Source organism: Balaenoptera borealis, assembly GCF_965194805.1.
Source record: "Balaenoptera borealis genome assembly, chromosome: 3".
Taxonomy (NCBI): domain Eukaryota; kingdom Metazoa; phylum Chordata; class Mammalia; order Artiodactyla; family Balaenopteridae; genus Balaenoptera; species Balaenoptera borealis.
In genome coordinates this window covers 27,068,229-27,139,170 of record NC_138866.1, presented here as the reverse complement: position 1 = coordinate 27,139,170, position 70,942 = coordinate 27,068,229, and the positions used below count along the sequence as shown (strand labels likewise).

Here is a 70,942-nt window from a genome sequence, read left to right as displayed (position 1 = left end):
GACTGAATTCAGCTCTGCAGTTCATATTCCTCAAGTCTGGCTTTCCTCAGTTGTAAAAATTAAGACATTTCTATCTGCCCTGCTTACCTCTTAGGACTGTTATGAGGCTCACTCTAGGTAATTCTTGTGAAAGGGCTTTGAAAACTGTAAAGCAGAAGGCATTTTCAAGTTAAAAAATGTCTGATAAGATGAGGTGACCTGTAAATGGATCAGTGTCAAGGTGGGCTTGAGGGGTGTAATTCACAGACGGGCCAGATGAATCCCCACCTGTGTGATTTGATACGTCCTATATCAAGGCATGCTCCCTTACTGTCCCTGAAACTATCCATTTTCAGCGATTTATGCCTTTGGAGTAAGCATTTGCCTCTCTCTTCAGGTCTTAGTTTTGGAATACAGATTCTTTTATGAGTAGTAAGCTCCTAAAGTTGAACATAAGTGAAGTTATCAGATGGTACCACACAGGAGCACTGGGCTCTTGGGTGAGTCTGAGAAACAGGATGCTGGGAGCCTAGAGAAGACTATGCATCCTGTTCAAAGCCAGCTGTCACAGTTGTGCCGGTTGCTGACAGAGGATCCTCAGAGCCCACCCAGCAGACCTGTAGCTCTACTCACACATGCGTGGGAGACTTTTCCCCCCATCCTCACCCAAAGCCTCGGAGGACACTACTGTACAGTAACCCAGGGCTTCCCACACTGTCGGATGTCAGGGGTCAGCAAAGTTTTTAAAAAGTTGGTGAACTGACATAGGTTACCAACTTTTAATTTTACCAAATGATAACAATTACCACGTATTATCACCATCATTTCATAAATGAGAGGGCATTTTAACACGCAAAAAGTTGAAAGGACATAGACTGAAGGATTGAATATATGTAGCTTTGTGAAAACTCCTTGCTTTGTCTGTATTTCTCCTATCTTCCTTTGACAGTTCTATTCATTCTTCATTCTCCATAGGGTGGTATTGATAGTGGTGAAGAGCAGACAGAGAAACCAAGGAGAGGTAAAAATCTGATTCAAGAACCATTTGAGTTTCCTGATCAAACTGACTACTTCTTCTTTTTCTTTTTTATCATTTATTTATCTATTTATTTGGTTGCACCGGGTCTTAGTTGCGGCAGGCGGGCTCCTTAGTTGTGGCATGTGAACTCTTAGTTGCAGTATGCATGTGGGATCTAGTTCCCTGACCAGGGGTCGAACCCAGGCCCCCTGCATTGGGAGCACGGAGTCTTATCCACTGTGCCTCCAGGGAAGTTCCCAAACTGACTACTTCTTGCATTATGCACCTTTGGGTCACCGGTTTCTTTGGTAAAGGAGAGTAAAATAACCTCACCAGATGGGTTCCTGGTAGTGGGAATATAATATATTGAGTAATTCCCTTGGAATTACTTCCACTCTGGGACAGGTCAGTTTGTTTCTAGTTGGTCTGATCCTTGTTTGGACCATGCCCCACCCACCCAAATACTTCTGGTTTTACTCGGGGAGGTGAGATTAGTGACTGTCTTATACCTGATTCAGCCAGATCAGATGCAGCTGAATGGTGGAGACTGGCAAAGTTCCCAGAGGAGTGAACAAGCCTGCCTTCCAACTGATGTCACAGGCAGGTGCAGGAAACACTGGCAGAGCCAGTTCAACCAGCATCTTGGGCAAGATTTGGCCAGTACTTTTTTCCTGTTTCCAATTTCCTCTGGCAGTAGTGGGAACTCTCCATGTTCTGTGGTTGCATGTGAATCTAATGCAACCAACACGCTATCTTTTTTTTTTTTTTTTTTGGCTGCGTTGGGTCTTCGTTGCTGCGCGCGGGCTTTTCTCTAGTTGCGGCGAGCAGGGGCTACTCTTCGTTGCAGTGCGTGTGCTTCTCATTGCGGTGGCTTCTCTTGTTGCGGAGCACGGGCTCTAGGCGTGCTGGCTTCAGTAGCTGTGGTTCGCGGGCTCTAGAGCGCAGGCTCAGTAGTTGTGGCGCACGGGCTTAGTTGTTCCACGGCATGTGGGATCTTCCTGGACCCGGGCCTGAACCCGCGTCCCCTGCACTGGGAGGCAGATTCTTAACCACTGCGCCACTAGGGAAGTCCCCCAACACTATCTATCTATCTATCTATCTATCTATCTATGAATGATATGTAATATATATATTTCCCTCAAAAGCCCAATGTGAATAGAAGCTGAGACTATAATTTAATTCTAAGCAATTTAAGCATAATTAAGGCCCCTGAGACTGAGTTTCTCTCTCATCAGCCACCAGAGAGTGGACACCTAGGGAAATAAATGCACTTATTCAGGTCCCGAGACACTACTTACTACACTGGGGAGAAAATTTAGTCCAATTATCTATTGCAGATTAGAAAATTATAAGATCATTATTTTTAAACAATTATTGAACCTAGTCAACCAAAATGGCATAATATACCTATATTATTGAATTTTGGTGACTATTAAATAACGTAACAATATCTGTAAAGCACTGAACATAATTCTTGAGCAAACACTCGGTAAGTATTAGCTATTGTTATTCCCATGCATTCAAGAAGTACTTTTTGAGCAGTCTTTATTCTGTCAGATGCTGTGTTAGGGGCTAGAGAGTCAATGATGAGTAAACTGGCAAGATTTCTGTCTTCCTCGAATGGGGAGCTAGACACCAAACAGTCAATCAACAGTTAACAGCTACCAACACCAGAGCTTTGCTAGGTGCTTGAGGGTCCATCCGTGAAGAAAACAAAAATCCTTATCCTTGTGGAACTTACCTTTTTTTTTTTTAATTAATTTTTTGGCTGCACCACACAGTATGCGAGATCTTAGTTCCCTGACCAGAGATCGAACCTGTGCCCCCTGAAGTGGAAGCGTGGAGTCTTAACCACTGGACCACCAGGGAAGTTCCAGAACTTATCTTTCAGGTATTAGCCCAATTGCTTTCTTTTTATTTTATTTTATTTATTTATTATTTTTGGCAGCGTTGGGTCTTCGTTGGTGCGCGCAGGCTTTCTCTAGTTGTGGTGAGCGGGGGCTACTCTTTGTTGCAGTGCGTGCACTTCTCATTGCGGTGGCTTCTCTTGTTGCGGAGCACGGGCTCTAGGCACGTGGGCTTCAGTAGTTGTGGCGCAAGGGCTTAGTTGCTCCACCGTATGTGGGATCTTCCCAGACCAGGGCTCGAACCTGTGTCCCCTGCATTGGCAAGCGGATTCTTAACCACTGTGCCACCAGGGAAGCCCCCCAGTTGCTTTCTAAGTAAGTATATATTATTACAAATGGTGTTTAGTGCTATACATGCAAAGCCTAGGGTATGGCCTCTACAAAGTTAATCCTTTCATCACTCAGATTGTACAGAGGCAATTATCCTATTCCTTATTCTTCATTCAGTACCTTTATTGAACACCTACTATGTGCCAGTCACTGGAATCCATAGTGGAATGAGGGCTTCTGAAGGGTTCCTAGTTCAGCCTGGATGCTCAAGGAAATTCTCTATGAGGGTATGACATTTTAAATTTGATATCTGGATAAGAGTAGATCCAGTTGAGGAGCAGAGTGGGAGATGGGGGCAGAGAACATATGTATAATACTAGTAACTCATATTTAATTCATGTTTTCCATGTTATGATGCTTTTTCCCAAATGTTCTAGAGGCTGAGACTGCCAAAATCGGGAGACAGTCCCTGCATCAGAAGTTTGCATCCAGATTGAATTTAGCTCTCAGTTCCAGAATGCACAGCAGCAGCTGCCTATAGTTTGCTCCTTCCCGGGAATCACTGACAGTTGACAGTCACTGCCTCAGCTTCCCTTGGTCCCATTGCCTGGAACAATTAGTACCAACTACGACAGGAATGACCTCTGAGAACTGAACTCCGCTTCTTTTACTTGCTGTAATGAAAGTCACCCTAGCGCCCCCAGGAATGTGTCAGCATATGTTTGCTGCTGGATTTAAATAATCAAGCTTGGGCTGAATAATCAATCTCTGAGGGTTGAGCTACTCTCTTCCCCTGACACACGCGTAATCCTTTAGCCCACTTTTCCCTTTGCTACTGAATTTTCTCCCATTTAAGTTTTAATGCTCTTCTTCTGTCATTCCCATTAGCAAGTTTTCACAGCCTGGTTCGTATTCCAGCTCTGAAATAGTTCACATAGTTCTGTGCAGACATAATATTTATGGGAACTGAAGATGGGTGGATTCTGATAATGGCTTGTGGGACAGTCTCCAGTGCAATGAAAATAACAAAGAATTCAAGAAACTAATACTATGAGAGTTTAGTCCCCCGTAAACTTCCCAAATGTACTTGCTTAAACCCTGTGTAAGTATTAGCAGAATACAAGGAAGTGTCACCCTGGGTGAGAAAGCTTGGTTTGTTCAGTGTTCTGTTTTACAGCACAAATTCTAAGTTGAACTCTGTTTATTGTCAATAGCTCTCTAACAAAGAGCAAAATGGAATGCGCCTGTTTTCAAATTCCTGTGAAAAAGGGCCCTGGAAGACCTCAAAGCCTGACTGAGGGTAATGTACATCACTATTTTTCAGTGCTTTCATTGAAGACTCTCTAAGTTATTGAAAGAGAGTTTACCAATCATTGATTTTAGTGTGTAGCCATCTATAAGAAGGATCCATATGGGTTGTTATTGTGTGAGAATGAAATAGAACCATCCATGTCCTGTTTGAAGTATAGCGACAGCTAGGGAGGAAACTAAACTGGGAATAGCTGGGACATTTCCAAATTTGGGAGCACTGATCCAAAAGTTGGTGTTTACGGTCTGGGGGAGGGAGAGATCGTTTGTTGCTAGGTGTTATGGTCTGGGGGAGGGAGAGATGGTTTTTGGTAACTAGGGCTTGAAGTGCACCTTACAAAGACAGAGGGTTGCTGGGCTCAGTGATGTTTCTCAATACTTTACATTGGGAAGCATTTCCTCTACTCAGAATGCTCTGCTCCCTGTCCTTCTGTGGCTGGTTCCTTCTTGCCATTCACTTCTCATGACAAATGTCACCTCCTTCCACCTAATCCAAAGGAGCAACACAGTCACTCACAACATATCCCTCCATTTTAATTACCTGCCCAGCACTTTACTTTTATCTGACATTTGTTTATTTGTTTTTTGTTTTTTACATTACTAGACTGTGAGCTTCATGTCAGTAGGAAGCTTGTCTGTTTACTATGGATTCCAGTGACTGGCACATAGTAGGTGTTCAATAAAGGTACTGAATGAAGAATAAGGAATAGGATAATTGCCTCTGTACAATCTGAGTGATGAAAGGATTAACTTTGTAGAGGCCATACCCTAGTATCTGCAGGTAACTGTTTTTTCTTATGCAAGATAATAATGATTTGAGGTCTGTGAAACTCCTTTCTTTCCTGGACTGAATTCTGAAACCAATGGAAAAATGAAAAGCAGGATAGAGATATCTGATAAGAATATTAGTAAGTTAATCTCAAACCAGATGTGTGAAATTAACACCTCAGGGCTGCTCTTATCTAAAAACACAATCTAAAATCACTTAATCTGATTGACATGTATAAAGTGATGTGTATAAAATTGATGACTGATTAAAAAATAAATAAATAAAAAAATAAAATCACTTAAATTGAAACTCTTCCTTTTTCTCTATTATTATCATTATTATTATTATTATTATTATATATATTTTTATGTGTGTCTCTGTTGCTTTTAGCATATGGGCCAGAAATGGATAAGAGATGTGGAAATATTCACTGTTTGTGGCTTGGAGCTATAGTTCTGTGAGCTTGTGGATTGGGGAGCCAATGAATGGAGTGCTATTTGCATAACACCAGGCTTTCTTCATTTCCCCAGCCTACTCACAACCCCTTGCTTCTCTCTTTTCCAAGTTCCAAAGCTCAGGCAGACACCAGCTGGATGAAGCCCTGGGTTCAAATAAACTTGACTTGGATGGCGAAGTATTAATAGCAAATGAAGTCCCAAATCCTCACCTACTATGAAGTTTCCCATTCCTGGCAAACAGACTAGTGGAAAGCAAAGATTCCTCACCCACAGACACACCTCTGGGCAGGAGACCCGTGATTTATTCCAAACCACTTGATTAATCTGGAGAAAGAAAGAGACTGGTTCTGTCACAGATTCAAATTAAGAATCCCATCCCTTGGTGCAAAGCAATCTGAACAGAGCAGGAGCACATGGTGCTCTGTTTATAACTGCAGAGATCAGCTCCAGCCCAGATGGGGTTGCTGTAGGCGCTGCATCCAGGCCTCAGGTGATCCTGTGGTATGTGATACTCCAGTCCTGTCCACTGCATGCCACACAATCAGCAGATACTGACCTGGTTGCAGCCACATTCTCAGCCATTGCCGGATTGCCCAAGAAGCCAAGGAAGCATGTGCTGGGGTGGGGGCAGGGGTGGGGGGGTGGAGAAAGATTCAAAGAAGAATTAGGAAAACTGTATTCATCGTTCTATGTATTGAGTGCTTGCAATTGCGCCAGGCACTGTTTCCAGGCACTGGGGAACCAGCAATTTTTCCATCCCTCATGTTGCGGCATGTGAAATCTTTAGCTGCGGCATACGGGATCTTTTAGTTGCGGCATGCAAACTCTTAGTTGCGCCATGCGAACTCTTAGTTGCGCCATGTGGGATCTAGCTCCCTGACCAGGGATCGAACCCTGGCCCCTTGCATTGGGAGCGCGGAGTCTTAGCCACTGGACCACCAGGGAAGTCCCAATATTGTTTTTATTTTGAATTACTTGGCAGGGTATCATAATCATTTTAGTATTCGTGCCATGAAACTTTTGTTATGGCCCTATTCCCAGTGCTTTTTTTTTTTGGCTGCGTTGGGTCTTTGCCGCTCTGCGCGGGCTTTTCTCTAGTTGCAGCAAGCGGGGGCCACTCTTCGCTGCAGTGTGCGGGCTTCTCATTGGGTGGCCTCTCTTGCGTGGGCTCTAGGTGCGCGGGCTTCAGTAGTTGTGGCACTCGGGTTCAGTTGCTCCGCGGCATGTGGGATCTTCCTGGACCAGGGCTCGAACCCGTGTCCCCAGCATTGGCAGGCGGACCCCCAAGCACTGTGCCACCAGGGAAGCCCCTCCCAGTGCTTTTAAACTAAAAAATTGGTTACGTTTTTTACCTCTATGCCTAAATATTTTCTAAAAAGTTGCTTGTGGTATTAGGTTGAGTCTGGGGAAGAGAAAGGATTTAGGGGGATAACCCATCCCGGATGAATTTCTTCTTGTGCTGATCACTGTTTCTGGGCGGGATGGTTGTGGATTTAAAAATATAGCACCCATACCCTCTTGAATGGCAGCTAGTGGAAGCATTAATACGCAGATATGACGAGTCCATACAGTTCTAAGGATGGGTGTACCCCTTGGGTTTATAAGCATCTAAATTATTATGCCTGGTAAAGAAGGTGCTGATCAGGATTTTGGTTCCCCTCACCCGAGAAAGATACAGGTAAGAAGTCACCCATCAAGCCCCTTTATCCAAAAAGAGAATCCATGCTGCCTTCTCAGCCACATGAACAATAGATGATGAGCTTTCTGTTTAATGTTCCTGCATTCCACAAACATTTATCGAGTGCCTACTAGTGTCAACAAGCTAGGTCCTGAGGATAGATACCTATTGAATAAGACAGATAAGGTCCCTGCTTTGGTGGAGCTTGTGGCTTAGGAGAGGAAGACAGACAATGAAAAAGTACATAAATAAAAAAAACAAGGTAACCTAGTGATAAGTCCTTGATAGAAAGTAAAACCAAGTAATGTGACAGAAAGTGACTGAGGGACAAGGAGGAGGGATGCAACATTGGATGGGGGACAGGCTTCCTGGAGAATGTGAAACTGATGCAGATATTGATCATGAGGATAAGTCAATGTGTCCAGATCAGGGGGAAAGAGGGAACAGTGAATACAAAGGCTCAGCTCCTGAACCAGACTGGCATATTTGAGGAATAGAAAGAAGGTCAATGTGGCTGGAGAGGAGTGAAGGAGGGAAAGTTGTTCAAGATGAGGTTGGAGGGTGAGGCCAGGGCTGGGTCACACAGATGTGGTAGACCTCTGTAAGGAGTATAGATTTTTTCCTAAGTGTAATTCTGTATATTGACCACTAAACAGTTTTGGAGAGATTTATGATTTAGTGTTTAGTGTTAAGATTTAATTCAGAGCCCCACTAAGTGGGAGAGGAGATTTTCAGTGTATGATCTGTCCTTATCTGAATTGATTACCTCACAAACTCGGATGGGTCAGTCTAAAGGTGGAATTCTTCAGTAGAGTCAATTTTGGGATTTTCACAAGGGATCTGTAACTCATTGACAATCCAGTGGAGAAACATCAGAACTCAGTGGAGAAAATCAGAACTCAGCTGGGAGCTGCAACCAGAATTTTCTCATAGAATACAAATCAGATACTAAACTGAGACACAGTGTGTCCACATCTGAGGATGAAACTATGATCTGTAGATCAGAAGGCAGCATAATCTGAATTCCTACATACTGGTCAGCTAATCAGGATTCTCCTGGTTTGGGAAAGGGGATTTTTTTTTTTTTTTTGCATTACAATTATTAACTCTCTTTTAAAGATCTTTCTTGCTGTTCTTGTTGAGTAAGGTGGTGGATAAAATGGTGTAAGCGATGCTTGAGATGTCTTAACACCCTGAAGCTCATCATGTGCCAGCCCATTTGAGCCATCCCCAGCCTTGCCCATGCCGATAGTGAGATTTCCCCATTGGTTGGGAACTCTGTAGTTGAGGTTTCTTAGTCAGGGTGTGTTGTTGTCCTTTAGGTTTAGTGACGTAGATGGGATTCCTTTGGAATTCTAGCAGCTAAATCCACCAGAGCCAAAGAAGGTCAGCTCAGGACATCTGGGGAGCTGACAGCCTGGACAAGACTTGCTTGTTTGAGGATAGGGAATGCTTGTTTCTGCAGCAAGGTTTGGCATTACTGACCGAATGGTGGGGGGGGGGGGGGTCCAAAGCTGCCGGTGTGGTGAAAGATGCCATGAGCTTGGGCTGAAATATGTCCTTCTTAGGCACCGTAGCTGTTCCCCAGTTTCCTCAGCTCCAGAGGGAATGTGTCCCAGGGACCACACAGACCACCACTTTGTTTAAATGCTTACATTAGCAGAAGGATGGGGATCCCATTGAATCATCATCTCCTGTCAAAAAGCCAAGAGTTATTCAGAATGAAAACAGTTTTTCCCAAAGAGGCGAAATCTCTATTACTAATTAGTGGTGGTGATGGTGGTGTGTGTGTGTGTGTGTGTGTGTGTGTGTGTGTGTGTGTATGTGTCTGGTGATGGTGGTGGTAGTTCTATGCCTCCCACTGTTTTAAAATAGGGACAGTCTTTTTGCTCCCTGTCTGAGCCATAGGGTGAGTAACCTTGACCCCTAAGCCCCTTCACTGGACTCACGTGAGTGTGTGAGTCCTTTGGGAAGTGTGGAATACTTCTCTCCCTTGGGTCTAGACATTTAGAATGAATAATTTAGAGGGTGGTGGTAACACGGTCATTGTCATTACAGGCAATGTGGCATTTATGTATGGGCACTGGCTGTCTTTCTCATGGGCTCAATAACAAGAGTAAGTTCGATCTTTCATCATGAACCACTGGAGTGTTCTTTACCGACAGAGGCTGCACCAGCTGAAAATAGCCCAAACATCTTGTTATTTTCTCTTTCCCAATTTTTGCATATTCACATCCAAGAATAAAAGACTCAGCCTGTTCAGCCTTTTCAAAGAGTTAAAGAACATTCTCTATTTGATTTCTTAGTACCCAGAAAGGACAATAGTATATATTTGCCTTGCTTGGCTGAGGGCATTCATTCATTCATTCATCTGTTCAATACATGTTTATTAAACACCTACTATGGGCCAGGCACTGGGCTAGGTGCTAAGTGAATATTTGCACATGAAAAAGATAAAGGCCAACATTATGTAGATGCTAAACAAGTCTTAGAAGCGACTTCCCCAAGTCCCTGAAGGAGTTGAACTTGCTATGTGCCTCTTTCTGACTTCTGGTCCCGTGCTCTGACCACAACCCTTCACCACTAGACCACACTTCTCCAAATAAACAACTACTTCTGCATGCTGGGGACGGGTTGTGTATGGCAGCATTTACGTAGGCAGCATAGACAGTGGCCTTTCACTTAATGTTGCAATAACACCAGGCTAAACAATGTGCACTGACCTCCAGAGTTACTGAACAAAAGCTTGCTGTGGGTCAGGTCTCTTAACTCAAATGCCAGAGAAGTGCAAAATATGAAAAGTCTTTATCTGATAAGAAACAACTGCTGGGAAGGAATGAATCCGTGTTTAATCTGGTTAAAATCGGATGTGGGAGTCTACCCTCCTGTTCACTTTTGGATCCTCAGATGGGGGAAATCAGCGCATAGATAATCACAAACTATGTAAGTTTTGGTTTTCCACGCTCAGGCTTGTCCAGAACGTGGAATCCCTGCCCTGCTGGAAGGCAGCACTGTGCTCACAGAGGCACACACACATTTGTCTTAAAGTTACCCTGACCTTGGCAGATGGCAAAGATAATTTCACAGGTTGGGTCAGATTTCTCTTTATTTTTTTAGTCTTATTTTTTAAAATTTTATTTATATATTTATTTTTGGCTGTGTTGGGTCTTCGTTGCTGCACGCGAGCTTTCTCTAGTTGCCGCGAGCGGGGGCTACTCTTCATCGCGGTGCGCGGGCTTCTCATTGCGGTGGCTTCTCTTGTTGAGGAGCACGGGCTCTAGGCGTGCGGGCTTTAGTAGTTGCGGCACGCGGGCTCCAGACGCGCAGGCTCAGTAGTTGTGGCGCACGGGCTTTGTTGCTCTGTGGCATGGGGGATCTTCCAGGACCAGGGCTCGAACCCGTGTCCCCTGCATTGGCAGGCGGATTCTTAACCACTGTGCCACCAGGGAAGTCCAGATTTCCCTTTATTTTAAGGCTACATCACATGATCTCCATAATAAAAATGTGATTTGGCAGTCCTGAAATGGATACCATGAGTAGATTGAGATATGAGAGTATGTTGGAATGATTGCAGGTTCAGATATTAGCTGGGCAGGAGAGGAATTCTGAGATTATATCATCTGATACTACCGCTTTGGGTTGAGCACTTGCTTCCTAGATGATGCTCTGGCCCCCTTCGACCTTTATCATGTCATTTCCCAGAGGACAGTGGATCCAGATCCTGTCTCTGTATTGCAGTCACTTCCTCTGATACTTGTCCCCAAATCCTCTTCTGTGTTCAATAGCACCCTGTTATTAGCCCTGTCAAACCACTTACTGCTGTCCTGCAATTCTCTGATGACTTGTCAGTCCAGGAGGCTGGAATCTCTCTGACAGTGGGGACAGGTCCACCTTCCCTGTTCATTACAGTGAGTGCCAGCCCCCAGCAAGTGCCAGGCCATAGGAGGCTCTCAATAAGTAAATTCTTTGTTAAATAAATAAAAGAATGAATGAATGTGTGATTCTGTCCTTTTCAGAGGATGGATTTATTAAGTCTCCAACTCTCTAGTCATAATGTTGCCAGGAAGGAAAGAGTTAAGCTATGTGGAGGAGACAGGCTTATCCAAAGACCTTTTTCCTTTTTTATTGGCAAGGGCAGGATAAATGATATATGAGATAAATCCTGGATATAAAATCTTGACACATCCTTTGTCTGTTGGCCTGAGCTGCTTCAAGACTCTGAAGGGGAAGTAAATGAAATCATTCTAGGTTTTTTCTTAAGTGGCCTGAGATCCAGTTATGAATGGAAGGCAAGGCCAGACCCAGGAATTCAAAGCTTGACCTACTTTGCCCAAAGCTAATAAGAAGAGAGATGGATTTGCCTTCTTTTTTTTTTTTTTTAAGAATCAAGTACAGTGAAGTAGCCTGACAGACGACAGAACTAGGTGAATGGAAGGCAGCAGAATTGCTTTAGGATTCAGAACAGCTCCCAGAAGTCTGTGTTTACGTATTACGTGTTTTTCCTTTTTTCTCCCCTTTTTCAAGTGAGAAAAAGAAAAAAAAAAAAGCGCCTAAATTCCCACCAACATAAACCAGTGACATACAATGATGAAACTCTGTTTTCACCTCTGCTTGTGACAGGGAATGCAAAAATAGCAAGTGGCCCAGTTCCACGAATCCCCGCCTCCCTGCCCTCCCAGCTCTCGCCGGGTTCGCATCTCTAAGAATGGAGGTTAGCGCCCAGCCGCGCGCAAGCCGCACTCAGCCCCCGGACTGGGCAGATGAGGTCAGGCGGCGGGAGTGGCTGCTGCCGGGCCGGGGAGGCCGAGGCCCCAGTGGAGCGAGGAGGGAGGGCGGCCTCGCCAGGCCGACGGCGCGCCCGGTCGCGCGGTGTCGCCTGGAGACTGCCCTGGCGGCGCAGTGTTGCTGTAAACAGCTGCTTCCCTGTTACTATCTATAGCAGGATCGCCTGGCTCCCGGGTGCGGCGGCGGGAGGCAGGTTGGCTGTCCCGCTCCCCGCGCGTCCCGAAGGATCCGCCCGCAGCCCTAATCCCGCCTCGCCCCTCTCCAGGTGCCCACCGTGACCCCCGGGCCCGAAGAGTGGGGGAAGGGACACAGGGACCTGTGTCTCTACGGGGACTTGCGGCTTCGTGTCCCGGAGGTGGCCGGCGCGCTGGGACCGAGCCGGGGCAGTGTGACCTCGGCTGTCCTTTGCATCCGAGCAGGAGGCTGGAGGCGTCTGGGGGCGCAGCGCACTATAGAGCACCTTGACGCCCCAAAGCCCTGTTTTCCAGGCCACCGAGCGGTGCCTGAGGCCCCAGACGCCGAGGATTCCGGCCTGGGCGCTGCTGGGCACGGTCCTTCCAAGCGCTCCCGGTCCTCCCCCCTCCAAGTCCGTGCTGGAAAATCACTGGCTGCGGGCTCCCAATCACCAGCTTCCTGGGGCACCGAACCACCCCCACTTCTCCAGCACGGACTTGCGCTCTCCCAAGAGCTCACTCCATCCGGTACCCAGAACTGACGACCTTGTCCACATAACACCCCCAGGCCCCGGGCCCAAGCTCAGAACCAGGCAAACGAACCTTCCAGACACCCTTGCATGGAGGTTCTGCAGAATGTTTATTGGCTAGTTTCTCAGGGGTTTGACAGTAACACTAACATGTCATATATGGCCAAGAAAAAACAAATGCGCCTTTTTCCTTAAAAACAAAAAAAATGAAAATGAAAATACCCAGCATCGTAGGTAAAGTAGGTTATCGTATTCTCTTATTTTGGATCCCCCGACTTTCTGCTTCCAAACGCAGTAACAATCCTAGTAGTGCTGGAGTCCGGGGGCTCGAGGCGAGGGGCTGAGGGTCTGCTCCCACAGTTTGCCCTGAATTTGGGCTAGAATGGGGAATGGGGGTAGAGGCGCATTCCTTCGGGGGCCGAGGCTTAAGCTCTCGGGGCTGTGTACCTGTTTCGCCTATACCAGAGCCTCAGAACTGTGCCCCGCTTTCCGTAGAGGGGTAAAAGGGCGCCCCCACCCCATCCTCCCACCCCGGGAACAAGGGTCCGCATTGAACCAGGTGCGAATGTTCGCTCGCCTTCTCCTCCTTTCCCGCCTCCCCTCCCCCTGGCCGCGGCCCCCGCCTCCCCCCGCGCTGCACCCTCGGTGTTGGCTGCAGCCCGCGAGCAGTTCCCGTCAATCCCTCCCTCCCCTTCACACAGGATGTCCATATTAGGACATCTGCGTCAGCAGGTTTCCACGGCCGTTCCCTGCGGTCGTGGGGGGAGCCATCCCCGAAGTCCCTCATCTCTGGGGCTCCAAGCGACCCCAAGACCCAGATTGCGAAAAGCTCGCACGATAAAGAAACACGACAAGACGGGAGGCAGGGGGCTGCGAGGGCGGCGGAGACGGCAAGGAGACCGCAGATGTGGCCAGGCCCGCGCGACACCCCCCGGGAGCCACAATGGTTGCGCCCCGTGACGTGTCGGGCTCATTCACAAAAGGGTTATAAAAGCGGTGGCTGCGGCGCTTACTACTTCCAACCGCATCGGCAGCGAGCAGCTAAGAATCAGAGACTGAGCCGGCGGCGGCCCAGCGAGCGAGCAGCAACAGCGCTCCTACCTAGCTCTGCCCCGCATCTCCTACCTGCCTCCTCCCCTCAGCCCCTCGCCCGGCTTTGACTACCCGCGATCATGATGTTCTCTGGCTTCAACGCGGACTACGAGGCGTCATCCTCCCGCTGCAGCAGCGCCTCCCCGGCCGGGGACAGTCTCTCCTACTACCACTCACCGGCCGACTCCTTCTCCAGTATGGGCTCTCCCGTCAATGCGCAGGTGAGGCTGGCTTCGCGCCGCCGCGGGGCCCGGGGCTCGGGGCTCGGGGCTCGGGGTCACCGGGGAGGAGAAACCGGGGCGGGACGCTCAGGAAGACGAGTCGAGGAGCCCTTTCGCCGGGGCGGAGGGAGGCTTGCCCCGGCCGGAGCAGCCCTACCTCGGGAGCCCCGAACTTGTTCGGAGCGCACGCAAGCTTGTCATAATAAGAATTGGTTCTCCTTTCCCGCGGCAGGCTCTTTCTGAGCTGCCCCCGGCCCGCCCTCCCTGACTGCTCTCTGACATTAGCTGGGACAAAAGTGTCCCAAGCAAAGACTCGCCAACTAGAGCCCGGCACCTCCGGGGAGGAGGCAAAAAGCGGCAATCCCCCCTCCCCTCGCAGCCTGGAGCAAGGAGGAGGGGTGGGGTGAAGCAGGCGGGTGTGTAAGGCAGTTTCATTGATAAAAAGCGAGTTCATTCAGGAGACTCCGGAGCGGCGCCTGCGTCAGCGCAGACGTCAGAGATATTTATAACAAACCCCCTTTCAAGCGAGTGATGCTGAAGGGATAACGGGAACGCAGCAGCAGGATGGAGGAAAAAGGCACTGCGCTGCGGAATTCTTGGGAAGAAAGGGGGAAACCTTTCATCCAGGATGAGGGGCATGTAAAAAGACCTGAGCAGTCCATGGCGGAACGGTTTCTCCTCTCTCTCTCCCTGCTGCATGCGGCACTGGGAACTCTGCTCACCCCACCTGCGTCCAGAATCTGCTCACTCACGTCAGCTTTCTCCTTCTGTTCCATTCTAGGACTTCTGCACCGATCTGGCCGTCTCCAGTGCCAACTTCATCCCGACAGTGACTGCCATCTCGACCAGCCCGGACCTGCAGTGGCTAGTGCAGCCCACCCTGGTCTCCTCCGTGGCCCCATCCCAGACCAGAGCCCCCCACCCCTATGGAGTCCCCACCCCCTCGGCTGGGGCTTACTCCAGGGCTGGAGTCATGAAGACCATGACCGGAGGCAGAGCTCAGAGCATTGGCAGGAGGGGCAAGGTGGAACAGGTGAGTTCTCAGCACCTTCTCTGGGGTGGGGGTAGGGTGGCTTAAGCACCGGTGGAGGTGGGGAGCACAGCGGACAGGGTGAAGCCATTGATGGAAATGACTAGACATCCCGAATGGCGAGCCAAGCCCTTTCCATCCCAAGTTAGGCTCTGATAGTCCCATTCTAAGAAATACCCTAATGTGTAGTTTCTTCCCTAATAGGTTCCTATCTCATGTTTTCAGTCTGGGCTCTTCTTTGGCTCTTGCTGAGGTTCTTATTTTTAAATGCAAGTCACACCCAGCTTGCAACTGCAGGTTAGAAATGGCTTCACAGAAGAGGTGTTAGGAGCTGGGAAGCTGCAGGAGCCAGTGTCACTGGGGTGGGTGAATGGAACTGATGGCAGACACTGTTACTGAATGCTGCTCTCCCCACCCCCCAACCCAGTTGTCCCCAGAAGAAGAGGAGAAAAGGAGAATCCGAAGGGAAAGGAATAAGATGGCTGCAGCCAAATGCCGGAACCGAAGGAGGGAGCTGACTGACACACTCCAAGCGGTAGGTAGATCCCATGGGTCATTTCTTTTTAAAACTTAAGGGGAAAGTTGGAGATTGGACGTAAGGGAGCAGCGTCCTTGAGTAAGACCGTGTCTTATGTTTTGCTTTGTCCTCTCTATCCAGGAAACAGACCAACTAGAAGATGAGAAGTCTGCTTTGCAGACTGAGATTGCCAACCTGCTAAAGGAGAAGGAAAAACTAGAGTTCATCCTGGCAGCTCACCGACCTGCCTGCAAGATCCCTGATGATATGGGCTTCCCAGAAGAAATGTCTGTGGCTTCCCTTGATCTGAGCGGGGGCCTGCCTGAAGCTGCCACCCCCGAATCTGAGGAGGCCTTCACCCTACCCCTCCTTAATGACCCTGAGCCCAAGCCCTCAGTGGAGCCCATCCAGAGCATCAGCAGCGTGGAGCTGAAGGCTGAGCCCTTTGATGACTTCCTGTTCCCAGCATCGTCCAGGCCCAGCGGCTCTGAGACCGCCCGCTCTGTGCCAGACATGGACCTGTCTGGTTCCTTCTATGCAGCAGACTGGGAGCCCCTGCACGGTGGCTCCCTGGGGATGGGGCCCATGGCCACAGAGCTGGAACCCCTGTGCACCCCGGTGGTCACCTGTACGCCCAGCTGCACTACTTACACGTCTTCCTTCGTCTTCACCTACCCTGAGGCTGACTCCTTCCCCAGCTGTGCGGCTGCCCACCGCAAGGGCAGCAGCAGCAATGAGCCCTCCTCTGACTCGCTCAGCTCACCCACGCTGCTGGCCCTGTGAGCAGGCAGAGAGGGGAGGCAGCAGGCACGCACGTGCCACTGCCCGAGTCGGTGCATTACAGAGAGGAGGAACACGTCTTCCCTCGAGGGTTCCCATAGACCTAGGGAGGACCTTATCTGTGCGTGAAACACACCAGGCTGTGGGCCTCAAGGACTTGACAGCATCCATGTGTGGACCCAAGTCCTTACCTCTTCCGGAGATGTAGCAAAACGCATGGAGTGTGTATTGTTCCCAGTTACACATCTGAGAGCTGGTAGTTAGTAGCATGTTGAGCCAGGCCTGGGTCTGTGTCTCTTTTCTCTTTCTCTTTAATCTTCTCATAGCATTAACTAATCTATTGGGTTCGTTATTGGAATTAACCTGGTGCTGGATATTTTCAAATTGTATCTAGTGCAGCTGATTTTAACAATAACTACTGTGTTCCTGGCAATTGTGTGTTCTGATTAGCAATGACCAATATTAAACTAAGAAAAGATATGACTTTATTTTCTGGTAGATAGAAATAAATAGCTATATCCATGTACTGTAGTTTTTCTTCAACATCAATGTTCATTGTAACGTTACTGATCATGCATTGTTGAGGTGGTCTGAATGTTCTGACATTAACAGTTTTCCATGAAAACGTTTTATTGTGTTTTTAATTTATTTATTAAGATGGATTCTCAGATATTTATATTTTTATTTTATTTTTTTCTACCTTGAGGTCTTTTGACATGTGGAAAGTGAATCTGAATGAAAAATTTAAGCATTGTTTGCTTATTGTTCAAAGACATTGTCAATAAAAGCATTTAAGTTGAATGCGACCAACCTCGTGCTCTTTTCATTCTGGAAGTTTTGTAAGATTCCAGAAGGTATCATCGGAGACCAGTTTGTCAAGAAGGGTAGCTCCTGGAAGGGACACACTGCTCTGTTTGATCCCTTATCAAAAAGAGAGAAACTCTGGAGCTGAGGTTGGAAAATTGTACAGATGCGTGTCTTCACCTTGCAGTGCTGAGTCTCCCCTTAGAGATTCTAGGAATGGGAAACTGCTTTGCAACAGCTTTTGTGAGAACATGTCTTCCTTCTTCTGTTTTAAAAGTCGAAGAGGGGCATATTTAAGTCTACTTGTGCTAATACTAAACTTAAATGTCTTGGTCTTCTAGGAATCCTTTTAGCAAACAGTTAAGCTTTGCACGAGCCACTTTAACTTTTTGCCACAAAATCATGTGACGGTTACTCCCTCCTTAAAGGAGAGCAAATTGAACGGTTAGAATGATGACTTTCTCAATATTCCACTATTGGGATTGGAATCTTAACTTCTTCATTCATTACCCTATCCAACAGGCTGAACTGCCTCTTAACACTTGGTTCAAAAAAAAAAGTTTTCAGACTTCCCTGGTGGTCTAGTGGTTAAGACTCTGCCCTTCCAATGCAGGGGACGGGGAGTTGATCCCTGGTCCGGAAACTAAGATCCCACACGCCTTGTGGTGTGGCCAAAAAAAGAAAAAAGAAGAAGTTTTCACCTGGTTAGGAAAAAAAATAAACCCACAACTTTTCAGTCCTTAACTCTTCAGTCCTTAACTCAAACAGACATACATTTAGTTGTAGTCTTTTTATTCTCAGAAAGAAAGGACGGGGGTTCTCATCCCTATCCATTCATAATAAATGCATTGTAATTTCTGACGTTTCTTTAACATATGCCTGACATTCACTGGGGGAAGAAAAACCTGGCTCTGAGAATTCGAGAGATCTCAGACAGTACAAACAATGGTTGATCATTCGGTAAATAAAAAGTTACATGATAGCTCGAGAAGGAGAAGTCAACATGACTGAATAAGCTTTAACTTAGAAACTTTATCATCTTAATGAAGAACATGACCTTTGTCTGGGACACCTCTGGTGATGGGGTGCTTTCATGCACAGGTACCAACCACAAAGAGAGGAGGCGGTGTCCTTCCTCCCCTGCTCTCTGCTATCATGTGGGCACCAAGCTCGGAAGCCAGAGCCCAGATTTGCACCCATGCCAGGTGGAAGAGGAGCTTCAGGGCCAGCCTTCTAATGCTTTGGTGATAATAAAAATCACTGGGTGGTTATGCGATGTCATACTCAGCCAAGTTGAAAGTTTTAATTTAAAATGACAGTTCCATTGAGGGTGGTGTTCACACCTATGATCTCCCAGCTCCTCACATGATAACTGACATTTGAAAGCAACTTGCTTTAGGCTCTTAAGAGCACTGATCTCTCACACATCACTTGCATATTATTTTTGCCTGTCCGGCAATAATGAAAATGGCCTTATACTCCCTGTTTGCTGTCCAGAGGGTAAATTTTCTGTAGCCTTTAGATAGGACCTAAACTCGATACAGAATTACTGTAACTAACACCTAGATCTCAAGTAACAAGAAGATATCTGAAGGAAACCAGCTGGATCCCCTACATGTACAGTAATAACAACCCATGGAAGCAGATTTCTCAGATGGGGAAGGGAAGCTAAACCTCTAGCCCTGGACACTGAACTCCTGGAGACCTGACTAATGGCTTCGGTCAGCCCCATGCTGATTAGAGAGAGAGGCTTGCTTTTCACTTGACAGCCCTGGCCTCTGCCTGCACGCAGACCCTTCTTCTAGTTCACCATAGCCCAGCTGAGACCAGGCTGCTCCATCAGCAAGCCTGCATTAAAGGTCCAGGAGAGGGCCTTGCACACAGAGAATCTCTTTAACAGGCTTCTCAGAGGGCCTATAGGGTCCGCCATTGGGTTGACATCCCACCAAGCTCTCTGCCCACCATTCTCATGGGATCAAGAGAAGAAAGGAATTTCCTCTCTTTCTAGCTAAAGGGGCTCCTTCCAAATCCTCTTTTCCTGACTCAGGATTCAACAACTCCCATGGGTGATGGACATTGGGAATGTCAACTTCCTTTTGGGAAAGACTCTATCCCTACCCACACGATATGGCCTTACACTGGTCTCAACAAAATGACTATCTCAGGGCACCATCGTTCGCTGATACAAAAGATACTCATATAATAGCAAGAGATGGAAATAAGGATGCAAGGGTGTCATTTCTTTATGGGGAGAATGTCTAATTTGTTCATTAATGGATCCCCAGACCTGGCTTAGTGCCTGGCACATAGTACAGGGTTAACAAATATTTGCTGGGTGGATAAATGAATAAATTCTGCACTATTTCCACAGGCAGAAATATATTCCACACATACTCCCTAAATTCTCCTCTTCTAGGCCTTGTTATGATATTAAGCAATGGGGATTTCATATCTTTTATGTCTGGCTTCAAACATATACCCCAGTTCCATCTTTGGCTCCTGGAATTCCTCTGCTGCCTCCCTGGATTACTTCTGCCAATTCAACTTCAAAGTGAATGCACCGCCTTTGTGCTTCCAGCTCCAAATTAATTTTAGATGGAAAAAGCGTAGAAGAAAAGAGAATTATCTTTATATAATAGTGGATTGTAGACTCTGCATCACCTTTGCACATCCCTGCATCTTGTGTAATTCTCCAAATTAAAGGGTAGCATTTAACAATCTGTTCTAACAATTTGTATCAACAGCAACTTTCCATGCGTGAAGGAAAGTAAATCAATTATGCTATCTTTAATTAATGGACAAAGTAGAGACAGAGGCAAAGTAAAAGTTTTCAGATTACTCTAAGGAAATCAGCTGAAGTTTTTATGTTTTTCAAGTAAAAAAAAAAATTCGAAAACAAAAATTCAATCTTTCAGCTGTGTGTGAGACTTCCTCCAAACACAGAATAATCATATTCCTCACAATATAAATGAGATATGAGCATCACTTGAACGCTGAATATCAGAGCATTTTAAGCTGCGCTGTTTTGCTATAAATATTAAAGAGCTCACTCTTGACTCCTCTCCACCACCATCTCCTGTCCCTCTTCCCTGCAGGCACTCTGCTCACTGACCTTCCTTCCATGCCTGACACATAGCACGCGTGTCCCTGCTGCAGGACCTTTGCACTTGCTGTCCCTCTGCCTGGGCTTCTTTTCCCAGGCTGGCTCCTTCCTGTTGGTCAGGACTCAGCTCAAAGAACATCCCCTCCAAGAAGCCTTCCCAGGTCGTTCTATCACTCTCTGTAACACCTTATTTATGTTTCCTTTCCCTTTTTAACAAATTTCCACCCTTTACCACTGCCTGTAAGTTCCATGTGAGCAGGGACCTTTTCTGTCTTGTTCACCCCTCTAGCCCCAAGGACTACTAGGGACTCAAATGCCTGTTAAATGAATGGAGATGGATGAATGAATGAAGGTGGATAAAATTGACAAAAACATCTAAAGGGAGAGAACTAGAACTTAACAGTGAAGACGAGCTGTGTTCTTCATAGATTTCTTCCTGAGTGAAAGAGCATGGCTTCTCGTTTTAAAAAAAAATTCTTGTCAAGAGTTCTACAATATTAAGACGATGAACTAGCTGGCTTGGGAAGGAATTTTGAGGGGCACCAAAAAATACAAGTATACTGCAGGTCAGTGACACTTCTAGACTAATTACAAACTGAGAAATTTGTTTCAATACCAAATGAAGAGTAGATGCATATGTAAATTTAAGTATCATCATCTTCAAGGAAACAAACAAAACAATGTTTTTCACTCTCATTGATATAAAATAAAAATTTCAGACTATCACACAAATGCATTTGAGTTTTGGATCCTAGCACTTGGTGTGCTAAACTATAAAACTTACAATTTAGTCTGCATGAGAATAGAAGAATAGGGTTAGAGGCTATCACGATCATTACCAATATCAATATCATTATCACAATCATCATTTACAAGAATATGCCCAGACCTGGGCAAAAGCAGATGGGAATAAAGTGTATTGACTCCTGATGAACGAGTTCAAAGTCCCTGAAGGGTGCTGGCTCAATAGAGCTCCACGTTGCACGCAGGTGAATGCAACAGAAGCATAAACTGGTTTAGTTGTAACGCAATTCATTTCAATGGCTCCACACACCGATCCACGGACTAATCTAAGCTGCCTTTCCTTTGCCCTTCTCGAGCACTGTTCAGCTGCCCAAGAGGACACAGAGCAGAAAGGGCTCTGGCTGTTGTCCCAAGGAGGCTGCCTGTCCTGATGGTCATCAGATCTTCTTAACTAATAAACTGTTTTAACTTTCAGCTCAAACTGACATGGTGCTGAGGTTTGGTTCAATCAGTTGATGAGAATAAGAACCCGGAGGGGTTTGAGCATCAGCTACATTAGAAGCAGGCCTGTAGGAAGGGGACCCTACTAAAGCGAGTGGAGCAAAATGCAGCACCTCCATCATAAGGGTAAATGGCACAGGTCCCAGTTGCTCCCATGTTTACTTTGGGGAGCAATTTGGGGTCAGAGCTACAGAAACAGTGATTCATTTTCAGGCTTTTTAGTCAATCATGAGACTGTCATTGCAGCTAAACTTATCAAATAAACATGATAAATTAATCTGGATTCGAGGCATTGGATCCAATATAGCAGAGTGGTTCAGAGCATGGACTCAGCTTTGAATCCTGGCTCCTTGACCTTGGGCAGTTTACCTCTCCTCTCTGCACCTTAGTTTCCTCATCTGTGAAAGGGAGATTATAATTGTATCCACCTCTGGGGTTGTTGTGAGCATTAAATAAGTTAGTATGTATGGAGCTTATTACAGTGCCTGGGCACACAGGAGTATTATAGAAGGGTGAGCTATTATTTATTGCTTTATAATTTAGGGAGATGGGGGTCAAGGGAGAAAATATATATCTTCTGGAGCAAGCATGGACTTCATCTCATTCAATAAAAAGTTTCCAGGGGGCTTCCCTGGTGGCGCAGTGGTTAAGAATCTGCCTGCCAATGCAGGGGACACAGGTTCGAGCCCTGGTCCGGGAAGATCCCACATGCCGCGGAGCAACTAAGCCCGTGCACCACAACTACTGAGCCTGAGCTCTAGAGCCTGTGTGCCACAACTACTGAGCCTGTGTGCTGCAACTACTGAAGCCCGCATGCCACAACTACTGAAACCCGTGTGTCTAGAGCCCGTGCTCCACAACAAGAGAAGCCACCACAATGTAGAGTAGCTCTCCTGCTCGCCGCAACTAGAGAAAGCCCACGTGCAGAAATGAGGACCCAACACAGCCAAAAAAAAAAGTTTCCAGGGACTTCCCTGGTGGTCCAGTGGTAAGACTCCATGCTCCCAATTCAGGGGGCCTGGGCTCGATCCCTGATCTGGGAACTAGATCCCACATGCATGCTGCAACCAAGAAGTCCGCATGCCTCAACGAAGGTCCCACATGCTGCAACTAAGACTTGTCACAGCCAAAATAAATAATAAATAAATATTAAACAAAAAAAGTTTCTGGGTGTCTACTCTGTATCAGGTGCTGGATTCAGATGCAAAGAAGACACAGGCTGGAGTTCCTGGCCTGGAAAGGGAGAAAGACACATAAACGTATTACACACACTGTAGCAGTGAAAATTGACAAGAGATGTGCAGGGGTTATGAGAAGGAGGGAGTGATGAACTCTATCTGGGGGAGTCTCTGGGAAGGTGACCGCTGAGCTGGGCTTCAAAGATGGTTGGAATTTGCTAGATGAGCAAGTGGCAGAGGGAGGATTGCAGGAGGCAGAGGGATATACGCTGTAAAGGCACAGACCCAGAAGACAACGCAGTTAGTTTTGCTGGACTATAAAATGCGGGGCTGGGGGAAGACTGCATGGGAGATGTACACTATAGAGCGTCATATAAGTACAGTTGATTTCATTTACATCAATATTGCCACATCAAAGTGGAGGGGGCTGGAGACAGGTCAAGAAGAGGTAACTGTGGCCAGATCATGAAGAGCCTGGTATTTACTTAGTTCAGTTGTGTGTAGGTTGAACCCAGGCAGTGGTGGTGGGAACAGGGAGGCAACAAGAGGTAATTAGCAGGTAGGACTGTTGGGACTTGGTGACTGAGTGGATGTGGGAGGTGAGGGAGAGGGAGGAATCCAAGCTCACTCCCAGCTTTACCAGGCTTGACCCACAAGGAGGCTTGTGGGTCCCCCAATGACTTTGTGACTCTAGGAAGAAGAGCATGTTTGGGGGATAAGAAGGTAAGTCCTGTGTTGGACACACTGAGCTCAAGATACCTGTGGAATATTGGGGTGGGGAGGGGATGTAGGCAGTTGGAATTACATGGCAGAGGTTCTATGATGTCAATTTGTAGAGCTTGTCTGGAGGCATGTGGTTGGGATAGAACCTAGGACATAATATTGATAATGGTCAGCATTTCACATGTGCTTGCTACGTTCCAGGCTGCGCCGTGTACTTTACAGGCAACGCTAAATCGGAGACCAGATTTGCTTTGCTAATCATTTTGCCTCTAGCAACTAGCACATAACAGGCACACAATAATTGTTTTGTTGAATGGATACTCTCATTTAGTCCTCACCACAAACCTATGAGGAAGATACAATTAGGATCCTCATTTTACCAATAGGAAGATGATCTAGGAAAAGTTGAGTTAACCGAGGTCACACAACTGCTAAGTAGCAGATCTTAGATTTGAAATCAGCTCTCTGTGACTCTAAAGTCCAAAGTGCTTAACTGTTTTGCTAAAATGTTAAATCTGCCCCTAAATATGTACTTTTATGACCTGGGGTGACATTCTAACCTCTCTGAGACTGTTTCCTCTACCAAATCAGGAGTGGGTTTCAAAAATCTCAAACCTCCCCTTCAGCTTCAAAACATTGATGATATCAGATGACGACTGTGGCAATGCATTGAAGAGGCCCACACCACATCATTTAGGGTAGAAGGTCTGAGCAGCGTATGCAGTGCTACAGTGGGGCACCAAGCAAGTGCCAGGTACAGGCAAAGAGGGTGGATTAGTGTTCTGTTTCTGTATAACAAATCACCACAAATCGAGCAGCTTAAAACAACACGTATTCATTATCTCACAGTCTCTGTGGGTCAGGAGTCCAGGCACAGCCTAGTTCAGTCCTCTGTTCAAGGTCTCACAAAGTTGCAATCAAGGTGTCAGACAAGCTCATTCTCAGCTGGATGCTTGAATGGGAAACAATCTGCTTCTGAGCTCATCCGGGTTGTTGGCAGACTTTATTTCCTTGTGATTTTATAACTAAGGCCCAGCTCTTTGCTGGCTGTTGGCCGGAGGCCACCCTCAGGTCCTAGAGACTGCTCATAGTTCCTTGCCTTGTGAGCTTCCTCAACATGGCTGCTCACTTCATCAAGCCCAGCAGGAAAACCTACTAGTGTGTGCTAGCAAGATGGAGATATATATACATCACGACATAATCTAGGGGTGACATCCCATTACCTTTGCCACATATTCTGTTGCTTAGAAGCAAGCCTCAGGTTCCACCTCAAGGGGAGGGAATCACACAAATTCCCAACATGGACACCAGGAGGCAGGAATTACTGGGGATCACACTAGGGTCTGTCATCCACAAAACACACACAATGTGTGTCATCCACATTACCTGCTGAGAATTTAAAAGTAATAATAAAACCAGTTCAACTTGGTCTGCTTTTTAATTAACACCATGAACTGGGAATTCTAGACATCATCAGTGACAAAATACTCTTTCCTGAAAAAATCTTTTGTTGTTTCAAGTTCTAAACAGTTGCTGGGACTACTGTTGAGTTTTCTTTTTTCTTTTTTTAAATAAATTTATTTCTTTTTGGCTGCGTTGGGTAGGCTTTCTCTAGTTGCGGAGAGCGGGGGCTACTCTTTGTTGCAGTGCACGGGCTTCTCAGTGCGGTGGGTTCTCTTGTGGAGCACGGGCTCTAGGCATGCGGGCTTCAGTAGTTGAGGCACGTGGGCTCAGTAGCTGTGGCTCACGGGCTCTAGAGCGCAGGCTCAGTAGTTGTGGTGCATGGGCTTAGTTGCTCCGTGGCATGTGGGATCTTCCTGGAGCAGGACTCGAACCCGTGTCCCCTGCATTGGCAGGCGGATTCTTAACCACTGCGCCACCAGGGAAGTCCGGAAAATTCTTTTTATTTATTTTAAAACTAAAAAACGAATCAAGAAAAAACCCATTACATCAGAAGTATAATTTAGTAGTTGACTAAACTACTAACCCACTGTTGTGTTGCTTAGGAATAAAAATTAACAGCTAGCACTAATTGAGGCTCACAATGCGCTAGACACTGTTCCAAACACACACACAAACACATTTATATTAACTCATAAATACAGGTAAGTCCTGCTATTACCCTTATTTTATAGATAATATAGTCCGGGGCACAGAAGATTGTGATCTGCTCAAGATCAGCCAACTAGGGTGGCGGAGCTGCAATTTGAGTCCGGGTAGTGCGGTCCCAATGTGTGAATTCTTAGACCCTAGTAAGGAAAAACAAAGAAACACCAATATCCCCAACAACCTTGCAGGCCGAGGAAGCCCTTCAAAAAGGACAGGAAGGCTTCTTTCCATCCAGGAGGGCTTCTTTCTGTTCTTGACCTGCCCCTGCTGGATCCTGGGCTGAGGGAGAGCCGGCTTCCCAAGGACCTGTCAGAGGGGGTGCTCTCTCGGCGTCCCTTCTCCGCCCTCGGAGCACCCTCGCCGCGCCCCTGCCTTCCTCTGCCAAGCCCAGGTTTCTCCCGGCCCTTCCCAGCTTCCGGCCCTTTGCTTCAGGCCAGGTCGCTGGGTCGGGCCGCGCCAGGAGCTCGCAATTCCTCTATTTACTGTTTGGTTTCCATGGTGAGACGTAGGTGCCGTCAGCGCCTCCCGTCATCTGCCCCGCAGCTCGGCCCCCACCCGGCGCCGTGACGTCTGCCCGCTGCTTCCGCTCTGCCCATATTTGGCTCAGCCACGGCGCCGCCCGTCGGGACGAGGCTGGGAGCCGGACTCCCGCCTTCCCCGCCCTCTGTCCCCGGCCACGCCCCCGTGGGGCTGCTGCGGGCCGCTCTGTTCCACGCGACCCCAGACCCATCCCCGACACCCGAGCGGAGGCGGGGAGCAGGGGCGATAGGGACCCCGGGGGAAGGCGTGGATGACTGATGGATGAACTCTGGGGTCCCAAACATTTGTCTCGTTGAGGCTGCAGCCAAGATTTGGGCTGTTTCGTCTGTTTAGGGTGGGAGAGCTGGGATCACGATTTTCTCACTCTGTGCCCGGAAATCATGGAAACAGCCATCCTTCGCCTCACTATTTTACATTTTATAGGCTTGAACTTAAAATTCTCGTCCATGGCGCAGTGGAAAGCTTTGAAGACCGAGGTTCTGGGATCAGTGTTGCCCCTTGGGGGATAAGTGACCTTGGGAAGGTCACTTCCCTTTACCTAGCCTGGTAAAATGAACTTTGGGGGTGGGGCTCTGTGTCGTCAGGCTTGTGAGGGGAGATCGTCCATCACCTTTTAGTTACAGGCGTTGGGGGGGGGGGAGCGGCGCATTACATAATTGGAATATCAGTGAAGTTCTTTGAGGACCCCTACAATTCTGACCTCCATAGTAACTGGATTTGTGCGTCTCTTTGCGCCTTGCTCGTATTAGGCGCTTAATTAACTGTTGCTAACTGATTATTGAATGAATCCCAGGCAAATCACTTTCGGATTTCACCTTCATAAATCCAGACCCCCGCAATTCCTCTTACGGGCGGAACGAGGAATATTGCAGCGATGGTTAATGCTCGCGCAGTAGGGTTGTTGATGTAGAGCGATTTGCAGATGTAAGGGGCAATAAACATTCCTGGGAGGAATCCAGCGAGATTCCAGAAGTCTCGGAGGGAGCCGTGGGTGTGCGCCGCCCGGCCATGAGGGCGGGGGTGGGGCGGGCAGTGCCGCAGTGGCTACTGCCGGGGAGCCGACTGCAGGGGTGGGGTGGACTCTTGAGGCTGCTCGGTCGCGGCTACCGCCCTCCACCCTCAACCCTCGCCCATTCCCCAGTTCCTCTGGCCAAAGGAGTGTGTGTTTTTCAGAATTTCAGAGCTAGAACGCACATCAGGTACGATTGCTCTAATTCAGCCTTTCAATTTTACAAATGGGGGAACGAAGGCTCAGAAAAGTTGGTTTACTCCTGCAAGTTGCACAGCTAGTCCGAGATAGATAAAAGCCAACATGTCTGGCTTCAAACTAGTGTCCCTTCCACCTCCCCTCTAACCCCCTCTGCTCTTGTGGCTTCAGGACCCTGTTGCCTGGCTCAGATGGTGGAATGTACAGTAAAGCTAAATACTGACTTCAGGGCTCCTTTAAAGGGTGCCAGTGGCATGCCTACTGCCCCATACAGCCCACAGCATGACACCAGGGCCTGGGGTGATGGCCAGGAGGGTCGTACTCCCCAAACCACAAGAGTTCCTCCTTCCAGTGGCTGGAATGGCTACCCTTGTCCAGAGAGCCCGAATTGGCTGTCTTGAAACCAGTCTTAGACTAGCAGTTGATTATTTTTCATAGTTACCCAAGCCTCCCATTAACTTTTCTCAGTCAAGACAATAGCAGAAGGCAGAAGACAATAGCAGAATAGCCTGAACCCATGGAGACCCCTTTTCTGCTCATTGGAAGGTCTTTTCACGGTACATAGAGGTTAGATCCTGTGAGGGAATGCCTCTTTAATGTCTCTCTCTCTCTTCCCTTTCTGTTTCACCCAACTTCCTCTTACATTCTATATTCTATTTCCTCCCTGACTGTAGGCAGCTAAGACTGAGAAGACTGGTGCCCACCGCTGGCCCAGGGCCGTTCCAACCTGCTGATTTGAGGAGGAGTCTGGGATCCTTCACCTTTCTCGCTGGATTGATTGTACTTGGAGCTCTAGCGACAGGAGTAGCAGCTCTGCCGCCTGGTGGACATATGAGGCAGAGCACCCTTCTTCAATTCCAGAAGCAGCATCACAGCTAGGGGAAGAGATTTTCTTTGTTCACTGATGGAAATAGCAAAACTTGGCAGAAAAAATAATCCCAGTTTTTTCTCTCTTTAGTTTATTTCTGAGGATCTGATTGATTTGGATGCAGAAAACACTTCTGTTGTTTCTCTCGCCTGGACTGCTTTTTTTCCTTCTGCCAAGTTTTGTTATCTCCATCAGAGTGAACAAGGTTTCCTTGCCCCTTCTCTCAAACCCTATTTCAAATTCCATCTCCTTCATAACAACTTTTCTGACTCCTCTCCTGTATATCTTATAAAATACAGCTGTGCACAGACCCAGCACACAGAGCACACGCTTACATGCTGTCTTTTTTTTTTTTTTTTTTTTGGCTGTGTTGGGTCTTTGTTGCTGTGCGCGGGCTTTCTCTAGTTGCGGCAAGCGGGGGCTACTCTTCATTGCGGTGCACGGGCTTCTCATTGCAGTGGCTTCTCTTGATGCAGGGCACGGGCTCTAGGCACACGGGCTTCAGTAGTTGTGGCACGTGGGCTCAGTAGTTGTGGCTCACGGGCTCTAGTGTGCAGGCTCAGTAGTTGTGGTGCACGGGCTTAGTTGCTCCACCGTATGTGGGATCTTCCCGGACCAGGACTTGAACCCGTGTCCCCTGCATTGGCAGGCAGATTCTTGACCACTGCACCACCAGGGAAGTCCTACATACTGTCTTTACTGTTGTTTCCTTGAGAGTTGAGGCCAGGTCCTGGGTGTCTTTTGTGTTCATAGACGCCCAGCACAGGGCTGGGGACAAAACCTGCTCTCAAGCCCTTGCTGATTAATTGATTAATTAATTGATTAATTTCTCCAGAAGCAACTCCAAGCCTTTGCTTTGATAAACCTTCCTCTCAGTTCTTTGGAAATCTAGATAATGATCTAATCAAAGACAGTCTTGCACAAGAAGTAGTTGCACAAAGCAGTTTCACAAGAGAACACCACCACCACCCAGAGAGGGATGAGGAAGTGTAAAGTGGACTCTCCGAAAGATGAGGAGGGTGGTGACATAGGAAAGTCAGAGGACAAAGAACTAGGAGAGGGGAGGCCTCTGCTCCTGGGATCGGAGAGGCAGCACACCCTCCAGAGCCGGGTTTCTGTCCAGACCCCACCACTTGCTGTGTGGCCTTAGGCAAGTTTACTCTGTTCTCTGTGCCTCAGTTTTCTCATCTGTAAAAAGAACTACTCATCTCCTAGTGGTATGATGAGGATAAATTGAGTTGATATATGCAAAGTGCAAGAACAGTGCCTGGCACATAGTAGGTGAAATATAGCAGTTTGTCGATCTGTTTTCCAATGTAACTGTTTTACAAATGGAACGGGGGAAGGTTATAAGATCTCTTTGCTCCCTTCTGCACCGACCTTCCTGGGCAGCGCATGAGCTATGTGGTCATGCAGGTCTGGGTGGATTCCTGTCTCTGTCACTAGTTGTTTGACCTTGGGCAGATCACTCTACCTCTTGGGGCCTGAGCTTTCTCATCTGTGAAGTGAGGATAATTGTGTCTACTTCCAAAGACTGCGGGTACATTACATGATTATAAAAAGCCTGGCATATCAGGAGTTTAATAAACAGAAACTATAATAATATAGTTATAATATATATAGTTATATATAATATAATATAGTTATTATTATCTATGAGAGGAGCCACATCTAAAGGAGAATAGCGTCTCCAAAATCTTTGAGGTTTCAAGAAAGATTGAACGTACTGAGTAGCAATGGGACCAGCTCAACTCCTGGAGCTTGGGGTTGGGAGGGTAGGCCCTGGGTCTGGGCCATGACTGGATATCACAACATCTGAAAAAACCAGGAATGGTTTGGCTCGTGTATTGGCTCTAGGGACATTTCCTGCCTGGGGACTGCGCTGAGGGTGTGGACCTAGTGGGGCCAGGTGCCAGCAGCTGGGGACCCGTCCTTCCCACGAGGTGGGACTTTAGTAAAAGAGGGCATGGGCAGGGTGGGCCTTGGAAACCTGTTGTTGTTGAGTGTGTGTGTGTGTGTGTGTGCGAGAGAGAGAATGGCCCGGACACATCCTGCCCTGGAACTGGCCTCCCAGGCCTGGCACAGCCGCCCTCATGGCAGAATTTGCCTGCACAGCTCCTCAAAGCTGCCATTCCCAGCCCTGACCCAGGACATCCCAGAATGATTGCCCGTAATTATCCGAGGGGTGGAGGGGAGGAGGGTTGTCATAGTCTTACAGCCAAGATAACCTTAATTCCCTTCAGCTGCATGGATGGAAAAGTACTAAACGGCACATACAAATGCTGTGATGCAGTCCTTTGGGTTCTTTTAGAAGGGGGAAGGAGGGTTGCAAAATCCGACGATGATAGAGTGTTGCAATCCCAAACATGTTGGGAATCACTCTTATGGTCCTCACCCTTGACGGCTCTCGTCCCCTGTGACCCACAAGGAGTTGTGCGCCCTGACAGGCTGGGGTCTACACTAAGTAAGTTGTTGTTCTGGGATCCCAGATGGTCTTAGGAGCTCTTTGGGGATCACAGAGGAATCTGTAAGCCTCATTCCAAACTCATGTTTCCAGTCATGGCAACGGGGGTGGGGTGGGGAGCACCCAAGGACTAGTACCTGGTGCAGAACTGAGACGTGGCTTGTGAAGAGTCACGAAGGTGCTAATATTGGTTGTCTCTGGGGAGAAAGGAATGTGTTTTTCGTTTTCTTCTCTTTGCTTGTTTGTACTCTCTGATTTTTCGTTTTTGGCGAGCACACAGATTGCTTTTGTAATAAAAATGTTTTCAAAATGTTCCCAGAAGAACAGTATGTTTGTTTTTTTAATAGGTAACAATAATAAATGGAAAGGCTCAGAACTCAGACACCTCCTGATTTTTTTCTTCCACCCCTCCTTTCCAAAAGAAATAGATGCTCCTGGTGAAACCTTTGAAAATTCAGATAATCAAAATAAAGAAAATAAAAATCACCTGTAATCCCATTACAGAGGTAACCGCTGCCAAAAGTTTTGATTCTCCCTTTCCAATATACACTTTAGTTTTATACTTTTTAATTTATACATTGTAGTTTTCATGAACATAACACCAGGCCAGAACACTGTTTTATAATCTTGTTTTTCTATACCATAGATCATGAACACAGACAATTTTTTCTACGTGATCACTTTAATAGCTAGTCACATAGAATTCTAAACATCCAACAATTTAACCAATCCTGTATTCTTGGACCTTTGGGCTGTTTCTAAATTTTTTGCTATTATAGACAAGGATGCCAATATCTTTGTGGCGAAGTTTTTGTGCACATCTGAGATTAGTTCGTTCGAGCTGGGCCTAGGGGGCACTCCTTTTGGAGGCTTTTGAAACAGCTGTGCAGTCAGTACACTGTACATAGGACAAGTGGGAAGGGAGTATTGGCTCAACCAGTTTCTAGCTGTGCAATCTTGAGGAAATGACTTACCCTCTCTGCACTTCAATTTCCTCAAATGTAAAACTGGAATGAGGGCTTCCCTCGTGGCGCAGTGGTTGAGAATCTGCCTACCAATGCAGGGGATACGGGTTCGAGCCCTGGTCCGGGAAGATCCCACATGCCGCGGAGCAACTGGGCCCGTGAGCCACAACTACTGAGCCTGCGCGTCTGGAGCCGTGCTCCGCGACAGTGAGAGGCCCGCGCACCGCGATGAAGAGTGGCCCCCGCTCGCCGCAACTGGAGAAAGCCCTCGCACAGAAACGAAGACCCAACACAGCCATAAATAAATACATTAATTAATTAAAAAACTGGAATGATAGTAGCTATGGAATGAGATTGTTGTGAGGATTGAATGAAAAAAAGAGTGTCAAGTGGTGCCTGGCACAGCACAGGATGAGCCCTCAATAAATGGTGATTGTTTCTGATTTATGGATTGTCTTTTCTTCAGGGGAAGAAGTTGTCTTGAGGGTGAGGTCTGGTTGCCTGGGAACGTTGTGGGGAGAACTCGAGCAGGTGTACACGGTGAAGGGGGAAGACGCTGGGGAGTGGAAGGCAGAAGCAGACAAGTGATAGAGAAGAAGCTGATGGAGGGTAGGCTGAGGCAAGTTTAGCAGAGAGGAGTGTGGGCGTGGGGGAGAACGGGAACCCAACGGACACGGGTGAGATGTCCACATGGGCCATTTGGAGCAGGGACCCTCGGAAACAGAGCCAGGTGCCAGTCCCTGTGTGGCCTGGGAGGCCACCTCTATAAGATCTGAGATGGAGCCTGTGTCCTTTGGTCCCTGGCCCCGCGAGGCTGCTTTCTGCCTTCCTCTCAGTCCCACGTTGCATCACTCCAGGCCAGTCTTCTTTCAGTTCCTTGAGTGTGCCATGTTCCTCCCTGTTGGGTGACCTTTGTGCATTCTGTTTCCCCTGCCAGGAATGCCCACCCTTGCTGGCTAATTCCTAGGCACCCTTCCGATCTCAAGCTTAAAGCTCACTTGCTCACAGAGGCCTTCCCAGCCATTCGGTATGAGCCAGTCCCCTTCCTTCCGCTATTCTCTCATGGCCCTCTGTGCCCTCATAGCAATGCCACAGTTTGTAGTTATGTGTGTTTGTGATTATTCACTCTTGGTGTCCTCACTGGGCTGAAAGCTCCATGAGGGCAGGAACAGGGTCTGTTTTTTGTTCACTTTTGTACCCCTGATGCCCAGCACATAGTAGACACTCAACAAACAGTTATTGAAAGGGAAGAAGAAGAAGACAGTTCATCTGTGACCTGTAAAATGCCTTTACATCCCCTCCTGTGGCTTCAATCCCATCCTAATTGATGCTGGCTGGTTGGCTGAAGGAACAGGAGATTTGGGGGCTGCGAGGAATGCCTTAGCCAGCTGCTCTCCCATCCTTCTCTCCCTTGAGGAAGCAGGCTTCCCTTTCTAAGACTAGAAACTTTAAACCAGTGCTTCTCAAACTTAAAGGTGTATATAAATTACCTGGGGATCTTCTCAACATGCAAATTCTGATTCCGGGTGTCTAGGGTCCACCTTAGGGTCAGGTCCAAGACTCTGCATCTCTAACAAGCTCCCGGGTCAAACCCATGTTGGTCCCAGGGCCACTCTGAGCAGCAAGGCTTTCAGTCTACAGCCTCTTTCTGTTTTACACACCACCGATTCCCACACCTAAATTTGAGTCGCTGCGCCCTCTGCCGGCCACTGAGGGGCATGGCAAAAATTGACCAAGTATTAGATAAAGACTGCACGCATGAATTTTAAAACTCACGCAAAATTCTTGGGGAACAAGATCTTCTCCTAAAAGCAGATGGGCACACAGATTCCAATAGCATTAGGAAAATGTACTCTTTTTTTTTTTAACATCTTTATTGGAGTATAATTGCTTTACAGTGTTGTGTTGGTTTCTGCCGTATAACAAAGTGAATCAGCTATATGCATACATATATCCCCATATCCCCTCACTCTTGCATCTCCCTCCCACCCTCCCTATCCCACCCCTCTAGGTGGTCACAAAGCACCGAGCTGATCTCCCTGTGCTATGCAGCTGCCACCCACTAGCTATCTATTTTACATTTGGTAGTGTATATATGTCCATGCCACTCTCTCACTTTGTCCCAGCTTACCCTTCCCCCTCCCCGTGTCCTCAAGTCCGTTCTCTACGTCTGCATCTTTAAGGAAAATGTACTCTTAAGAATACACTCTGGGGCTTCCCTGGTGGCGCAGTGGTTGAGAATCTGCCTGCCAATGCAGGGGACACGGGTTCGAGCCCTGGTCTGGGAAGGTCCCACATGCCGCGGAGCAACTAGGCCCGTGAGCCACAATTACTGAGCCTGCGCGTCTGGAGCCTGTGCTGCGCAACAAGAGAGGCCGCGATAGTGAGACGCCCGCGCACCGCGATGAAGAGTGGCCCCCGCTTGCCGCAACTAGAGAAAGCCCTCGCACAGAAATGAAGACCCAACACAGCCAATAATAAATAAATAAATAAATAAATAAATAAAAATTAAAAAAAAAAAAAGAATACACTCTGTAGGGACTTCCCGGCGGTCTAGTGGTTAACACTCTGTGCTTCCACTTCAGGGGGCCTGGGTTCGATGCATGTCGCAGGGCCAAAAAAAAAAAAAGAATACACTCTGTAAAGGATCCCAGCCATGCTGAGGCAAAGAAACTCCCAGAACTGAAGGATGTTAAGACTGGGAGGAGCCCATCTATGCAGCGATTTTCTTCTTTTGCCACTGTTGGCTTTTCCCACTCCTGTTTTTTTTTCTTCATCAGGGCTGCATTATGACTTTCGTGGGCCCTGGGCACTTTGAAGACCCCTTTCTCTATAAAAATTAATTAAAAATTTCATTTTATGACTGCATTGTTATAAAGATGAATAGTCAGAGGAAGATGAATATATAATATATTGTCCTTTTGGAAATAAAAGTTAATTTTTCTCTTCTGATTTTTAAACGAAATTAAAACATTTTCGTGGGTTTCTAAAAATATCATGGGTCCCTAGCCCAGTCCTCTTGTATCAGCCCTGTTCTCCACCAGGTGGCAGAGAGCGCATTCTTAATGCTATCTGAATCTGTGTACCCACCTGCTTTTAGTGGAAGATCGTGTTCCCCAAGAATTTTGTGTGCTTTAAAATTCTTGTATGCTGTCTCTCTACATACACCCAAGACTGTACTAGATGCTTTGAGGGCCATTGTGCTGTTCGAGTAGGTGACCAGATTGAACATGTTAAATGACTTAGACATATGTGGAGTGTTTACAATGTGCTAAGCGCCTTAAACATATCACTCACGTTTCAGAACAGCTACTATCCACGTTGTACCCAGGAGAGCACCAGAGTTGAGAAGGTGACATCATTTTCTCACATCCCACGTGAGTAGTTGGCAGATCTGGGATTTGAACCCCAGGTCTCTCTGATCCTCTCCACAGGCTGTGACAGGATATCCAGTGAGATGCCTGCTTGGATATATATTCCCAAATGTACGTTACACTATCAGGGCCACCAGAGGGCAAGATGTCAGGGAGGGCTGGAGAGTCTTAGGGAGGAGGGAGATTGGAGGCAGGCTTTGGAGCAACAGTCATTGCAGAGATGAAATGGCAGGGAAAGGCATGTGAGGTCACAGAGGTGTGGAGGTGGGCCACTGGTTCAGGGGGGCCATGAGGAGACTTCCCAAGTGGGAGGGAACTCAAGGTTAGGAAGCAGAGGGCGACAAGGCAGGGTGTGGCTATAGGGGGTGAGGAATTTGGGCTCAGTCTAATGTTCAGTGGGAGGTTCTTTGTTCCCTTGAGTCCTAAAATTTAGTCCTGAATTATCAATAACCTAGCAAAGTTTTATCCATCCTCCCTGTCTCAGTTCCTCATCTGTCAAATGGGAGTTATGAAGCTTGCCCTCTGAGATGTCAGGAAGTTCAAATGACTGTCAGCCCCACAAGGATGGGGAGCCTGTGTCTGATTCAGGCTGTATCCCCCGGAGCCTGGGTGCTCAGCACACATCTGGTGAAGGAATGGGCATGATATCCCACAAATCCCTTGAAAAGCAGCGGCAGGAGACAGCGTGGCTGGAGAAAGCGCCCAGAGCCAGAAGAGGGCGCGCTTCTGTGAAACAAAGTTTGATATAAGAAACCACCAGAATCTTTCTGCAGGATTGTGGATTGAGAATTTGCAACCCTAGGCTTTGCTTTTAGCTTTAGGATGTAGGAGGTCAAATCATTCCATTCTAAATTCTTATATCTAAACCTACCTTAACTCTAGTATCCTAACTAGGAAAAAAGGCTAAAATGTAGTTTATCTTCTCTATTTCATGTTCTCTTAACACTTTAGGCACTTAGTACAGATGTAATTTTTTTTTTTTGGTGGGGGGAGCTTAAAACAGCAATCAGTCTATTATATCTCATGATTCTGTGGGTCAGGAATTAAGACAGGAATTGGCTGGGAAATTCTTCTGCTCAATATGGCAAAGACCGATGTCCTCCATGGTATTCAGCTGGGGGACGGGCTGGTCTGGAGGGTCTGAGATGGCTTCACTCACATGACCAGAGGTCATTTAACATTTTGTGGGATTATTTGATTAATAACTGTCTCCCTCACTAGTCCAGAAGCTACCAAAGGACCGGAACTGTGTTTGTTTTTGTCTATCATTTTATCCCTAGTGGCTAGCACAGTGCCTGGCCCACTGAGGCTTAGTAAATAGTATTTGTTAAATGAATCAATGATGCAATTCTTTTTTTTTTTTTTTTTTTTTTGGCGTGCTGCACGGCTTGCGGTCCCCGACCAGGGATCCAACCTGGGGCCCTGGCAGTGAGTCCTAACCACTGGACTGTCAGGGAATTCCCAATGATGTAATCCTTATAAGTGTCAGGATCCTCAGAAAAAAGGCATAGGTAGGAGTTAATGATGATGATGATAGTAGCTCAGTAAGTGCCAGGACTGAGCTAAATACTGTGCAACCTGGCTGGTTGGCATTATTTATTTACCCCCACTTTACAGATGAGGAGCTGAGGCAGCCCTGATATGGCTTCAAAGGGCAATGCAAGAGAAGCACCTTTTATGTCCCAAATCAGAGGATCTGGGGTAAACTCAGGAGCCCTGGAGGCCAAGCAAGTTATTAAAATGAGTCATTTGAGAGATAAAAACCTGATGAAATGACAAAAGGCTGGAAGGTATGTTTTCAAATTAGTCACAAACAATGTTCCAGAGTCCTGCTTTACATTATCCAAATAAACCATCCCCAGTGATGAGGTGAAGATTCACTTGGATGTCTGTCACCACATTCACTTACACTGTTCCTCAAAATCCACATAATTGTTTCTTCTTCATCCTGGGTTTATTTATTTTTGATGCTTCTGCACAGCTGGACTGTTCTGCCAACATGTTATAATGCTTCCTTCGTTTCATCCAACAACAGGCTGGCCTGTTGTCATGAGAGTAGCATCGCAAAGCCAACATGGGTTAGTAATAGTGCCCTTGATTGAAGTTGCCTGCGGGGTCAGAGTATTAGCAGATTATCTGATACCCAGGCTTCTTGTGGACTCTGCCTCGCATGAAGGGCTCTTCTAGATCGTGTTACTGTGATAGGGGAATACCCAGGGTGCCAGGAAATTCCTGCCTGGGCAGGGAGCTGACTTCCCGGCACCCCAGGGATTCCAAGCCCAGCCCCCTGCAGCCAATCAACAACCGAGCTGCCTCAAACTGACAAGCAAAACGAAGCCCAATGAAAGCAGCTGGAACCCAAACAAACAGACTTGGGTGAGGTTGGGAGGGGGTTCAGGCCTGGCGTCATCCAGGCTCTGGGCCAGGCCGTTGTCTTGGCAACGGCCAGCCGGTTTACCAGTGGGCAGCAGAGCCAGTTCTCTGAGGGGGAAGCCCGAAGAGGGGGCTGTGGTGCCTGGGCGGGGTGCGGTTGGGGGGTGGGGAGCTTCTCCAAGTAATAGAAACCCGAAGAGAAGGCACGGGCATTTTCAGAGAGTGGCTTCTTCTCTCAGGAGCCAGGCAGGCTGCCTGGGGGGCAGTGGGCTCAGAGAGGCTGGCCAGCCTGAGAGAGAGGGAAGTGGCCACTGAACTAGCAAAGACGCCTCTGGAAAGGCTGGAAGGTGGATTTGCAGCTGTGTTAGCTTTCTGGGCAAAACATGAATTGAAGTGGATCACAGAGTTCTATAAAACGAAAACCAAAAACAATACATACACACAGCAGCCAGTGGAGGAGAGGTCTTTGGGAACCTCAGAGGTGGCACATGAAAATGTTTTATGTCCTTCTCCAGGAGCTTTTTTTCTTTTCATTTTCTTTCTTTCTTTTTTTTTTTTCTGATGACCACAATTCAAGTCATTATCTGGAGGAATGAACAGCATTCAATGAAAACAAAACGTTAGAAAACCTCTGTTTTGCAGGGTAGGGCCTAAAAGGTGTTCATGTCCATGACAGCAGGTTACTTTAGGGGAAAAAAGAGACTCCCTTTCTGGCTAAAGTGAAACATTAGTCAAAATAAATGCAATGGAGGAAAGAACCTTGGTACCTTCCTCCAGAAATCTTGCTGCAAAAGTGCTTGTCATACAAAAGGACAAATACTGTATGATTCCTTCCACATGAGGTTTCTAGAACAGTCAGTTCTTAGAGACAGAGAGTAGAATGGTGGTAGCCAGGGGCTGGGGGAGGAGAGGATGGGGAGTTACTGTTTAATGAGGATGGAGTTGCAGTTTGGGAAGATGAAAAGAGCTCTGGAGATGGGTGGTGGTTCGCGTTTGCCCAATGATGTGCATATACTTAATGCCATTGAACTGTACACTTAAAAATAGTTAAAATGGTAAATTCTATGTTATGCACATTTGCCTATATATATACATATATATATATTAAAGTGTCTGTCACTTAAAGACTGTCTTCTAGTTGTACCAGGAGACAGTGGCATTTGCTTGGAGGCTGACCCCCTCAGCTGTCTGAGCCTCTGCTGTGTCATCCATTAAGGAAGGATGCCGGTAAAGGAGAATGGGCATGAAGGCATTTAGTGAACAGAAATACACCACAAGAACGTGAAATGTGATTAAGATATTATTTCAAAATTCATTTTTAATGTATCCAAATGCCAAGGGGCAAGTTGAAAGGGGAAGGGGGGAGCTTTGAGGAAACGAAGGAAAGGATTATATTTGGCAGTTATAGGAATTGGAAAAAGCCCAAATATTTTAGAGAGTAGAAGAGAATTTTGGGCTCATTCTCAGAGGCCAGAAGGTATGACCAACTTGGGCTGTCACAGCGATTTAAAATACTTCTCTCTTTTGCTCTGCCTAAATTGAGAAACCATTTAAGCCCACCCATCAGGAGGAAATGAAATGAAATGAAACAATGTCAAAACATCACCTCTCAAATTTCATGAAGGGAAATGGTACAGTTACAACACAATGCTGGGTCAAAGTTTATGGGATCTCGAACACAAATGCATAGTGGAACTCAGGTTACCATCAGAGAGTCCCATTAACTGTCAACAATCTATTCAAAGCTATTTTTTTCCCCCCATTTTAAAGATATACACCATTCAGGGACTTCCCTGATGGCGTAGTGGTGAAGACTCCATGCTCCCAATGCAGGGGGCCCAGGTTCGATCCCTAGTCAGGGAATTAGATCCCACATGCATGCTGCAACTAAGAGTTTGCATGCCTCAACTAAGGAGCCGGCGATGCGCAACTAAGGAACCCGCCTGCTGCAACCAAGACCCAGTGCAACCAAATAAATAAATATTTTAAAGAAAAAGATATACTCCATTCACCACCACCACCACTTATGCAACATATGTTCCATTAGCATAAGTTAGCACGTGCCAAAGCACTAATCTAAATGTGGCACATACCTTATCTTTTCACTCCTTAGAAGAACCATGCAAGGCGAATCTTTTTTATAGATAACAAACTGAAGCTCGTGTTTGAAATTTGTTCTTTCTGGTTCTTTATTTCCTCATCCATAAAATGACAATAATGTTACAGCTACAGAAGTGAGGCAGCTTGCCCCAAACCACACAGCTGGGAAGTAGTGATGTCAGGATTTGAACTTATGTCCATCTGACTTCAAAGCTCTGCCCTGGAACACAACACTACACTGGAGAAGACATTATTGCTGAGAAGCTTATGAAACAAAATTGGTATGAATATTCTGCTCTGAGAGCAACTAGAATGAGCAATCAGTAAGCTGCTTTATCGTGACATTGTATGATGTCACAGTGACACAATGAGGACGAGCCATGAGCATCATGTGTTAGCAGGGATCTGGCTCTGACATTGGATGAAACCACCAAGTACAGAGTATGAAATCATGCTTGGCTGTGTCATATATGTGTGTACGTTGTGTGTCTTGTATGTTTTGTTCTGTGTGTATTATATGTTGCATGTGTTGTAGATGTGTCGTGTTTAGTTGTTTGCGTTTTTTTTGTGTGTGTGTGTTATGTGTATTAAGTGTACGTGAGTGGTTTGTGTAAGTGAGGGAAACTTGCCTGAAGACTGATTTCTTCAACGATAAAGACCAGACATTCCAACAGCCAGCACTTACTTGGTGCTCACTGTGAGCCAGGCTCTCCTCGCAGTGCTGTGCATATAATAAACTCATTCATCTTCACAACAGTCCTGTGCAGTTGCTGGTAACAGTACCCTCATTTTATGCAGGAGGATAGGAGGCGCAGAAAGATCAATCAGCTTGCCCTAGACCACCCAGTTAGTAAGAGGTGGAGCTGGGATTTGAACCCAGGGAGATGGGCTTCAAATTCTGTGATCTTTTATTCTTTTCTTAATTGGTGCCCCCAGATCACCATGTGAGAATTGATAGAATTAGTCTCCTCATTCTGTGGAGAGTCTGTGGAAAATGGGAACACATGTGGCTAAGACAATCAGCACTCCTTAATTAAACATTAGCTGAGGTAAGCCAGCCGTTGCTGGCCTTGTGGTGTATGTGCGATTTCTATCAATTTAATAATTATTAAGAATTGAAAAGATTGCTGAAAAAATCTTATCTTTCAAGTTTGTGAAATGTGTATGGACAAAATGGTTTCATTGATATTTTTTCCTCTAAAACTGTGGACCGCCTACAGAAGACCAGTATCTATGGATCAGATGTTCTCTAGGGCATGAGGATGGTCTTATTTCTTTGAGATAGCATAGCATTTCCCCTCTTTTCTTTCTCCAACTGCCTTCCTGGGGTCTGTCACTTTAGAGTTGAGGATAGCAGAAGGAGGTCTTTGGTAATGCCACTCAAGGTGGAGGAAGACTCTGAGCCTGTTACTATAGCAACACAAAGGCGATAGTTATCCATCCACCCCTCTAACAAATGTTTATTGAGCACCTGTTATGTAGCAGGCACTGTTTTAGGCATCAAAAACTCAATGATGAGTGAGATAAAGTAGTTCCTCTTGTGGAGCATCTATTCCAGTGGAGAAAAGAGACACCAAACAAGTAAACATAAAAACAATACAAGTCCAGATAGAGATAAGGCTATGAAGAAAATAAAGCAGGAAAAGAGGAGAGAGAGTGACTGGAGTGGAAGTGGAGGCATATTTTAGACAGTGGGGCCATAGAGAGGGTCATCTGAGGCTCTGCAAAGAGGTTAATCTAATTGCATAAAGAATCTGATTATCTTATACATACTCCATTCCCAAGCCCAGACCCCACTCTCAGTGGGACTGCTGTCTTCTTGTTCACCTTCTCCCACAGGATCTGAGGGGGACCCATTTTCCTAAACCCTCAGCAGCAGAATGGAGGTGGATCATGGACATTTTAGGAAGGGGATAAGGAGAAGGTGAAGCCAGGCCATGGGGAGGAAACAAAAAGGTTCAAGGGCTTGGAGACCCAAGGGATGAAAAGTGTAGTGAATGTTCATTGATTACCTACTCAATATCCATTCCTCTTCTCCCCACTTCCAAACAGCACCCAGATTCTCCTCCTGGGTTTGGGTGAGATGTCAAGGGGGGAGTCCTGACTGTTTTAAGCCAATCAGGAGAATATCAATCCATTTGCCTCCGTGATTGGCTCAAATGGAAGTATGAAGTGTGATGCTTGAGTCTTCTGATGCATATGGAAGTGAAATTCTCTCCTCTTCTGGGGTAGACACGGATACAGGTGTAGGTCCATCTTGTGACTTTGATGGAAGCCATCCTGAGGACAAAGCCACCACATGGAAGAGGGCAGAGAGCAGAGAAGTGGAGCCAGACTCCCAGTTGCTTTTGAAATCCCTAGCACTGGATTTTTCCCTTTGTGAACCAATTCATTCATTCAAAACATTCGATATGCTTGTTATTTGCTAGACACTTTTCCACATGCTTGAGAAAAATCCCTGTCCAGTTTTCGTTGGCTTTCCTTTTACTAGCATGGGAGGCGTGATGGGCAGATGATCATCAGAATCAGACTGCTTGGGTTTAAATCCTGGCTCCACCACTCCCTGGCTGTGTGACATCAGGCAAGTTATTTAACCTCTCTGTGCATCAGTTAACACATGCAAAAGGAGATAATTCTAGTGTCAACCTCATAAGATTGTTATGAGGATTAAATGAGATGAGGTAAAGGGTGTAGGACAATACCTGGTCTGTGACACGCCACCCCAATCACACCTGGGGAATAGAGGACTTATTTCTCCAGCTACTGGGGGTGCTCAGCTGCCAGGCCTTTACAATGATTGCCGCAGTTGAGGGTGATCACGTTACTCAAGGCCATGGCCTCTTTAGGAGAACAGTTTACATCCAGTGATTGATCTATGAGGAGCTATAAAGGCCTGGACCCCTTGCCTCCTCTCAGGACAACTCTGAAAGGCCACCCCAGTTCTAGAGCTCTCAAGGGTTGATGGAGGCTCTTGTTGGGCTTCCATCTCAGCTCTCTTTCTCCCTCTGCCCATTCCTGCTTCTTTTCCCTCCCTTTCTGCACGTGTTGATCCAAACAGCACGTCCTGCATGCTGGTCTCAGAGTCTGCTTCCTGGTACCCAACCTATGACTCAATAAATGTTAGCTGCCATCGTCATCATCCAAAAGCATCCTAGGTGAGAGAGAAAATAAGAGAAAGGGTGCAAAGGGGAGAGGTTTCCCTACTAACTGGGAGAGGTTGGCCACGTATATGGTTTTAAAGTTTCTTGGGGGCAGGATTTTGTTTTCTCGAATCTGGAGAGGTATCAGGACCCTGGTGTTCACAGTCTGAATCTGGCAAATAAAAACCGGGATTTAGCTCTAAATCCTTGTCTGAGCTTTGCTGGAGGAGGAAGCCTGCTTCTGTCCTCTGGCTTTTTAAGTTAAGTGATGGTGATGCAGGAAAGCAGGCTGGGTGTGCTCTTTTTAAAATGTCAATAGATTCAGTTGAACTCCACAAGCATCATTCGAGAGCCTGCCCTGGGCAAGCACTGTGTTTGTGCTTGTGCGTGTGCATGTGAGGGCGGGGGTGGGGGGAGAGAGACAGAGAGCGTGAGTGTGAAATACAGAGATAAGAAAGATAGGCTCCCTACCATTTGCAGGGGAGATAAGCCATGTTCCCAAATAACATATTGCATAGCACGATGGTGTGTGCATCAAATTTAGAACCAGACGGACCAGTGCTCAAATCCTGAGTTGAATCCTAGTTCTGTTACTGAAGAATGTAGTTTTATATTAGGGGTGGCACAAAGAGTGATGGGGACCAATGCATAGGAGACAGTAATTCTGGAAAAGGGAACTGTCTTGTGTTTGCTGTGTAATTTAAGAGTATTCAACTCTGCTATAGAAAACAAGAGAAGTTATGTACAGAAGGAAGTCGCTTATCAGCTATTTTAGACACAGATTAAACAGAATGTGTGTGTGTTGAGTATAGATAAAATGATGAAAGACATGAGAATGTAACTTATCGACAGAGGAATACAAAGACCAAGTAAACCTCAAATATTTACAAGGCTTGGATCGTGTCTTCTCCAGGTGGAAGCAATGTCACTCCCGAGATGGCCGCCCAATGGTGACACTCATTATGTCCAAGAAACATAGATGAAATCCATAACTGCTCAGGAGATTAACTGGGGTGCTGCAGTATGACCTGGGTACCTGCCCCTCAATCTTCCTGACAGGGACAGTTTGTGCCTTGGCTCCAGGCACCACCTTTCAGCTGATCCCCTTAGCTTGGCTTCACCTCGGAGCCCTGTTGCCACACAGTTAGGAGGGAAGGCTGCTATGGCAGAGAGAGAATGAGATATGTGAATGTGTGTAATCCAGGATTCAGGTAGGTGACCCTTCTACCTGCTTGCACTTATCTTAAGTGCGTTTACCTGTTCCTTGCTTCTCACCGTGTTTTAAATTGATGAAATAAATTGTGTGATTCCAGTATTGTAATTTGGCCTGCAAGCCTTTCTGCTCTGTGACCTCTGGGATAGCCTGCCTGGAGGTATAGTTGGATGATACTGTCGCTTCAAGGTAACTTCCCAGATGATGGGGGAGCGTTAGAGGAGGCTTCCTGGAAGCCAAGCCCGAGCAAGGGATTCTTGTGGGACTGATTTTCGAGGGAGTTCTCTCCAGAGAAAAAGTGTGTGAGAAAGTGAGGAAAACAAGATAGGAGATGGGAAGAGGCCACACAAGTAAGAGGTTCTGCTGAAGTATAACCTCAGCCCGGTCCCATGCAGAGCTCTGGAGTGTAGATGGCGCCACAGATTTGGCCTCCCTGAAGGCAAGAGGGCCAGTCTTTTGTACCTTGTACTTGGGGATGATGTGCCAGCTTAGAAAAGGGGGTCTGGGTGGGCTACCAGCAGCATCTGCTACAAGTGATCAGCCCAGGTAAGTCATAGCGTCAAGGGAGGGAAGAAAGAACTTAGTAGGTTGGGAAAGTAGTGGGATTAGAAAGACAAGGTACAGTATGACTTGGTGGGGTCTGAAAGCCAGAGAGAGAAGCTAAGACCTGATTCCACGGGTAGGGAGCCATAGGGAGCCACATGTGTGCTCTTGGGCACATGTGTGTTTTGGAGCAGAGCTTCGGAAGAGCCATATGGCGGTGGCAGGTGTTACGCAAAGAGAGCAGCTGGGCCTGGCTGGGCAGTAGGAGAGGTAGCTTAGAGCATCTTTCTCCTCTGTGGCCTTTGGGTAGCTCTACACACTCAGAAGGCTACTTCCCAGGGTGTAGTACACAGTCATCTCCCTGGCCTCCATCTTACAGAGTCTCTGTTCTCTTAAGAATCAGCCTTGTCTGGAAGGAAAAGGGACTGGTACAAAATCCCCAAGAGGTAAGCCTCCCTAAGCCAGGTGTGGGGTGGGCAAGGAAGGGGAGAGCTACATGGCTGAAGGCTCTCCCTCAGAGAAGGACACCTCATAAAACACTCAGCAGCACATCCAGGCTGGCTGCAGAGGGCTGGCCAACGCCGGAGTTGTACAAACGGGGATTTGCTCCAAGTGGGGTTACCTGATCTCTAAGTAATATAGAGTTGTTACGCCTTTGGCTTTTATCCGAAGCACTGTGGCTACCTGGTCAGTGGCAGGCTGAAGATTCTTGGCCTGAGACCAAGCCACCCTCCATGAAATGATCCCTCCTCTGTGCAGATGTTTTGACTGTCCATCAAAGCCTTAAGAACAGTGGTTCTTAAACTCCAGCATGAGAAAACTCCCTGGAGTGCTTTCTAAAAGTGCAGATGTCTGAGCCCAACTTGCAGAGATTTGGACTCTGTAGGTCTGGGATGGAGGTGAGGGATTTGCATTTTAAATAATTACCCTGGTGACCGGGAACAGGTGGTCCAAGCAACATAATTGGGGATAGGGAAGAAGACCCAGCATTTATTGACTTAGGAAACCCAACAGCCCTGTGAAGTAGGTAATATTTTTTTCATTATTCTCAATTTACAGATGGATAAACTTAGGTTCAAAGGGTTTCACTAAACAGCTCAAGGACTCAAATAGTAAATGACAAATCTAGGATTCTGACCCACTGAACTGTGCTGCTATGTGAGATCAAGAAAAAGAACAATAGGAGATCTAGCTGACTGCACACATATGTAGGCTTGTGCCCTGACACCCTCCAATATAAGCTCACCATAGTCAGGCCAATGGTATCAGCTAGGAACAGGCTGGGTTATACTGCAATAACAAGTGAGCCACCAAGTTCATTTCTTGCTCACATTACATGGCCATTCAGACCAATAGGGGGGGTCTGTTCATTACAGTAACTCAGGGATCCAGGCTGACGGAAGCTCTGGCTTGACATGTGCTTCCACTAATACAGAGGTAAGGAGAGAGGACACTGGCGCTTGAGCCACGCATTTCTGTCTGGAAATGACATGGATGTCACATCTACTCAAATTTCATTGGCCAAGTAAGTCCCTGAGCCACGCCTGAGTTCATCAGGGTGTAAAAATGTAAACAAGAGTGTAGTTCACCAGGCCAACCTGCTCATCAGATCCTGATATGCCTTCTTTCTCATGTCTATGCTGTTGCATCTGTCTGCACCGGCCTGGCCCTGAATGTCGGCCGGCCTAACTGGGCCCAGGTATCTAATTCTAGACTCACCTGCCACCAGCTCTGGGCAGCCTTTCCCAACCTACCCAGGCTGGTTTATGTGCTCCAGTGTCCAGGCCCCCAGAGGGCCCTGGGTGGATCCCCATTAGGGCATATGTCATGTTGCATTGCAGCTGTTACTCATCTGTCCCCCACCCCACTGGGCTGAGGGCTCCAGGGAGATGCGGGTGTGTAGCAGTGACAGGCCTTGCCGCTCTAGCCCCTGGAAGGCAGGAGGTCAGAGTGATGAAGAGCTGGGTTCTGGCCTTGCAGGAGCTATCCTCCTTTCCCCACGGGAACAGGATTTCAAGGGGCTTTAGAAAATGGGGAAGAGGAAGGCAAGAAATCTATGACTTCAGGATGAGCCAACTGCAGATGAGGAAGAAAACCCCCTGCAGAGGGAGTGGGCTTTTTCCAAGGCTTCACTGCCCATGATAGAAAGACTCGCCTCAAACCCAGGTTAGTCACTGCCTGGAGCTGGCTGTGTCACCACAGGGTGAACTTCAAGTCTAAGGGGAGGGCGTGCTGCGGCTGGGGGAAAATCCTTGCTGTGCTCGCTCTGGGGTCCCTGATGCCCATTAAAGGCCATTGTTAGCAAAGGGCCAGGTGTTAGTGGTTTCCTCGGAGAGAGCTGCCTGAGTCCTGTCACGTCACAGCCTCTGGGGCCTGGGGAAGGCTCTTTGGGGTCAAGAACAGGAATCAAGGCCCGTCTAGCAGGGGCATTGTCATGACTCTGATGCGGGACTCTGCAAGGTCTGGGTCACCTCTTGGGCGCTCACACCTGGAGTAACCACAGAAGAGAAAGCAAAGTGGCCGGACTGTGCATGGGAGTAAAGCACGTGGCCTTGAGCTGTACAAGGCAGGGTCCATCGTTGCCATCCTGACCTCAGGGACCCTCTTCCTCCCACTTCCCACCTCACACTTTGGGCTCTGGGGGATGAACCATTTTTCAGTTCTCAGGGTACCTCACGCTCTCTCACTTCTGGGCCTATGTGTGCTTTAACCCCGACACAAAAATCGGCCTCTTCACTTATTTTTCCATAAGAAATTAAACTCTTCAAGTGTTTTGTCTCTTTGTGGCGTGGCTTTCCCTGAAGGTTGAGGGAGGGGACTCTTCTAGGGCAGGTCCCGTTGCACAGTTCCAGTTCACTCCTTCCTTCCTACCAGGGAAGTCCCTATATATATATATTTTAAGATTCTTTGCCATTATAGGTTATTACAAGCTATTGAGTATGATTCCCTGTGCTATACAGTAGGACCTTGCTGTTTATCTGTTTTTATATATAGTAGTGTGTACATGTTAATCTCAAATTCCTTGGACTTCGCTGGTGGCGCAGTGGTTAAGAATCTGCCTGCCAATGCAGGGGACAAGGGTTCGAGCCCTGGTACGGGAAGATCCCACATGCCGCGGAGCAACTAAGCCAGTGTGCCACAACTACTGAGCCCGCATGCCACAACTACTGAGTCTGCGTGCCACAACTACTGAAGCCCATGCACCTAGAGCCCATGCTCCACAACAAAGAGAAGCCACCGCAATGAGAAGCCCGCGCACCACAACGAAGAGTAGCCCCCGCTCGCTGCAACTAGAGAAAGCCTGCACACAGCAATGAAGACCCAATGCAGACAAAAATAAATAAAATTGATTAATTAATTAAAAAGTAAATTAATTAATTAATTTTTAAAAACTCAAATTCCTAATTTATCCCCCACCCCTGCTATCCCCCTTGGTAACCATAAGTTTGTTTTCTATGTCTGTGAATCTATTTCTGTTTTGTAAATAAGTTCATTTGTATCCTTTTCTTAGACGCCACATATAAGTGATATCATATGACATTTGTCCTTGTCTGACTTACTTCACTTAATATGATAATCTCTAGGTCCATCCATGTTGCTGCAAGTGGCATGATTTCATTCTTTTTTATAGCTGGGTAATATTCCATCATATATATGTATATCACATCTTCTTTATCCATTTATCTGTCTTGGCTTTTGTAAATAGTGCTGTTATGAACATTGGGGTGCATGTATCTTTTCAAATTAGAGTTTTCTCCAGATATATGCCCAGGAGTGAGACTGCAGGATCATATGGTATGTATATCTTTTCTTATTCATGGGATTAGCTCCCCAGCCAAATGGGAAGTGTCACCTCTTCTCCAGAGGAGTAGGAAACTCCGTAACCATTGCCAGGCCACATACACAAGTGTACCACTGGGCAAGTGGCAATGGGGAAGCTCTGATCCAGGCTACCTCCAAGGCCAAGGGCACAGGTTCGTCAGTCACACTAAGCCTGCAGGGGTTCTGTCTGGCCTGCAGATGCCTTTATTTTATTTAAAAAATACAGCCAACATTCAGAAACTGACACATTTCACAAACCAGCTGAGCAGATCTGGCCACAGTGGGCCTGTGTTCCAGCACAGCGCGGTCCCCGCGCTGAGAAGCTGCCCTGTGTTAGCTCAGCTCTCCGATTTGCCATGGTCCTCACCACTCCTGCAATATTTGCTTTGGTGCCGTCTGAAATAGAGCACACACATGGTAGCTTTTCTCCTCACCGTAGCTGTGGGATTAGAGCAAAGCTCTCAACTTCCCTGAGACCCCTGTATCTGCAAGATGGAGTTCCCCATTGCTCCCCTGAGCCTGGGGTGAGGATTGGATGAGAAGATCCTTGGGAAGCAGAAGGTACTCTGCTCCCTCCCCCATGTGCTGCTCTTCTACTTCCTCTCCCCTTCCCCCGGCTTCCCAGACCCAACTGCTTCCGTCTATGGAAGCTCCTCGCTGCTCTCTAAAGGGCCCAGATGGCTCCTTGCTTGGCAGCTGGATCTGCCTTCCTAGGTTGGGAGGGGCTGGAGGAAACTACTCGCTGCTGTTGTACCTGCATCAGTATGAGGTCTCCAGCCAGGAAGGATGCGTATGTCACGGGGAAGGGGTGACTGGGGTGGAGGAGGGCTCTGATTCTAGCTGGGCTTGGCCTCAGAACAACTAAAAATAAGGTTTGAAAAGTAGCCAAACACCTCCCTCAGGTGACCACCAGATGGGTGATTACCACTGAAAAGTCTTTCCTTTATAATCCTGAGGTCCTTGTTCGAGAACCAGGTGTGACAGCCACTGCAGGTGAAGTCAGCAGGGTTTGCTCAGCTTTGCTGGGAAATAGCTACTTCTTCCCTCCTGACACTATTAAGCTAGTGCACCTTTTAAAAGGTTTTAAACTTTTATTATTTCTTGAAATAAAGTATCCTCCCATTCCAAAATGAATTTGGCTTCAAATGGATTTCCCCAAATTTTCTTTGTTTTGATTACAAAAGTAATCTGTTCATGTTCATTTACAGAAAAATTTGGGAAATGTATAAAGACACAGAAGGAAATCAAAACCTCTCATAATCACTTGTTAATATTTTGGTTTATGTCATTCCAGATTTTTTTCTTTGTACTCCCAATCATATATATGTATATCCATAAATGTATTTTCCACATATACATGTTGGGTCTTATTTTACATACTGTTTTATAATACACAGCATAAGTCCTGGCAAAGAGTAGGCAATAAATATCACCAAGGCTAGTAAATATCACTTATGGAGTGCTTACAATATGCCAGGCATGATGTTAGGTGTTTTATATGCATTATCTCATTTAGTCCTAATAACGATCCTATGATAGAGGAACTTACTCATGTTTTACAGATGGGAAACTCAGAGAGGCTCAGAGAGGCCCAGAGAGGTTACGTCACTTGCTACAAATGTAGTCAATGAGATGGACAAATACCGTTTCTGGTATTTTGGTATGAACAAAATGCACTCTTGCTGGTTTAAAACTTTTTAAAAAATGATTTAAGCAGTGCCTTACCGCCTACTCAGGTGAGAATTTTTACTGAGAAAGATGTAAAAACATGCTCTGGTCTTGGAGGCAGGAAGTCTGGCTCTGCAACTGACTAGTTGTATGATCTGGAGTAAATAACTTAACCTCCCCATCCCTCAGTTTCCTGGTCTACAAAATGGGATTTGTGTGGGGAGAAGGGTTAGTACTGTGCCTGGCGTAACAGAGTGTTTGATATGATTGACAAATGTTGATGGCAGTTGGAAAAACATCAAGAAATCAAAGGTACATAACATGAAGCTTGCTTTAAAAGGCTCACCCATGACATTTCAGGGCGATGTCAGCCAGTGCGGGGCTTACGGGGATTATGATCTTGGCTGGCGGTGAGTGTCTCCCCGCCCCCCGCCCCAAGGCCATGTTCACTTTCTAGGAAGGACTTCCGAGCTGCAGCAGTAAGACTACTTATCAATTTGTCTTTCAGAAACAGGTAATATCTCAATATGCCCAATTCCTAAAATAGCACATTTGCATCTCTAAACTTTTTGTGGTTTAAATAAAAGTCAATGGCTGGGGAAAATGAAAAAGCACAGGATACCTGAATTTGAATAAATTTGAATCGTATTGCAATTAAGGGTCTCCCAATTTCCCTCCTTCCTTGTGGCTGTTTAACTTCTCTGAGCCTCAGTTTTTCCAAGTGTCAGTACCTCCCTCTTCAAGATAGTGTGGGGCAAAAAGCAATATATGTGAAGGTTTTAGCTCAGGGTCTTGGTCATAATAAATAATACCCTTTATGAGGCTGTATATATGAGGTGGTCTAGAACACAGGCTTTGAGGTTAGATCTGGGTTAGAATCCTAGTTCTGCCTTTCACCAGCTCTGTCACCTTGGACAAGTAATTTTGCCTCTCTGAGCCTACCTCACGGGGTTTGTATAGCCCAAGCACTAATGTATGTAATACCTGACCCGGAGTAGGCATCCAACATCAGATACTATGATGAGGTCCTCCTTGCTGTCTCCTGGTCACTCTTTGACTTTTTGATCCTTGTAAAGCCTGAACTGCATAACATAGCACTTGATTATACACTGCCTTGTATTGTCCTCTTGTTTTTTTCTCATGCGCTTTAACTCTGGCTCTTTTCACGAGGCTCAGACCCTTGAAGGTGCCATTTGCGACCTAGACTTCCTTAGTATTCCTTCCAGGGACTCCCATATGTGCGGGCTCAATAAATCTTTGCTGTCTTGAATTGCATCTGATTGATGGCTCTTTCCCTGTTGATTTCTCAAGGTTTCTCCCAGACTGAGCTGAAACCCTTGGGGAAAATTGCAGCAGCCTGCCCAAGTCCCCAGTGCCCTGAGCTCTTGGCTCTGCTGAAAATGACAAATGGAGAAGCTGAAGGGCCTGAGTGCCACCGCAGGCATCTGACAGCGAAGGAGAGGGGCCGCTTAGCCTCCCTCCCTGACCCTCCCAGCCACCTGACTCAGCAGCAGTGCCTGTGGCTTTGTGGCACAACTGTGGCCTTAAATGGCACTGGAGCTTAAGATGCTTCCTTTATTGACATAGCTGCTGTTTTAATGACTAGAGTAGGTCCTTCTGTGGTCCCAGCAGGTAATGGGAAGGAAAAGTTAAACAAACATGAAAAAAGTGAGGGAGGAGTAGAGTGAGGACCTGGCTGTAGATTTTCCACGTTTGTATTTCGTTTCCCCAACTGAGTATAAGTCATTAAGGAGGGGAACATCCCACTCTCACAATTCCTCAATTATTTCTAATAGTTTACCACTAGAAGAGGGACTAAAGACTCACTAAAGGAAAATAGTTGACATTTGGTGTCAGGGCAGAGCTGAGGGGTGAGTACGCTAATTTGCGTATCTAAAACTGTTTGTGAGTGTAGTTTCATCATTCAAGTCTGTTCATGAGTATTGGGCTACTTTGTAGAACAAATAACTTGTCTGATTTTAGGGATTGTAAAGTCATTCGTTCATTCGTTTAACAAATATTTATTGAGCTAGGGGCTAGGTTCTGTGAATACAGAGATTATCCATTGGGCAAATATTTGCTAAATCCCCTGCGCGAAAGTCCTCTCTCAGGTGCTGGGGATGGAGCCGTGAAGGAGACAGGCATGGGCCCTAGCTTTGCAGACCCAGTAGGGAATAAGAGGCAAATGAGTGGCCAGTATAATATACAGTGCAAAGTGCTAAGAGGGATTTCACAGGGTGCTCAGGAAGTTCTCAGTAAGAATCCCAGACCTAGACTTGGGGGTTCAGGAGAAAGTGACAGCTAAGCTAAGCCTGATAGAGAATAGGAATTGGCCAGGTGTGGAGGTGGGTGTAGAGAGGCAGGAGGGAAAATTGTTACAGGCAGAGGAGAGACCAAGTGCACAGGAACTGGAGGAGATAGGCTAGGTTACGCTGCAGTTAAAAAAACAAAAACAAAAGCCTCAGCCTCTAAGTAGCTTAACACAAGAAAAGTTTCTTTCTCACTCAAGAGAAGCCTGATGTGAGATCAGGGCACCTGTCTTCCATGGGGTGACTCAGTGATCCAGGATGCTTCCATCTCAAGACTCCACCATTTCAACATATGGCTGAGGAAGAAGAGAGAGAGGGAAAGAGAGAGAGAGAGAGAAATGAGCTGGATATTCAATGCTTTAGTCTGGGAGTAACCACATGACTTCTGCTCACAACCCATTGGCCAGAACTAGTCACATGGCTCCATCTAATTGCTACAGGACAAGAAATGTAGGTGAGCATATTTAACATTTGGTGAGTGACACTGTCTGTGCCATACAGAGAGTGTATATCGCACATTGGGAAACAGCTAGTTATTCCGAATGGCTGGAGCTTATCGTGTGTGTGTGTATTGGGGGTTGGTGGGCAGGGTTGGAGAGAGAAATTGTAAACAGTGAGATAAGCTGAGGCCAGTCACAAAGGGCCTTACAATCCATTTTAGTGTTGAGGAATTTGGACTTTATGGAGACATGGTAGAATTTTATTAGGATAATACTGGCATTCCAGAAAGTTCATCTTAGAAAGATCAGGCTTCCTTATAGCAACTGAGAAGGAGGGGGCAAGATTGGGGAATGGGTAAGAAGTTTTTGCAGTTGGTCGGGTGAGAGATGATGGTGCTTGAACAAGGAAGGATGAGATGTGAGGATGAGAGAGGTTGGTGCATTCTCAAGGGAGAGACTGGCTGGTGGTGTTAATTGGGGAGTCATGAAGGTATAGAGGGTATTTGAAGTCAAGACTATGGAAAGTTGAATTAAAACAAAATCCCTGCTCTTGAGTAGCTAAAAGTCTAGTGTGGGGTGGGGGCCAAGCATAAAAACAAATATTAGAATTCAAGGTGAATGGTATAACACTGAGGAACGTACAAAGCTCAGTGATGGCACAAAGCCTGGAGGATCAGAGAAAGCTTGACAGCAGAGGGCAAGACTGAATGAGAGTTAGGTAGGTGGGTCAGGGAAGGGCAGTCCCTGTGGAAGGAACAGCATGTGCACAGGCATGGAGATGTAAACGCAGCCTTGCCCAGCCAAGGCAAGTCTTGGTTTTGAAGCATTTCAGTGTGCTCGTCTAAGAGGAGAGGCAGCAGCTGCACTGGAGGCCTCGAGGAAACACCTGTCCATTAACATCTCAGCGGCACACCCTAAGTAGGAGAGCAGTTGTTTGTTTTTTTTTTTTAAATGAATTAACTAATTTATTTATTTATTTATTTTTGGCTGTGTTGGGTCTTCGTCTCTGTGCGAGGGCTTTCTCTAGTTGCGGCGAGCGGGGGCCACTCTTCATTGTGGTGCGCGGGCCTCTCACTGTCGTGGCCTCTCTTGTTGCGGAGCACAGGCTCCAGACGCGCAGGCTCAGTAGTTGTGGCTCACGGGTCCAGTTGCTCCGCGGCATGTGGGATCTTCCCAGACCAGGGCTCGAACCCGTGTCCCCTGCATCGGCAGGCAGATTCTCAACCACTGCGCCACCAGGGAAGCCCCAGGAGAGCAGTTTTACATGATTGAAGAATTCAGGATAAGGTGGCATCTTTAAAAAGTTTTAAACATTTTATTTTATCATGGAAGTCTTCAAACATATAAAAAAAGTAGAGAAAATAATACAGTGAACCCACATGTATTCATCATCCAGTTTCAGTACTTATTAACATTCTGCCAAGCTTTGTTCATTTACTTATTTCTCTCTTTCTTGATTACTAGAGTATTACTTTAAGTTTTCTACTATGAAGAAAGGTAGTGGAGGAGAGTATAATGAACCCTCATGTACCCATTACCTAACCCCAGGAAACATCAACCCAAGGCCATGCCCCCATCCGATTACTCTCCTATCATCAAGTCATTTCACCTGTAAATACTTAAAAGAATATACCTCTAATAAGGACTTAAAAATATAACTGCAGTATCATTATCACTCCCAACAAAATGAAAACTACTTCATAAGGTAGCATTTAAAAAACTTGGGGAGGTGTTCGGTAAAGCCAGGAAATCCTATGACTGTGAGTAAATGTGGATGCTCAGGTTGGTATAAATCTGATTCCTTCAACCACGTCACACCGGCCAAGCCAGGATCAGATTGGGGGTGGGTGTGGGGGAGGAGTTGGAGTGAATTTAGGGAAAGGTAGGGTTGTGGGTAGGAGGCTAGTTCAGAGGTCAGCAGCCTATGGGGCAGGAGAAGCTCTGAGCGCAGCCAGGGAGCCCCCTCAACCCTACTGGGCGTCCTTGGCAGGCAGGAGGCATCCATCCAAAGGAGAGAGATTCGGAGACGAAGGGATGGAGCAGGAAACAGAGAGAAGGGGGTGGGAAGAGAGAGAGGGGCTGATACAGAGAAAGAAAAAGAGGAAGGGGAGAGCAAAACTAAACAATGACGGAACGCCCACAGCATGCCAGGGGTCGGGATCCTACCTCTGCCCCCCTCCAGGCTTCCAGGAGAGAGGCTCCCCCAAACCTGCCTGGTCTCTTGCTCATCCCTTTAGTGAGTTACTGTATCGGTGGTGGGAGATTCGGAGCAGGTATGTACGTATCTATTAGCAAAGAGGGTTCTGTGTCTTTGGCAGAAGAGAGGAAGGGCTCCACCAGCACCAGCGGGGCAACCTGCATCAGGGCCTTGGCAGGGCCGAGGAGGTGCTGTCTGCAGGATGGCATCTGCCAAAGCAGGGAGAAGGAAGGCAGCAAAAACGAAGGGGTTGAGCCTCCCATCAGAGAGGGACCTCGAGGGTGCTGTTGAAATCCCTCCCCTGGGCCCTGCTGAGTGTGGAGAGCGGCACACTTGGTTTTGACCTTGAGTGCCCCTTCCAGGCAAAAGCAGCGCAGGGTCTGGGGAGGGTGACCTGGGTAAATAGGAGGGTCTTGGGTTTGGGTAAATCCGCTGGGAGAGTCTCCGGACCTCCTCCCTCAACGCCCACCCGCGGTGCGGGCACGGGGCAGGGGGTGGCCCTGGGTGCCGCTGTGGCTGGTGCGGTCTCGTCCGCTATCTCCCAGCTGGAATCGCTGAGGGTGATGCCACCGGGAGAGAGACGAACTTCGAGGCCAGAGTGTGCCCTCCTTGAGGACTTTGGGGGAAAGGGCGATGGGGGCTGTGCCAGCCAGTACCCTGGCTGCCCCAGGGCTCCAAGCACCCCACTGCCCCCAGTTCCTGATGAAGTCCTGGGCCCCCGCCTCCCGGAGCTTTCTAGTTCCATCTCAGCCAGGTGCTCATTTTCCAAACCCGGCGGAAGTGCCCCCAGGAGCGCAGAGACAGCGGTTCCTTAATGGCAAGTCGGCCGGTTGGCACCACCCTGAGCGCACTTTTGCAGAGCGCTTCCTTCTGGGACGTCTGGGATGGATTGCGAGAGGCCCTGGTCCGGTGAGGAGCCTGACCCCTGACCCAGGGAAATCTCTTTCTGCCCTTTCTTACTAGGCAAGGTACAGGCTGGAGGTGAGTCGTGTTGATTAGAAACTGCACAATGGGCTGGTGGCCACATGAGGCCCAGGGGATGAAGTCACCAGTGGTGTGGCTTCCCAGATAGCAATGTTGGTGAACACATAGCAAAAGGAAGTAGACCAAATCAATCCGATCTGGGGACTTGTCTTCATCTGTAAATAGTAATAATTAGCACATTGATCTCTTATTATGTGCTGGGCACTGTTCCGCTAAGCATTGTTCTAATGCATCTCGTGCATGTTCTAAACATGCCTTATCTAATTTCATAACATTATTCCTGATTTTACAGATAAAGAATCTGAGCCACTAAGAGATGACATCACTTGGCCAAGGTCACACAGCTTCTGGGGTCAGTGCTCTGTTTCGCCTTTGTGAAGAAGTGGGAACATGCATTGCACTTTTCTGAAGGAAAAACTAGTTGATGTCAGGAATTCTTTCAAGAAAGCAAATTTCAGGGCCGTTGCTGAGATCACCACCCATTCAGCAAATGTCCCAAACACTGAATGGTCTTCTGTGTCAAAGCACTTGGCATAACTGCTGTTCACCATGATGACCTGCAACCACCCAAGAAAGGTTAATTCATGTTTTCCAGCTCTGTTTAATAAGGTGGGGGAGCAAGTAACAAGCTTTGAAAAGGTCTCCATCAAAACCAAATTAACAAAGTTAAACACTTAAAGGAATTAACCCCCCCTCTTTGAAAATCTTGGCTACTCTGGTAACTCATTCTAGAGGATGCTTAGTTTTAAACATTGTCCCCTCTGGAGGGGCTCTGCTCTGATGTCACCAGTGTTGTGGTGTTGCATCTGTGGGAACAGGAACAAACAGTGTCTCTCCACTATTTCCCCGACAAGGACTTCCAGAAGATGGCGGGACCACGTGGTGAAGTTCTCTTTCTTCCACCCATCTCAGTCTGAAATTCCCCAAAAGCTCGGAGCCCTCTGATGCAGCCGGCTGTTTCCCCAGCAGTTGCTCTGGCATCTTGCCCCCTTTACACAAAGCAATCACTGTTGCAGAAAATGAGGGTCCTGTGACCATTTGGCACCATCCACTGCCTGGCATTTGTGTGGGAGAAGGAACTTTTTCTCCCTGACAATAGATTCTGATCACAAACCAGGCCCCTTTCAGAGAAACAGCTTCCACAGAATGACTTTGCCTAGAGGTAAGAACTAAGTGGTAGAACAGAAATGATTTCCTGCGGTAGCCTGTTCACGTCACTGAGACATGAGTGAGGGCTGGGAAGGCCCCATACAGCTTTCCACCTCCCACCCTGACGGCTATCAACTCTCACCCAAGGTGTTCTCCCTTAACTCTGGTCCTCTCCTAGAATTTGTTTCAAACCATGGCATATCTGGTCCCTGGCCACTGTGATGGGCATCCTGTAGTTAGTGGTCTAGGGTTCCAGCCTTACCTCTAAACGCAGGTGTAATGATCCTTTCTTACAGGAAGCATTTCCCTGGGTTACTTTACTAAGAAATTAACATTAGTATAATACCATTAACTAAACTACAGATTTTCTTTGGATTTCCCCAGTTTTCCCACTAATGTCTTTTTTCTGTTCCAGGATACCATATTGCATTTAGTTGTCAAGTCTCTTCTGATCTGTGAAAGTTTCTCAGTTGTTCCTTATTTTTCATGACCTTGACACTTTCAGGTGTTTTACTGAATGTCCCTCAATTTGGATTTGTCTGAGTTTTTCTCATGATTAGACCAGGGTTATGGATTTTCTGGAAGAATACCACAGAGGTGAACTGCCCTTGCTTTTCACACCATATCAGATGGTACATGACACCAACATGACTAATCAGTGGTGAGGTTAACCTTGATCACATGGGTAAGGTGGCTTTGCCAGTTTTCTCCACTGTAAACTTACTGTTTTTCCCTTTCTAGACTCTACTTATTGGAAGTGAATCACCATGTCCGGCCCACTTTCAAAGGGAGGGATATGAAGCTCCACTCCTCTGAGGAGGAAGAATCCACATATAAAGAAGATTTGTCTCTTCTCCATGACTTAGTTATTCAATTATTTATTTATATCAGCATGGACTCATGGATATTTATTTTATTCTTTGAGTTATAACCAATGCTTTCTCAAATTGTTGCAGCTTTGGTCATTGGGAATTTTCAGGTTGGCGCCTGTGTCCTTTTGATGTATCCCCCATTTTTTTCCATTTCTTTACTTTCTGGTACTGTAAGATGCTCCAGGCTCGCCATGTATTTTCCCTGCTCCAGCCCTAGAATCAGTTCTTTCTCTGAGGAGTCCTTTTACTGGAGAATGGTATTTAGAAACCAAGTTCTGAGCTCCTGGTGTGCTTTTTGCTAGTGGAGTGTCATTGCTTCTACACCCTCTCTGTGGACAGAGCTAGGAAATATATATATGTATACTTACCCATGTATATGCACATATCTGTATTTATTTCAGTATCTGTCTATCTGCATATATACGTAAATAAAAATGACTTCATACTGATATCTCCAACTCTGATCCAGCACTGCAGGATTCATTCTAGCATTCCCTCTCTCTTCATTGTCACTTCTTTCTCTGACAGTAAGAAACCTGGCTCCCATTGTCTGTATATTATATAGTTATTTGTTCAACCCTATTATACATGTAGTTTCAGACTTGCTAACCCATATCTCTATGAAAAACAAAATTTTGACTAGAACACTGTGTTTTTGTAGAGTTCTTTTTGTCTTTAGCCTTGTGGATTCCAGTCAAAACATCATTTTCCAAAGTTACTGAGGTCAGTTCTTTTTTTCCCTTCTTGATCCCATCTTAATATTCTCAAAGCATTTCCACATCTGGCTTCACCTTTGATCGTATCATTACTGTTGTGTGAGAGAGGACGAAACCATGACATGTGGAGGTTGGATTGGTTGCCTCTGGTCACGTGATCAGTTGGGTCCATGATTAGAACTTGGTACTTTGGGCTATGCTGGACCACACTACTTTCCCTGGAGCTACTGTTTGCAGGATTGGCCTGGGCCGCAAAGACAGCTGTTACATGGGATGTCTGGTCAAATGAGAAGGTCAAGTATGGCTGAGCCACTTGTCCTTTTGTTGATCAGGCAGAGTTGTCAGGTGTCAGGGGAAAGGAAGCTTAGAGATCTCATGGCTCAAACTACTTCCCTGACAGATGGGGAAACTGAGACCTAGAGAGGTGATGTGACTTGTCTGAGATGAACCTGCTGGTGAGAGACATAAGTGGGAACAGGAGCCAAGGCTCTGCATTGCCGTATCTGTGCTTTTCTCATCACTCTGTGAGAAGAGGTCTTCAGAAAAAAGCCCTTTGAAATTGTTTAAACAGCCTTGGGAGAATTCACCACTGTTTCCTGAATAGAGAGGTAGATCCAGGAAGATTCCTTCATACCTTGTGCCTCCAGAAATAGGGGGAGGGTTGGTTAACAAATGACTGGAGGGTCTGGAAATTTGATCCTTACATGTCACACAGTAGTGACTACATCTAAAAGTGGCAATGTGAGGGATCTTGTAAATTCCAGAGCTACCATTTTTTATTAGAGTCATATCCTCTCTTAATTGTCATCTGCTTAGTACCTAAAATGCTGAGGAGAGTAGTGTCTGTCCTGCCCAGGTCATGAGGTTATTTTAAGGTTCCCTACCTAACTGGAAGGAAGGAATCAAACCTTTTTCTTTTCTTTACTGACTGCTGATTTCCTAGTCTCCAGCACAGTACATGGAACACAGTAGGAATTTAATAAATATTTATTAAATGAGTGAATGATCATACACAATGCTTCAGGTAAAATACCTTGTTATCTCTAAAGCACTATACAGACGTGAGGGAATGTTAATGGCATTAACTAACGCTCTGACCTTGGGGAAGTTGCTCAACCTCTCTGGACATCGGGTCACCATTTGCAATACAAGATGCTCCAGGCTCATCTTGTATTTTGAATTAAACTAGATGATCTCTAAGGTCGCTTTCAGATCTGTAATTCTGTAATTTCTGTGTTCACTGTTATTATAAAGAGTGTTGTGAGATCTCCAGATTGCTTTGTGATACCAAAGTATCACATACTGTCATGGGCTACAGCAAGGATGACAAGTTGATTTCTTTTCTTGTGTGAATCCCATTCGATTGGTAGTGGCTGCCTGGAATGCAATGTTGAGAAAGACTCTGAAGGTCCGTGATATAGCATTATAATGATTGATTAGTGATGTCTGTCATGGGCACAGAATATAAAGCAGTAGCAAGCATGTCAAATATCTGCCATCTCCAATCTGATGTTCAAAACAACTGCCCTGGAATTTCTGGGAGAAATGTTATTTTTCTTTGATTTTGCATGATAATGGAGAGACCACTTGGGTGAGGCCAGGGTTTCCTAGAAGTAAACCCAGAGCTCTACAGACTTATAGTAAATCACCCTTCTGCCTTTCATTGCCTTTCCTTTTTATTTATTAGGCAAATAAAGAAAATTGTCATGGTTGACTAATTCATTGTTGAGAAGTGATATACAGACTCAAGAGTCTCTACCACCCTGAGACTCAGACAGCTGTATGGTCTCTGTTCTTGAGGAAAATGAGAACGTAGAATGACATAAAAATTCTACACATAAACATAAACCCATTCACCCAGTAAGTATGTGTTGAACACCTACAATGTGCCAGGCAGGCCCAGGTAACGCATTATGCTGAAAACACAGATGATTTCTCCAGGAATAAGGCATTTCCCCCTTCTCTTATTTCCTTAAGAGTGGTGGCCAAACCATTGACTGGTCACTATGTGTGGGTCCATGAGGTTTCTGAATGTAACTCTTATTTCCCCCAGTCTACCCTAGTGATGAGGAAATAAGTTTTGGGTCTGACTCCCAGAATTCCTGAAGGAAATATACAAATAAGGCCCCTTAACTCTCCCATTGCACACGGGGGACCCTAGCCAGCCAAGGAGGGATCTTCACAGCCCTCAGGTACCATTCTGTTGCTCAATGTGCTTTTGAAATGCAAGGATGCTCTGGACTTGAGGATGTTCCCATTCTTCCCTGCCTACATGGAAGTGTGGAGAGGCCTCTGCATCTTGGCTTGCGGGTCATGTGTATTGATCTCCACCTGTCATCATTTCATGGCTGTGCAGAAATGCATCACATGGAGGAGCGACATGGCAATCCCTTGCCTATCTTCTCCCTCCGGGGTGGTCCGGGTTTGCTGCGGCAACATCGGCTTCTAGTTTACCCTCCCTCAAGTTTGGTCTTTCTCTGCTGTCCGGGAAGTTCCTGAAAAGGCTGCATTAACTGAGTGAGTGATTACTTCAAGACTTGAAATAGCTTTTTTCCTGTCCCAGATATGACACAGTCACTTCCCCAGTAGAGCCATCACTCCAAGAGGAACAGGATGTCCTTGTAATGGAGCCAAGAGGGTCACATGATCAGACAGTCGGGGGCCTCCTGGGACCTTGTTTCCCCTTAAGCTGCTGGCCAGGACTTGTCCACAAAAGCCTCTCTGCGACAGACCCTGGCAAGCCATCCTGAACCTATCCTCTTGTAGGGTTTCAGTCCAGAGCATTTCTCTAGGGAATAAGTGTTTGATGAACGGACACTAGAAAGGTGATAGGGAAGAATTCGTGTGGAGCGTCTTTGGTGGCCACATGGAAATAAAGCCAGAATGCATGTGTTTCTGCACTAGAAGAATTGGGGAACCCCAATTACCTGGTATCCTTGTCCCCCATGGCACCCTTCAAGGAGACCATAAAGTTTGGACAGGCAGCCGAACTTGCTGATTGGGGAATTCTTGGCTTAGTCTGGAGCCAGCTGGAGTAGAGAGTGGGAAGCAGAGGGAGGAAAGGGTCACCTTAGAATTCAGGATCAGGCAGAAGAGAAAAGGCATTTATGAAGGTTGACCCCCAACCCTAAACCCAGCTCCAGACCCCAGACCTCGCAGACACATGGTCAAGTTTTATTGGGAAGTCACCAGCCACTCCAGGGGAAAATATGATTTAGGCAGCTGTGCAGGAGCAGGGGTGGGGGAGCTGAGAAAGGTCTTCAAGAGGCCCAAAAAGGGGAAAATTAGCTGAGTCAGAAGCCCACAAGAGGAACCTGAACTAGAGGAACTTGGTCTGTAGGGTCAGAGGCAGCCTCACGTTGGGAGAGAGACTTGGGTTTTTGCTTTTATTTTTTCTAATCTTGAATTTCTGGTGCCATAAAAATCTTTAAGAGACACAAAGTGATTTCATATTTATTTAGTGAAATCTTCTAATCAACTAAAAGTCACTTTTGGGGTGAATGGGAAAATCCCCAGTCAGACCAGGAAGAAGTTCCAGAATGCCAGGAACCTGAGCAGATTTTCCAGGGCCACCTGGTCTTGTTGCTAAACCCCATCTCTTCCCTCCAAGAGTGAAATAGTAGATAAATCCAAAAGCTCCAGGGCTTTTGACCTCTAGAAGAATTGAGGCTGGCCATCAGCCAGGAGAGGTCACATAACTTTGATTACTGCCTGGGACATGGGGAAAGCCACTGGGTCACACAACCGACATCGGTATTGCACTGATCAGAGCACACAGTTGCAGACAACAGAGTTCACTCTAGCTGGTTTAAGCAGGAAGGAGTTTATTTGGGGACATTGGGAAGCTCGTAGAATTGTCAGAAGGGCTGGAGGAGCAGGTTTTAAGCTGAACCTCTAGGAACAGCTCCTGGAACCACCCTGCAGGATTGGGTTGGTAGAGAGCGGCTGCCACTGCCAACCACGGATCCATGCTTGCCTCTGCTGCAGGCAGGGCACAGCCACTGCACCTCCACTCCCAGAAACCTCCCAGAAGTATGCCCACACCCCTCCTATTTCCTCAGCTGATTTCCAAATCAAAGTCTCTTGTGGGTGCATCTAAGTGACAAAATCTAAGCCACATGTCTGTACCCAGGAAGGTGAGAAATGTCTACACACACGCACACTCAATGTAAATTCCCTTAAAATGTGGAGAGATTACGCAAAGACTTTTGAGAAGTTGGGAATGGCAGATATCTGCTACCAGGGGTCTGTGAGCTGCAGCCTGGGATGCTCAGGAAAAGGTCGTGCCCCGCTGTGTGGGTGAAGTGATAGATTCCTTGGTGGGTCTCCCTCAGCAGCATTCCGCTCAGTTGCTCTTAGGCAAAACGGAGAAGTAGTGCTTGCCTTCTAAGCTCTTCACACGACCAACCCAAACTGTCATCCATTTATTTAGCTTTAAGACACTTTCAAAAAGAGATTTGAGGGGCTTCCCTGGTGGCGCAGTGGTTGAGAATCTGCCTGCCAATGCAGGGGACACGGGTTCGAGCCCTGGTCTGGGAAGATCCCACATGCCGCGGAGCAACTAGGCCCGTGAGCCACAGTTGCTGAGCCTGTGCGTCTGGAGCCTGTGCTCCGCAACAAAAGAGGTCACGATAGTGAGAGGCCCGCGCACCGCGGTGAAGAGTGGCCCCCACTTGCTGCAACTAGAGAAAGCCCTCACACAGCAACGAAGACCCAACACAGCCATAAATAAATAAATAAATAAATAAATAAATAAAATTTTAAAAAAATAAATAAATAAAATAAAGCAAATAATTTTAAAAAAAACTTAAAAAAAAAAAAAGAGATTTGAGTCAAACTGGGTGTTGTTTTGCATAAGAAAGATTAGTCCATTATGGGCATTGTGCAAGACACAGTTACACACTTGGCTTCTAGTCTTGATGGGGAGCCAGGAAAACATACTCACACCAACAGTACAGAAATAACCACGTTATGAGAAGCATCACGTGAATGGTGCAGAGCTGTGGTTTGGGCTGGTCAGTATGGCTTTTTGGAGGAGACAGGATTGGAGCTGCTCCTTGAACAATGGGTAGGATTTAGATAGGCAGTCCTGGAGGATGGGAATGAGGTGAGTGATGCTAGGAGTGGGTGGGGCGTGTGTATACAAAGGAGATCCAGTCAGTTACTAGTCTGGAAGCAGTGCAGGGTATGAGTAGAAGAATTGCAGGAGATAACAATAGATACTTGAATTGGGACCGTGTTTTGGAGAATCTTGATTGTCCTATGTATTAGTCAGAACTATTTTAGTTTTAATCGATAGAAATACAACTCAAGTTACAACTTAAGACAAAAGGGAATTTATTGTTCCATCTAATTAAAAAGTCCAAGGGCATGAGTTTGAGACACGGCTAGATCCAGGTATTCGGATGATCTCATCAGGACTCAGTATCTCTCAGCTCTGGGTTAGTCTGTGTTGGTTTCATTTTCCAGCAGGCTTTCTCCTTGTGGTGGTCCCTGGCAACCCCAGGCTTACATCATCTCAGTTTAGAAATCTCTTGCCCAATATTTCTAGCAGAATTCTCAGAATTCTCAGGTCTGAGGTTTGTTGACTGGCTCAGCCTGGGTCATGAGCAATCACTCCCTATCCCTACCAGAACTATAACCTTGACCAAGGGAATGCGGGGTCTCTCACTGACCAGATCTGGGACATGGCCCAAGAGGGCAAGTTCACCTTCACCCCAACCACATGGAGGGATGGTCACTTTAGCAGATGCTATAGATTCCTCATCATTTTCCCCTTGGTCCTTTCCCATTTCAGTGAATGCTGGCTCAATTTCCAATTGTTAACATCTGCCTCTCTTTACCTGAAGCCTTTCTTTGACCACCAGAGACCACTTGCACACATCCAAGACAGGCCAGAGAGCCAGGGAATTAATATCTCCTAGGAGCAGTCCTCAACGAATGGCTGATGGGATTGGTGTGTAAATGCCACGTTAGTATCTAAATTATATTTAATAGTAAAATAATAATTCAGGGACTTCCTTGGTGGTGCAGTGGTTAAGAATCTGCCTGCCAATGCAGGGGACACGGGTTCGAGCCCTGGTCCGGGAAGGTCCCACATGGCGCAGAACAACTAAGCCCGTGCGCCACAACAACTGAGCCTGCACTCTAGAATCCGCAAGCCGCAACTACTGAGCCAGTGCACTACAACTACTGAAGCCTGCGTGCCTAGAGCCCGTGCTCCACAACAAAAGGAGCCACGGCAATAAGAAGCCCGTGCACTGCAACGAAGAGTAGCCCCTGCTCACCACAACTAGAGAAAGGCCGCGTGCAACAATGAAGACCCAACGCGGCCAAAAATAAATAAATAATTTAAAAAATAAAAAATAAAATAATAATTCACACAGTAGTAGAGGCATGCTAATCTTAAGGAGGAAGAAACCTGTACGGCCTCTAATTCACATTTTCTGAGACCTAGTTCAGCAGAAGAGAGAGCACATCTCCCTCCACCCCACACAAGTCCCATCCTCCACTCTGGAGCCAGGAGAGGCCTCCATCTGAGGCTCTGGCGCTGAGAGTGGGGGAGCAGGTTCCCCAGGGGAAATCAGGGAACCATTCCTGAAACTCGCATGAATAGAAGCTAGGTGGCAAAAACAGCGGATTCCTGAGAGTCAGTGCTCTTCCAGGAGTACGAGTGTCTCCGTCAGGTTCTCCAATATGTTTTCCTGTTCCTCTAGTACAAGAATGTACTATCAGTGACTTTCGGTTCTCAGCTCCTTGGGTAGGGGTACAACCACCTCGGCACCAGAGAGGTGAAGACGTCAAGAGTCTGGTACACAGTGAAATAAAGGACGTGGCCTGGGGTCTGTGAGAAACATTTTTGAGACAGTTATGTGTGCCAGGCTCTGTGCTAAGTGCTTTCCTAGATTATCACATTTTATCATCCTCACGGCCACCCCAAGGTAGGTGCCATTACTAATCTCCCCACGGCAGAAGAGGAAACAGGGGCTCACAGAGGTTACGTAACTTTCCCACACAAGGACACATGGCAGTAAGTGCCAGATCAAGAGTTTGATCTGAATGGTTTGGTTTTTAGACTTTCAAAGGCTGATCATCCTGGGGAAACTGAAGCAGCACCTGGGCGACCCTGGCTGTTGGGGGCAGGAGCCACCCCTCCCCCCCAACCCATAGGGGATGGTGATGCTGTTTTTTTAATTAATTAATTAATTTATGGTTGCATTGGGTCTTCGTTGCTGGGTGTGGGTTTTCTCTAGTTGCGGCGAGCAGGGGCTACTCTTCGTTGCGGTGCGCGGGCTTCTCATTGCGGTGGCTTCTCTTGTTGCCGAGCACCGGCTATAGGCACATGGGCTTCAGTAGTTGTGGCTCGCGGGTTCTACGGAGCGCAGGCTCAGTAGTTGTGGCGCACGGGCTTAGTTGCTCCGTGGCGTGTGGGATCTTCCCGGACCAGGGCTCGAAACCATGTCCCCTGCATTGGCAGGTGGATTCTTAACCACTGAGCCACCAGGGAAGTCCCGGTGATGCTGGTTTGAAGCGCTGGAGACAATGTTTAATAGGCAGAGCTTCCGGACAATGGCTCCTTTGCAACAGGTGAGGGAAGGGCTTCTGGAAAGTTCATTCAAACTATACCAAGCTCTCTTTAAGGAAGAAGGATGGATAATGACAGCCCACCTCCTCTTCCCCTCCCCATCACACCCCACTTTGCGTTAAGGCACAGCCACACGTCGTAGTGAACGTCCTACTCTAGACTCAGCCCCGTCACCTCTGGGAGTGTTGGTGGCTCTTGTTCTGTGGCCTCCTTCAGGGAGGCCTTTACTGACACTCCGGTCTGGATGGAAGCCTCCCACCCCCTCACCCTACTTTATTTTTTTCATGGCACATGATATATTGTTTAAGTATTGTCTGCCTCCCTCAGCGGAATGGAAGCTCCAGAGGAAGAGGATTTTAGTTTGTTCAGAGTTGTCTCCCTAGTGCCTAGGACAGTACTTGGCCTACAGTAACTGTTAATAAATATTTGTTGAATGCATGCCTGTTTCCCCGGCACTGTGCTAAGTGCTGCCCATGCATTATCTCACTGAATCCTCAAAAGCCTATGAAGTTGCCCACGCTGGGCTCTAGAACCAATTTCAGCAGGTAGAGAAGCAGTTATGTCCCCCCACGCCCCTGCCTGCATTCTCTTGCCAGGACCTGGTGTCAGGAGCCCTCAGGATAGACCAACCAGACTTAACAGGCTGTGAAGTTCACAAGGCCAGCTGTCTGGGGGGTTTCCACACTGGCTGCTATTAATGGCACCATGGGATCCCAGCACCTTCACACCTCCCTTGGTGTGAAAGTCTTTGGGGGTATAGGACAATCTCAGGTCCCAGAACCTTCTTTTCAGAAATTAGCAACAAACCAAAGAGGAGAGAGCTGTCCACAGAAGAGATGGAGGGATTTGCTGCCTGTTGACCCTGGGGAGGAAAGATCTCAAGACAATGGGGGTGGGGAGCGGGCTTGGAGTGGGAACAAAAGAGGCTTTCTCAGCCTCCTCTCTCCTCCACTCTTGCTGCTACCCCACCACCACCTCAGGAGCAGCGGGGACGAGGGCTTTGGCCTGGTAAGAGTTGCCCCGCAGAGGGCCCAGCTCCCAGCTATCCAGGGGCTCCTTTCCAAGGCTGGGCCTTTTGAGACAAACAGCAGCTTTCACCATGTCACACCCCAAGAACTAATAGCCTCCCCCTATCTGTAATGTATTTAAAGCTGGGGAGGCAAACAGCAGCCTAGGGTGGCTCACAAGATTTCTGGGGTGCATGCTTGTGGTTCTGGAAAGGCTACAACACTGACCTGCCCTGCAAAGTGGCCCCTTTCCACATCCTTCATTTTGACTGTAGTCGTCTTTTCTCCGGCCAGACCCTCCATTCACTATTTTTTTTAAAAAATAAACTTCCTCTCACTCAAAGGCTACCTGCTTTTCGGTTAATTGACAAGTATACAACAAATATTTATGGAAGACTTCCTGGATGCCAAGCCACGCCCACAACAGTGGGCAAGACAGACAAAGCCCTGGCCTTCTTGGACCTTCCAATCCAGTGGCAGAATAATTAATTCAGCCCACAATGCAGGCCTAGTTCTGGGTTCTTAGCGTACCCTGGTTTAGCCTCTAGATGCGTGTGGCAGAAACGCATCCATAACTTGTTAGAATTATAAAAACGTAACTCAACCCTCCAGAGGAACCCTGCCACACACAGCATTTCACCCAGCTCTCCTCTCTTCCCCTTTAGTCCTGGAGGTTGCATTTCTGTGCTAGGCATACCAGGACTTAGGAGGGGCTTTTTCTGACTGTTGTGTGGCCAAGACTGCAGCCGGTGAACATTCTCAGGGGCCGCCCAACGCTAGAGGCTCCAGGGGATTGGAAGCCAGAGGAAGAATCCATCCTCATCCTCGCTCCAGGCTTGCTGCCTGGGCCTCCAGGGGTCTGAGCTGGCAGGTGAGAAAAGGGAAAATCATCAGCCTCGGTAAACAGCCCCAGCTCCTCCTACAGTGGGTGAGCAGCACGCTGTGAATTTGCTATGTGGTTTGGACCAGCTTGCCAAGTTTTCTGCCTTTTGTTACGATACCATCAGCTGTTCCCTCATGGTTTCAGGGTATGAACATCGCTCTATTTATACTCGGCAGCACAAAGGTCTGTGAGTTTTTGTACACAGGAGGCCACCAAATGTCTGGAGAAAGAGGAAGGAGGCGAGAGTGTACAGACATTTGCCAAAGTGACAACGAGATTCAGTTCTTACCTAGGAAATTGGTCAGAGGTTCCCAGCTTTGGCACTGGTGCCCCAGGGCCTGTGTGGACACGACGACAGCCTGAAGTGACTTGGGGCTGGTCAAAGGGAAAAGTCCTGGACATTCAGCGTGGAAGGACTCTTTGATGTGACTCTGGCCTAACCCTGCTCTTTCACAGCATAGCAGACCGAGATTCAGACACGTGAGATAACTTACCCAGGGTCACACAGTCAGTAGAAGAGTTGGTTTGGAATTGAGGATGCCTGTCTTTTAATTCACTGCTCTTTCACCCCCATTTTATACTAAACCCATCCATAGTAATTTAATTTCATACAGACACATGTCTATGTTTTCATGAGCAAAAGTATGAGCAATATTTTTTTTTGGTAAGAGGTTTAAATATTCCCAATAGCCTGCAAGGAAAGGAATACAGCTCTTCCCAATGTCTGTATCACTTTCTTGGAGAGATAATGCAAGCCCATGCTCCCAAGTACAAGTCTTAATATAATAAACCTGAACCTGTGGTAATTGTCAGTGCTTAATGCCTGATCCAACCCTCACACCTCAGAAATCTTTGTGTGGTATGTGTGCATACCTGCGTGGGTGCGTTGGGTGGACATGTGTACACACTATCAAAGGATTTTTATTGTAATTGTTTTTGTTGCACTGATATCTCAAATGAATTTCTGGAAGAATTCATTGCTTCCAGATGTGACCGCTTCTGGAAGAGTCTGTCCTTCTTTAGATACTCAGGCATGATTCATTGCTAGTGCTGGTCAGTGTTCCTAATTTGTGCTTTTCGTGTGTGTAGGTGACATTGGATAGGAAGTACCCAACTTGCTATACCAGAAGTTCAATTATAAAGTGGTGATGGAAACTGGGAATACATTTTCCCATAAAACCTATGTTATATATGGCTATGTGGTTTAGTTAATCCTTGAAACTTGTTTAACTTCATATATATTTGAAATATTGCCTGTTTAGAATTAGTGCAAGTATGAAACACTACTTTTTCACCAACTGTGCTTAAATAGAAGAACTATAAAACCAAATAAGAATTCATTTTTAATTATCATGAATGTTGGTGGTAAGGGTGAGCAGTTTTATTAGAAGTGCCGATAGATGAAGACTTTGTGAGAATTGTGGATGGGATCTTTAGATATTCTGAGGGGTTGGGGTGTTGATGGTTCTGGTATTTGAGTATGGTTAATTCGACTTTTACACTTGTGGCTTTCTCTTTCTTCTGTAAGGCATTATTATTAGCCACACTGTTTAAGTTGATCAGATGTGATTAGGGCTTGGGCTTTTGTTGACAAATGGAATAAAGTGAAGGAAGAGAGAAAGAGGGAAACATTGTTCCTCTTGAGATCACTAGGTAGGAGTTGGAAGAAAGTGGACAAATAAACTGCCTGTGTACATCAGCAGCAACACCCACTGTGTGTGGGTTCCCTGGCACTGATTTTTTTTTTCAGTGGGGGTGAGGGGAAGGAGCAGAAGAGAACTGATGCACAGCCCACCCACACAGCTCAAACCTAACGGTCAGTGGTGATTCCTGATAGCCCAGAGCCCTGTACTCTCCCTGTGTGTGATGTGAGTGAGTCACTCCAAATCAGCATGTCAGCACCATTCCGGAAGCCCAGTCCCATGCAATCCCATGAAAGGAATATCTTGCTAGCCAGCAGGAGTTATCTGCTTTCACTGATGTCCTCCTGAAACCTGGACCAACCAGAACCCCGGGACAAGTCCATAGACATGAATTCTGGAACCCCTCAGGATATCTGGTCAACCCCATATGTTTGGGGAGTGGGAAGAGGATAGGGTGGGCAGAGGGACTGGAGAGCACCCCAAAGAGAAGATATGGGGTCTGGGGCCAAAGAGGGGGGCATGAGCTCTACGTGTCTAAAAGCAGTACTGCATGAGAAAGCTATCCTGAGATGGGCCCAATTAGACCTTGAATGGTAAAGGGGGCAAAGGAGAGAATGTGACATTGTAACTTTTCCCTGTAAGGGGAGAAAGGGGTTGGTGGGGATGAGGTGTGGTCACTTCCCTGCACTATCCACCAGGGACGTTGACCCTACCCCTGACTTGGCTCAAGTTAAAGCAAATAGAGTGATGTTTAACTAGCATCACAAGTGCTGGTTAGGGGGAAAGCATCCATAAACTCGTGCATACGATGCTTACAAATGCTTGGTTTAGAGAAATAAAATTTGATGAGGATGGTCTGAAGGTTATACAGTTTATGTATTCTTTCAGATCTTAAAATCTCTCTTTGAATCATACCAGCTGTGGATCTGAACCATGTGCTTTTGGTCTCCAGTGGAAATGCTTTTTAACAAACTCAGATTTCGGAAGACGTCATCAGCCTACATTGAGAGGTTGTAAGAGAAGGACTTATGGAACTCCTTGTCATATCTCTGGTAAGAATGTTTTTTTTATGAGGAGCCATGGAAGAAATTTCTCTGAGTTCTTCATTCCAAGAATAGTTGTTTTTCTCCTAAACAACAGGCTTTTATTTTATGGACACTATAGATCATATAACTGACCATGTCTCCCCCCTTTTCTGCTTAT

General features: G+C 46.8%; 1 protein-coding gene, 2 long non-coding RNA genes and 1 pseudogene across 5 annotated transcripts in view; 2 read left to right on the top strand and 2 right to left on the bottom strand.

Annotated features, from left to right (window-relative positions):
* The first annotated feature begins 13,882 nt into the window (after nt 1-13,882).
* FOS (Fos proto-oncogene, AP-1 transcription factor subunit) lies at nt 13,883-17,321 on the top strand. The gene is made up of 4 exons (XM_082388610.1): nt 13,883-14,188; nt 14,970-15,221; nt 15,646-15,753; nt 15,877-17,321. The coding sequence occupies exons 1-4, from the start codon at nt 14,048-14,050 to the stop codon at nt 16,516-16,518; spliced, it is 1,143 nt and encodes a 380-aa protein (XP_082244736.1). The 5' UTR covers nt 13,883-14,047; the 3' UTR covers nt 16,519-17,321.
* Nucleotides 17,322-25,456: 8,135 nt separating this feature from the next.
* On the bottom strand, nt 25,457-26,237 carry LOC309627056. Its single transcript, XR_014243519.1, has 2 exons — nt 25,859-26,237; nt 25,457-25,486 (listed from the first exon to the last, which is right to left on the bottom strand). It is a non-coding gene; the product is annotated as an uncharacterized lncRNA (long non-coding RNA).
* A 157-nt stretch (nt 26,238-26,394) lies between these two features.
* LOC309626634 lies at nt 26,395-32,164 on the top strand. 2 transcript variants are annotated; one of them, XR_014243337.1, is made up of 3 exons: nt 26,395-27,416; nt 28,099-30,756; nt 31,820-32,164. It is a non-coding gene; the product is annotated as an uncharacterized lncRNA (long non-coding RNA). The 2 variants fall into 2 exon arrangements; XR_014243338.1 differs by having other exon boundaries at nt 26,395-30,756.
* A 32,962-nt stretch (nt 32,165-65,126) lies between these two features.
* Nucleotides 65,127-70,942, bottom strand: part of LOC309626921 (glutamine synthetase pseudogene) — a 19,797-nt pseudogene continuing 13,981 nt past the window's right edge. The window contains exon 3 of the transcript in view: nt 65,127-70,942. This exon is cut by the window's right edge and continues 2,392 nt beyond it. The product of the transcript in view is annotated as a glutamine synthetase pseudogene (transcript).

Bases quoted from the DNA above. Each gene is read 5' to 3' on its own strand.
- FOS (XM_082388610.1), top strand. From the start codon at position 14,048: ATGATGTTCTCTGGCTTCAACGCGGACTACGAGGCGTCATCCTCCCGC. The intron at 15,222-15,645 runs GTGAGTTCTCAG...CCCCCAACCCAG, and splicing joins GGAGGGGCAAGGTGGAACAG to TTGTCCCCAGAAGAAGAGGA. The intron at 15,754-15,876 runs GTAGGTAGATCC...CTCTCTATCCAG, and splicing joins TGACTGACACACTCCAAGCG to GAAACAGACCAACTAGAAGA.